This window comes from Chionomys nivalis, chromosome 3 (genome assembly GCF_950005125.1).
Source record: "Chionomys nivalis chromosome 3, mChiNiv1.1, whole genome shotgun sequence".
In the NCBI taxonomy this organism is placed as follows: Eukaryota; Metazoa; Chordata; class Mammalia; order Rodentia; family Cricetidae; genus Chionomys; species Chionomys nivalis.
The window spans coordinates 99,454,301-99,524,614 of NC_080088.1; the positions used below are offsets into that span (position 1 = coordinate 99,454,301).

Here is a 70,314-nt window from a genome sequence, read left to right on the forward strand (position 1 = left end):
TATCACACCCTGCAGGAAAGTGACACCCAAACCAAAGGTCAGTGTGGGCATGCATGTGTGTGTGTGTCTCTGTGTGTTCGTGTGCACACGCATGCGCACAGAAGGTCAGAGGTTGATGTCAAGTATCTTCCTCTCCACTTTTTAAATTTTATTTATTTATTAGTTATTCATTTATTTTTGCAGCAGGGCCTCTCAATGAACCTAGAGTTCATCAATTGCGCTAAACTGGCTGGCCAGCAAGCCCCAAGTGAGTCCTAAGGATCCTATCAGGCCCTGACATTTACACAGCATTTACTTTTCTGGCTGAGCCCTCTGCATCAGCCCCTCTCAATGGTGGCTGTCCTGCCTCTTAGACCCTCATGCCTCCTTGGGACACATCACTAGGTGACAGGGTTGCCCCTGCCTCTGTCTAGCATTCTAAAATTTTCCACATTTCTGCAGAGGGTGGGATCCTGGGTTCCATAAAAAAGAAGGCTGAACTGAACAGTGGTGGCACACGCCTTTAATCCTAGCACTCGGGAGACAGAGACAGTCAGATCTCTGTGAGTTTGAGGCCAGCCTGGTCTACAGAGCGGGTTCTAGGATAGGCTCCAAAGCTACAGAGAAATCCTGTCTCGGAAAAAAAAAAAAAAAAGATGAGAGAGAGAGAGAGAGAGAGAGAGAGAGAGAGAGAGGGAGGAAGGGAGGAAGAAGGGAGGGAGAGAGGGAGGTAGGGAGGAAGGAAGAAGGCTGAGCAAGTCATGGGGAGCAAATCAGTAAGCAGCACCCATCCATGGCCTCTGCATCAGCTCCTGCCTCCAGGTTCTTGCCCTGCTTGAGTTCCTGCCCTGCCTTCCTCCAATAATGAACAGTGATGGGGAAGTGTAAGCCAAATAAACCCTTTTCTCCTAATTTGCTTTTGGTTTCATTACAGCAGTAGTGAACCTAAGACAAGGGTTGATAGAAAGAGAGCTGCTCCAGTGAGGATTAAAGACATACGAAGTGCAGCTGTCTTCAAGGGGCTTCTCAGGTGGTGGCAATTGTCTTAGCAATGGGAATATGTAGCACTTGGGGGTCTCTCATTATATACCAAAGAGTAGCTAAGAAAATTTCTTCATTGTCTCTTTTCTTTGTAGTTTCTTGAGACACGGTTTCTTATAGCCCAGGTTGACTCAAACTTGTTATGTAGCTGAAGGAGTCCTTGAAGGCTTGATTCTCTAACTCACAAATGTTGGGATTGTAGGAATGCCTCATTAGCCAGACTGTTTTGTTTCTTCTGTTTTTGAGACAGGGTGTCTCTATGTATCTCCGGGCTGTCCTGGAACTCCCTATGAAGACTAGACTGGCCTCCAATTCATGGCCATCTATCCACCTGTGCCACTCAAGGGATCAAAAAGGCCTGCACCACCAAACCCTGCCAGACTTTTTTTTTTTTTAAGATTTATTTTATGTATGAGTGCTCTATCTGCATGTATGCCTGCAGGTCAGAAGAGGGCATTAGATCCAACTATATGAACCACCATGCCACTGTTGCTAGGAATTGAACTCAGATCCTCTGGAAAAGCAGCTGGTGCTCTTAACCACTGAGCCATCTCTTCAGCCCCAGGCTTTTCTTTTTAATAAATGAAATCATAGGTTGGTTCTCCAGGTGCCTTGGATACGATTTTTTTCTTTTTCTTTTCTTTTTTTTTAAATTTATTTCTTTTTTTAAAAAAAATATTTATTATGTATACAATATTCCGTCTGTGTGTATGAAGGCCAGAAGAGGGCACCAGACCCCATTACAGATGGTTGTGAGCCACCATGTGTTTGCTGGGAATTGAACTCAGGACCTTTGGAAGAGCAGGCAATGCTCTTAACCTCTGAGCCATCTCTCCAGCCCCCTTAAATTTATTTCTTTATTAAAGATTTCTGCCTCCTTCCTGCCACCGCCTCCCGTTTCCCTCCTCCTCCCCCAATCAAGTCCCCCTCACTCATCAGCCCTAAGAGCAATCAGGGTTCCCTGCCCTGTGGGAAGTCCAAGGACCACCCACCTCCACTTGGATACGATTTTGATTTTAATATGATAACGTAAAATCAGGTGCTACTTGGGCTGTACAAGGGGTTTGGAACATGTAAAGGGGGAGTCTGGAGAGACTCGGATAATATTGTATGTTTACAACCGGTGTGTGGCAGGGAGATGCTTTGCTCAGATTAAAACTGGTTTTATTAATTTGCCCTGATCTGATTTATTGCATCGTCGGAGAGACTTAATATCGGGGTACAGAAACCCTTTGAAAAGCCCTTAAGCAAATGGTCTTAATTGTGTTGGAATTCTTGAGTCTCCGTTGATGAAAGGTTTCAATCAGAATCTGGAATAGGAGGCAAGTCCTATGCACCCTATGCTGGATATATGTGGCGCAGAAGATAAAAGCCAAGGCTTGGAGCATACTAGGCAAGCACACTACCAGCTAAGCTATATATTACATTTCTATCTTTTCTACCCTGCCTCTGACCCAACTGACTCCCCATCTCCTCCCGACCAGCAGTATCCTCAGGGTCCGCAAGGTCACCATCCGTCCCAGGTGATTAACTCCAGTGGGGTGGACCAGAGAAGGCTCCCGGAAGATTGTGAAGAGAGGTGCCTTTTCCAAGGAAACCCGCTGAGCAGTCCTGGGGCGCACCCTAGTAAAGCTGATAATGAATGAAAGGCAGAAAAGGAGGGGGAGAAAGAGGCGGGTTAGAGGCGGGTTTTATGGTGGGCGTGGGAGTGCAGGCTCTGCAGCCCCAGCTGTGCGTCAGAGAGAGAAACAGCCGCCGTGAGGGGCGTGGCCTCCGATGAGGGGGCGGAGCGACGCAAAAGCAGATTCACAATTCAGCTCCACCCTTTCCGGAGCTTACAGGCCCCGCCGATCCTTAGAGGGCGTGGCTGTCATTGAGGGGGCGGGGCTTCCTCCGAGGAGGGGCGGTGCCGAGCAGGGACAATTCCGCCAATGCCGCGGCGGGCAGGCCCCTTGCCAGCCTGCAGAGGGCGTGGCTGCAGCTGAGAAGTGGTTACCACTCCGGGGCGGGATGGTCGTTGAGGGGCGTGGTTATTGCGGTGAGGGGCGGAGCCTCGCAATGACAGTTCCAACCCGCAGTGCCCGCAAGCGCCTTGTCAGCCTGCGGGGGGCGGGTTTGTCTCTGAGGGGCGTGGCTATCCCGGAGGCGGAGCCGCGCAGGGGCAGTTCCAGCCGGCCGCGTCGCACGCGCCCCGCCCCTGCCGCAGCTCGCAGGGCCGCCCCGGCCCGCCCCTCCGCGCTCCTCAGGCGGCGGCAGCGCGGAGCCGGTGTCCCCAAGCCGGGCGTGGGAGTGCAGCGCGTCGGCATCGCCGAGCCCGGAGCGGAGCGCTCGGCTCCGGCCCCGCGCTCCCCGCCTCCCGCCTTCCCGGGCCGGCGGCGGGCGAGCTCGCGGGCCCGGCCCCAGCTCTCCGGTGCCCCGCCGGTTGCCGGCTGTCCCCGCCCCCCGCCGAGTGCATGAGGTTGACGCTACTTTGTTGCACCTGGAGGGAAGAACGTATGGGAGAGGAAGGTGCGCGGGGCTGGGGGTCGGGGGAGGGGAGCCGGGAGTATTGGAGGGGCCCGAGGAGCTGCAAGGCCGCGCCCCTGCCTCCTAGGGACGCGCCTGTCCTACCGAAGCCCGCAGGCCATTCTATGTCACCCTCCCACCCTCTTTCTCTCTTCCTTGGCCCCGGGATGAGCTGCTGTCTTGCGGATGGAGGAAGCTCCTCTTCTCCTACCCTATCCTGTCTTCACCCATCTCCCAGGTTACTGTTCATCCAGCACCTACCTTAGTCCCTAGTTCTCTGTCCCACCCTGGTCCTCGCTCTTCGGTGGAGGGGGGGGGGGGCACCTTTTGATCCAGTTTGATCCGGGAGAGCCAAACGACAGCAACCACGGACCTGAGATGCAGACTCGCGTTTGCGGGACTCACTGACCTTGAACCAGTCACTAACACCCGGAGCCTCAGTTTCCCCACTATTGCAGTTCGGAACTAGATGAATTGGGGGACGGGGCAAAAATAAAAAAAAAAATAAAAAATAAAGCACTGGAAAGGTAGACACACTGGATCCGGTGACAGAATGCTGCAGAGGTCTCTACCACCGCCAGTTCTGTCATACCGTGACCTCCCGTTTCCCCTGTACCAATCCTAGTATTCTAGTATTCATTTGATCAGTCTTGGCTAGAGTCCTGCCTCACTGAGAGGACCCCAGGCTTGGAGCCGCACTACAGTTGGGGTTCAGAGGCCTCTGAGATTCCCTCAGCCTGGATCAGTCAGGGATCTCCCCTAGGTTTCTTTCTCAAAGCCCGCACAGTAGGGTCATCTGGTCAAAGACAGGTTCTGGTCTCTCCAGCCCTGTTCTGCCTCCCACTCACACATATCCCTAAAGCCCTGTTGGGGGCATAGGCCCACGGGCACTTACACTACTTTGGGTACCTGAAGAGATGAAGGCTTCCGAGCCTGGCTCTGTGTCAAGAGGAGAGGTCCCCTCTCTGCAGCTGAGATTTCGGAGTCTGTAGAATGAAGAAGAACAGGCCGAGGCTATTTTGCAGGGCCCACCAGCTCCAGGGGTGCAAGGTCCCGGGGATGACTAAGCATGTATAGTGGCTGCCTTAAAGAACTGCCAGAGTGTCTGGCTTCGCAGTCCTGGCCCCTCATCCCAGTTCAACGAAAGCTACCACCTTTGGGTTTCCTCCCCTGCTACTTCTAATCTGAGATGGACCAGCCAAGCTCTGCCAGTCCTTGCCCCTTTCCACACTTCTTCCTGGGCAGGCGGGCAGAAGAGGCTGTCACGAAAGTGCCACCCTCCACCTTGTTTCTAAATTCTGTCTTCTTTCTCCCCGTTTACACTTGCTGTCTCTGAAGGGAGCACCTCTGTTCTCCTCTACATGTTCCAGATGGGTCCAGAGAGGCTTGGCGACTTAGTGTCCAGGCAGGACTCTGAGATTGCCATCCTTTATCCTCTCACCGGGCATTCGTCCTGTGGAGAAAGGTTCAGTGTGTGAGCACTAAGTCTGACTGCCGTGAGCTGGGCATGCTAGACCTCCTGCAAACTACCCTCTTAAAAATGGTTCCTTACAGCCGGGCGGTGGTGGCGCACGCCTTTAATCCCAGCACTCGGGAGGCAGAGGCAGGCGGATCTCTGTGAGTTCGAGACCAGCCTGGTCTACAGAGCTAGGTCCAGGACAGGCTCCAAAGCCACAGAGAAACCCTGTCTCGAAAAAACCAAAAAAAAAAAAAATGGTTCCTTACTTGTTTTCTACCCCAAGCAGGAAGCGAGTTGCCTGTGTGTGCGAGCTGTGGCCAGAAGATCTATGACGGCCAGTACCTCCAGGCCCTGAACGCTGACTGGCATGCAGACTGCTTCAGGTAAGATGCGCTGGCCAACGGGTGGGTGCCCTCAGCAAGGCCCGCCTGTGACTTGGATGTTTCTCCTAGTACTGTCCTTGCCTGTTATCTCTAGTGGATCCTCAGCCTGTTTCTTAAAACAAGGAGCTTGCTTTTTCTATGGTATGTATGTTTGTTGTTGCGTTGTTATATTGAGGGGGGCACATATGCATTTCAGGAGCACATTGTGCATGGAGGTCAGAGGACAGATTTTGAGAGTCACTTCTCAACTCCACCTTGTTAAGGCTGCGTCTGGCACTGTGCAGCTAATTCAGGCTAGCAGTTTTGAGAGCTTCCAGATGATTCTCCTGTCGTTTCCTCCCATCGGAAGTAGGAGAGCTGAGATTATTGGTGCTTGCCACTGTATCTAGCTTTACCTTTACCTACTAAATTATCTCCATTTGTGTGTTTACATATTATATACATAGATACACACATAGACGTGTGTGTGTGTGTGTGTGTGTGTGTGTTTTATCCAGGCTGGCTTGGAACCCCTGGGCTCAAGCAGTTCACCTGCCTCAGCCTCGACGGTATCTAAGACTACAAGTACATGCTTCCATACCTCAGCTTGTCTAGTAGACTTTAAATCCTACTTAGGAGCTAAGGATGTATTGGTTGGTAGAGTACTTGACTAGCATGCATGCAGCCCTAGGTTTGATCCCCAGCACCACATAAACCAGACATGGTAACACATGCCTGTAAAGCCAGCGCTTAGGAGATGATGGAAGGTTAGAAATCCAAGCTCCTCCTCAGCTGTGTAGTGAGTTCAAACAAACAAAATCCTCCTTAGGTGACTTACATTTAAGGTGATTTATATTCTACGTCAGTAGTTATACAGTATTGTTTATGGAATAATAAAAAAAGTCCAGCTATACCACGTTCAGGTGTAGTTGTGTGTGTGTATGTTTGTGTGCAGGTACACATACATGTATGTGGGGGCCAGAGGTAGATAGCAGGTGGGTTCCTCTGTTGCCCTCCACTGTACTTTTTGAGGCAGGGTCCCCCACTGAATCTGGAGTTCACTGGTTTGCCTAGACTAGCTAACCGGTGAGATCTAGGAATCCTCCCATCTCCACATTGCCCCCTCCAACTCCAGTGCTGGAGTTACAGATGCGTGTTGAGCTTTTTTTTTTTTTTTTTTTTTTTTTTTTAATGGGTGCTGGGGATCTGACTGAATTTGGGCAAACACTTTCCAGCTGAGCATTTCCCCACCCCACCCCATGCCAGGATGCATTTTTTTTTTGTTGTTGTTTTATTTTGTTTTTCAGTCTGAAGCTGGTAGAATTCACCAAGAGGAACCCATAGAGGAGCGGGAACAGGCAGAAGAGGAGGGATAGGGCAACCTGCCCTAGCTTCCCTGAGCTCTCCTGCTGCAGGGAGGGGAAAGACACACCAGCTCTCAAGGGAATCCTAGCCACTGTCCCTAGATAACTGGCTATACACATGTGTCAGCCAGTGAAAACAGCCCTGGCCTCTAGCTGTACACAGAACATGGCTGTGGTCAAAGACTCAGTAGAGAAGTGGGCACCTAGAGGTGTCCCAGAGTCCCACTAGGAGCATTCCAAGAAACAGAGGAAAGATACGCAAGGCAACCTTGTGCTATATCCTGAGTTCAAGGCCAGCCTGAGCTACCTGAGACCCTGTTTCAAACAGAAGACTAAGGCGGCCTTTTCTAACACTGAGGATTCTGAACACTTTGCATAGTTAGATACTAGTTGTATCTCCAAAGAAAAATTGGGGCACAGAGAGGTTTGTGTTTCTGCCTGAAGTCACATGACCAGGAAGCACTAGGAATACACAGTGCCCACTACTCTGAGGCCAGAAGAAAGGCAGACAACACATCCAGGGATTCAAAACATATGCTCAGGGGCTGGAGAGATGGCTCAGCGGTTAAGAGCATTGCCTGCTCTTCCAAAGGTCCTGAGTTCAATTCCCAGCAACCACATGGTGGCTCACAACCATCTGTAAAGAGGTCTGGCGCCCTCTTCTGGCCTGCAGGCATACACGCAGACAGAATATTGTATACATAATAAATAAATAAACATTTAAAAAAAAAAAAACATATGCTCAGAAGGTCTCTCAGGGAGGCCCACGAGGGGATCTTGACACGCAAAAAGACCATTCACTCAGGGAGACAAGACTGGGGACTATTGGTGGTGAAAAAGTCAAGGGATGCAGTTAGGAGACCAAATAGAGACTGAGCTGGCGTGGGCATTGAATGTCAGTGTTAGGCCCTTCTGAAGACAATAGAGAGGCAGCAGACAGCTAGCTGGGCAGCCTGCTGTTTATTGAAAATTGTCATTCTAGTGGGCAGATGGCGCAACTTGGCAGGACGAGACTGTTCGTAGTTCAGGGGTCTGTCTCATAAGCCTGACTTAGGATCGTGACTGAGGAGGGAGGATCTCTGATAAGGAGGGGCTGATAGACGACTGGGGAGTCCACTTAGCCTGAGGACCTGAGTTCCATCCCCAGAACCCCCAGATGAAAGGGTATACATGTATAGTCCCAGAACTGGGGAAGTAGTGTTGTGTGATAAACTCTTCCTATGGAGATGCAACTCACATGTCTACTCACGGCATATAGGGAACCCACGACAGACCAAATGCGGATACCACCAAAGTACAACTTGGAGAATCAACGAGTTATTGGAGTTATTTACAGAAAAATATGGTTGAAGGGTTACTTACAGGAGCAGAAGTGATTCAAGACAGCTGCATCACCAAAGCCCCGTATGGGTGATACTCTCAAAGCTGGGAACCTGGAGCACACTGCACAGCCTGCAGGCAGCTCAACAGGTGGGAAAGTGTCCTTTCCAGGAGTATTTATCGGTCTTAACCTCTGTCCAGGCAGCTAGTTTTGTCCGAGAGTTTCATTACATGTCTAAGAGTCATCTTTGCAGCTTGGGTTTGCTCTTCCAAGAGGAATTCAGCTTTTATTGCTTACTGGGGGAGAGGAGGGGGAAGGTAGTGAATCTGGTCAGTTTCAGGGACTTCCTGAAGCCATTTTCAATTGTTTGCCTTTCTGCCTAAGGAGCTTCCTGAAGGAGGGAATGTTGAATCTCTGAGGAAACTCTTACACCACAGGTGGAGACAAATCCTTGGGCTTACTGCAGGCCAACCTGGTCAGCCATACCTACGTGTGTGCTCACTCCCATGCCATGGTGGTTTGCATGTGGATAACTTGTTATCAGAGGTTGGCTGTAGGCATCTCCCTTCCCACCATGTCTTTGAGGATCAGACTCAGGTGGTCAGGTTGGCAGCAACTGCCTTTACTCACTGAGCCACCTTGCCACCCTCTACCTGGCTTTTTTGAGATAAGGTCTCTCTCTGAAGCTAGAGCTTGCCATTTCAGCTAGGCTGGCTAGCTGGTGAACCCTCAAGGTGGTCCTGTGTCCACCCATCCACACTGGGATACAGATGTCTCCCATTGTTCCAGCTTTACATGGATGCTGGGGATCTGAATTCGGGTCCTCATGCTTGCACTGAGCCCACTGAGCCATCTCTCCAGTCCTCAAGCATTCTTTAGTATTAATCCAGCCTCTACCATAACCATCAAGGGTATATTTGCCTATTCTCATGTGAGAAATAGGGATTCGGCCACAGCAAGTACCTCAGTGAAGGTTGTCACTGCTTGAAGTGGCATCTGACTGTCTCTTACACCTTATGTACCTCTGCAGAGCTGAATGGGCTCTTTTAAGGGTGCTGATGAGCAGCAGGTCTGCACTGGGGAAAGGATAGCTGTTGTCAAAAGAGTTGGGGGGCAGGATAGTTATGCCTGTTGCTTTAGTAACATTAGAATTGCAATAGGGCCAAAAAGAATCAAGGGATTGTCTTTAGGGGACCCTGTAACTGGCAGGGAAGGAAGATAGGAGAGAGTCCCAAGGGTAGTCCCTCTCTGTTGCAGCACTGGAGGGAGGCAAGGGTCCCTGGCTTTGGACAACCCACTCCATAACACCAAGAGAGGGGTGAGACCCAGCTGGGGAATGTGGGGAGCAAGCATGTTCAGCTGTCTCTGAAGTGGAGGGACACAAGGACCCCAAAGTGAGGAAGGGCCCACAGGCAGTGTGACCCACAGCTTCCATATCGTAGTCAGAAAACCCAGATCCATCCTTCCCTACCTCCTCACCTACAGTCAGAGCCTGGATCCCTACCTGCCTATAGTCAGCCTAGATCCTCCTGTCTCTGCTTTCTCTCCTACAGCCAAAGTCCAGATCCTTACCTCCACACCTCCCTGCCTGTCATCTAAACCTGGATCCCTCCTCACCCTCCCATTCATCATCAGAGCCTGGATCCCCATCACTGCCTCCCCATACCCGGCCCAGGGGTGTATGCTCACTCACCGAAGCTGGGTAAAACTAAAGTGTCCTGCCCCACACAGTTAGGAAAACAGCTACGAGAAAGATCACAGCTGCCCTAACTCTCCACAGGACACCTGAGGCTCCATTTCCAATGACACAAACCTCTTAGTGACATTGAAACCTTTGTTCCCTTTGCCATTGATAAAACTGCTATAGCAGGAGGGCTGTGTGACAGGACTGGACAGCCCACTTCTCAGCCACAAGGTGGGGGACGGCTTCATGAATTATCCCACTCCCTGCCTTCCTTGCCTTTCTGCATGCCCTTCCAGGTGGAGTCCCCGGGGGCCTCTGAGTCAGCCGCTCTCAAGCACCTGTCCTCCACAGGCCCCTCAGGACAACCTGCAAGTCAAGTGCTGTTACTGAAGCAGTTTGACTGATGAGGAAACAGGCACAGAGGTCACTTACGTGTCCAAGGCCTCCCACGGGGCTTAACTGCAAAGCCTGCCCTATGTAACCTGTGTCCTCAGGACTGTGTCCCGCCCCTCCCAGACGTGGTCTCCTGCCTTCTAGCAGGAAAGCTAGGGAAGAGACAGAGCAGTGTCAGAGGCCAGAGACAGCCCTCCAAGGAGGTGACAGTTAAACAGAGTGGAAGGAAGTGAGGGAGGAACTCAGCGTGCCTGCAGGCACTGAGGTGGGACAGGGACGTGATAGCTCTGGCTGGGGATCATCTAGGGCCCTGCAGGACTGACTTATAGTGGGGCTGCCATAGAATCACCCAGCCTTGGGTTTTGTTTTTTCGTCCGCTCCCCCACCCCCCACCCCTGCCGCCATGCTGGCGACCAAACCCAGGACCCTGGGCTTGCTAGGCAAACCCTCTGCTATATCTCTAACCACTAATGTTTATATAAGGGGGGGAGCATCTGGAGTAATCTCTCAGTGATAGATATATTATTGACCTAGAATGCTTGTCCCCAGAGCTAAGGGGAAATTTACTTTTATCTGTTTATAATAAAACAACACATTTCTTAATTCGGGAGGGAGGGTTGGACTGAACCCAGGCCTCATGGATACCAGGGAAAAGCCCTATTACTGTGCCATGTCCCAGCCTTCCAGCTGTATCAATGTGTGTCTAGGGCAGCAGTTCTCAACCTGTACGTCGCAGCCCCTTTGGGGGTCACATACCAGATACTTATATTACGATTCATAACAGTAACAAATGACATTGATGAAGTAGCAACAGAAATCGTTTTACTGTTGGGGTCACCACAACATGAACTGTATTAAAGGGGCGCAGCATTAAGAAGGTTGAGAAGCACTGGGTCAGGGGGAGCTGGAGGAACCTGCGGAAGGTTCCCTGGCTATGCGTCCTCTCTGAGTTCTCTGATTGAGTGCTTGTGCCCCTGACCTGGAGTAAATCCTGGGCTGGTCTACCAGGAAGGCCTTAGATGCTGTGTCAGATGCCTGCTGAGCCAGGACACGTGTTTTCTGAAGATGCTCTCTGTTGACAGCTCTGGACCTGTGAGCATTAGCCCTGGGGTTTCATCCTTACCCACTGCCACACTTCCTGTTGGCTCTGCCTCCCAGAAGATTAGGTCCAGTTTTCCGGGACCCAGCTGCTACTCCTGTATGCCATGCCTGCAGGGTCCTTTTCCCAAAAGCCTTGAGTGCACAATTCCTAGAGATTTTGTAGCTTGGGTAATCTCCCTGGAGGCTGGGTGGGGTAGCCCTGAGCAAGGAACAGTGAAAGAGTGGTGTGCTGGTAGTGCAGCCGCAGCTGGGAGAAAGCACTCAGTGGCTCAGTCGAGGAACCTCCCTGTAAGGAGCTGAGCTAACATGGGAAGTTGGCCTCTGTTCCCTTGGGGACAGCACCGGAAGAAGCAGCTGCTCTGGTGCTTTCTGTCCCTAGAGAGACCCAAGCCCTCAGTGCCTTGTCCAGGAAGAGACCAAGGAACACACAGGATTCCCTTCTCCAGATCGAGAGGACTAGGAACAGAGTAGTGCAGTTAGAGCCTAGATCCCTCCCTGCCTCCCTAATTGGTGTCAGCGCGCGCCTACATCCCTTCTCCCTGTCTCTAGCCAAAGCCCTCCTTCCCACCTTTAGGGGGGTGGGTGAGGGGGGGTTGCAGGCAGGTCAGTTCCCTCCCTTCCCACCTTCTTTCTTAGAGTCAGAGCCTAGGTCCCTTCTCCCTGCCTCTTTACCTGGGCTTGTAGCCTGAACCATTCCTTTTCACTTCTCTGCCTGTAGTCCTATCCTAACCTAGATCCCTCCTTTCCTAACTCCCCATGTATAGTCAGAACCTAGATCCTTCCCTGCCTTCCCCTCTGCGTACGTTCAGAATGGAGACCACTCTTTGCTTACTCCTACCTGATTAGAGCTAGATCTCTCCCTCGCGCCCTCCTCCAAAGCCCAAGCAGAAAGCACATTGGCTGCTTCCTGTCACAGGCTGAGAAAGAGTCCTTCCTCACCCACACAGCTGCCTCCTCCCCTGTGGTGTGGCCACACAGGCCCTACCCCCTGCAGCCTCCAATCCTGAGTCCCTGTAGTAGGATGGGGAAGCTCTGGCCAGGCCGCCCACGGGCTCGTACAGGCCTCCAGAGCCTTCTGTAATTGCAGAGGATGCTACCAGCCTTGGCTCTGAGAAGAATCCGCTACCTCCGTGGGGCTAAGTAAGTAGAAAGCCCCTTCCCTACCTGTCCTGGGTCCCTGGCTTAGAGAGGCTGGGGCTGAAGGTGGAGGGAGCTAAAGGACAGGCCCATCTGGGGATGACTGTGGGGCAGAACTGAAACTCTCCGATCAGGTCTACCGGCTGTGGGGACTCAGGCCATTGCTGAGCTTTTGGGCCATCTGGTACCTTCTCCCAGTGAGCCTGACCTTCCAACTGCTCACTCTTTCACCCTGGTGTCCTGGAATGAGGTGGGAGGAGCCTCATACCTGTCCCTGTGACACACTTGGCCCAGGCTCTCTTGCCACAGAGCCCCATACACCTGTTTTCTCCGCAGGGTCCTCTCCTCCTGCCCCAGCCTGGCTCTGCTAGAGAAGACCCGGGACATTCTAGTTAGGAGTTCTACCTGGCTGACCCTGTGTGCTACCTAATGGACCTTCCTCTCTTGACATGGAGGGCTCTTTCTGAGATAGAATCTTATATATCCCAAACTGACCTCAAATTGGCCAGGTAGCCCAGAATGACCTCAGACTCCTGATCCTCCTGCCTCCACCTCCCAAGTCCTGGGATTACAGTGGTGCTGGGGATGGAACCAGGGCTTTCTGATTGTGAAGCAAGCACTCTACTGTTTGACCCACGTGCCCAGCCCATCTCAACATGCATTGTGAGACCCAAGCTGATGGCTCCGCCCGCTGGCGGCTCCTCTTTCCCCCTTATCCGGCCGCTGTCAGGATGTAGGCTAAGGATTAAGGGGCTGGACAGGTCAGAAGCTCCTTTGTACCTTCTGTTGGCAAAAGTCTTTTGAAGCCTGGGGCCAGCCACTAACACCTTTGTGTGAGCCCAAGTAAAGCCTTAACCGCTCTAAACAGAGACAGAAGCCATGCATAGTAGGACACACCTGTCATCCCAGCATTGGAGAGGTAGAGGCAGAAGGATGGGGAACTCAGGGTCAGGCTGGGGATGTGTCTAGCTTGCATGAATCCTTAGGTTCCTGTCCCCAGCATGGACAAACTAAGGTTCAAGGCACTTTCCTGTAATCCCAGCACTGTGTGGTAGAAGTAGGATCAGTTCAAGGTCATCCTCTTCTACATAGTGACTTCAAGGCCAGCTTCTGCTGTATGAGACCCTCTGTCAACAGAGAGCACACAGATGACAGAGAGGTGCCTAAGCAGTACTGAGGGTGCTGGGTGGGATCAGCCCCCTCCTGAAGGTGCATTTACAGAGGCTGTGGTGCTGCTGCTGTGTAGCAGAAAGGGCCGGGAGAGGCTTCAAGGAAGTAGTGACCTGGTAGGGGATATGCTGAGCAGAACTTGTGAGCCAGTCATGGTCAGATCGCTCCCCGCAGCAGCAGTGGCGGCAGACTGTGATGAATGAGTGGGTGGAGGAGGAGCTGGGGAGTTTCCTTCTAGATGAACTTAAGAGCTTTCTCTCCCAGGGTGGGATGTACTGGTTCTGAGCCCACACCCACAGGGAGAGCAGGCTTGCAGAGGCCCTGCTTCCTGCGGCGTGACACCAGCGATGGGCGATGGGCAGACCTCTGAAACTCCTGTGACCTAGGCGTGGGACAGGAAGCAAGTCACTGATAGTGTAGGACTGGGGACCTTCTTGAAAGGACAGGATCCTTGCTGCCTCTTTGCATTTTGGGGTCCTTTCCATGGCATCTTCTATTAGGTTTGAAAACCCTAGGAGAGGCGTACTGGGGCCCTACATTCAGAGCCTCCTCCCACTGCCCAGCTCCCAGCGGTACAAAGCCCCTCCCCTATTGGAGTCTGCCTTGGACTGTTGCCAGGAGAGTTGGGCCAGTAAGCATGACATCATGACTCCTGCCCTGCACCCAGCCTCTCCTCCTCTGCTCTCTGACTCCCCCAGGACACCTCATCAGGCCCCTTTCCTGAGTACATCCCCACCCACTTACAACTGAATTCTGACATTTTGTGTTCCCCAGCTTGAGCCCCTCCCTGCAGGCCAAACACCCAGACAGTGGGAAACAAGCTAGAATCTTCTTAAAGGAACAGTGTCGTACAGCTCTCCCTGTCCTGTTCTCAGTTCCAGTTACAGCAGGCTACTAGCACTGGGGAGTGGAGTGAACAGTCTCACCCACCTATTCTCTCCTGCACTGGTTCCCAGCACAGCACAGCTCCTCCAGGCCCCATGTGACCCATAAGCAGAACCAGCTGCATATGCAGCCCGTTCTCTGCTCAGGTGTACATTCTGGCCCAGGCATATCTAGGCACACAGAACCCTAAGCTCTCCATAGACTCACAGGAGAGTCCCAGTCCCACCAAGATGCTTGGACCAGGAGAAGCCAGGCACCTAGTTTACCGGCAAAGACTCTCTCTCTCTCTCTCTCTCTCTCTCTCTCTCTCTCTCTCTCTCTCTCTCTCTCTCTCTCTCTCTCTCTCTCTCTCTCCCTGCCCTTCAGCCCCTACCCCAGCCTCCCTGGTTGTCTCTTAGACTAAGATGGACTGCTGGCTTTGATGACCCTGCACTGGTTTCCTGAGGAAAGACAGGGACATAGATTTAATGGTAGGTGGTAGCAAGAACTGAGCTGATCCCTGGGCATTCTCATGAAGGCCTAGGGCTGCTGAGCTTTGGGGAGATACAGCATCCTGCATCTTCACTGGCAGGATCCTGTCTCTGCATCCTGAGCCCAATACCTACTTCATACCTTAACGAGACAGGATAGCCAGTGCTCCCCTTTAGGTATTTGTTTGGGTTTTTCATTTATTTTCCTTTTTGTTTTGGGTTGGTATTTTCCCAGTGTCCCGACTGGTCTGTAGTCTGGTGTTGAATGCCCATAGATCCACCTGCCTCTGCCTCCCATGTGCTAAAGCAGGAAGGTGCTGACATTCAGGTCTAAAGGGTTAAGTAAGACCTCTGCACTCCTAGAGGAGAAAGCCAACTGATCCATGTATGAGGCCTGTGGTCTGCTTCACGCTCTCCATGTTCCCAGCCTCTGTTCCTCTATCCATCTGGCTGGTGACCAAGAACAAGTCACCTTCCTTCTGAGCCATCTTCTTTGCATGAGAGGAGACAAGGACCTGGATTAGAAGCTGCTCTTGCCTCTTGAGGTTAGCAGGTGAGCCAGATCCTCCAGCCCATCTAGGCAGAGCTGAAATGGATGGCTGTACAGGGAGCTGGGCGAGGTGACACCTTTAATCCCGGTGCTAAGGAGGAAGAAGCAGGCAGATATCTGTGAGTTCAAGGCACTCATGGTCTACATAGAAAGTTGTAGGACCGCCAGGGCTATATAGAGAGACCCTGTCTCCAAAACAAAAAGGGAAAAAGCTGTAGGGGATGAAGCAGCTAGACTGCTCAGCTGGTCCCAGGTAAAGAGGCTGGTCCCAAGAACCTGATGAACTGAGTTCAAGCCCCAGAACTCCTGTAAGAGTCCAGGGGGAGAACTGATTTCTCAGAGTCCTGTGATCGCTGCATGTACACTGAGGCTCGTACCCCCACACACAAGTAGGGTCTTACCATGAAACCCTGACTGTCCAGGGACAGGCTGTGTAGACCAGGCTGGCCTCAAACTCACCATCTTCCTCTGCTTCCAAGTAGTGAGATCAGAGGTGTGTGTACAACTGTGCCCAGCCATTAATAATCATTTTTTAGACAGCGATGTGGGGGTGCAGTCCTCTCCCTGGTCTCACAGTCTGAGCTCTGGACTTGCATATAGACTTGCATATTGTGTTCATAGATACAGCTCTCTAAAACTGGAGTTCTTTCTTATTTTTCTTTTACTTTTTAAGTTTTTTTTTTTTAATTATTAATTAGAGAAAGGGTCTTACTGTGTAACCCAGCCTGGTCTGGAACTTGTCATGTAGCCCAGACTGGCCTCAAACTCACATTCCTTTCTTTTATCCTTTTTAGTGTTTATTTTATTTTATGTGTATGGGTGTTTTTCTCACATATATGCGTGTGCCTGGTACGCGCAAAGGCCGGAAGGGGATCTGACATCCTCTTCTGACATCTATTACAAATAGTTGTGAGCCACCGTCTGAATGCTAGCAATCAAGCTCAGGTCCTCTGGAAGAGCATCCAGTGCTCTTAACTACTGAGCCATTCCTCCAGCCCCTCCTTTTACTTTCGAGACAGTATTTCATGTCCCATTCTGACCTGGACTCACTGTAGAGTATATAACCAACTATGACTTGAACTCCTAACCTTCCTGCCACTGTGTCTTGAGTGCTAGAATGACAGGTAAGTGCCACTAGCCCAATACAATTCTTCGTGTGTTTGTTTGAGACAAGATCTGTGTAGCCCATGCTTACTGCAGCTCGAGATCCCTCCTCAGCCTCCCAGCTGCTGAAATGATAGCCTGCCTATGCGTCCACACCCAGCTACCTTTCTTTTACTCTTTTTTTTTTTTTTTTAATTTTTTTTCTTTGGGTTTTCAAGACAGGGTTTCCTCGTGTAGCCCTGGCTGTCCTGGAACTCTGTAGATCAGGCTGGCATCAAACTCAGAGATCCGCCTGCCTCTGCCTCCTGAATACTGGGATTAAAGCCATGTGCCATCACTGCCTGGCTATTTTTTTTGGGGGGGGCAGGATTTTGTGTATGCTAGGCAAGCTCCCCACCAACAGAAGTACATCTCCAGCCCCTACTTTGTTTCAATTTTCTAAAAGCAAAAGCCAAAGATAAATACCTGTATGTGGGGACTAGAGAGATGGCTTCAGGGTCAAAAATACTTGCTAGTTTTGCAAAGCTCCCAAGTATATATCCTAGCGGGTATCTCGTGTCCTCTGGCCTCCTCAGGCACCACACACACAGGACGAACATACAGAGAAGCAGGCGTACACCCATGAGTAAAGCTGTGAGAGAGTGTAGGTGTGGCCATCTCAGCCCTGCCCCTCTCCACCCAGGTGCTGTGAGTGTAGCACCTCCCTTTCACACCAGTACTATGAGAAGGATGGACAGCTCTTCTGCAAGAAGGACTACTGGGCCCGCTATGGCGAGTCTTGCCATGGGTGCTCTGAACACATCACCAAAGGACTGGTCATGGTGAGCCACCTTCTCCTACTTGCCCCACCTCTTGAGGTGCACATGCATTCTCTCCCTGCCACCGTCCCCTGTGCATTCTAAGCCCATTTCTTCGCCTGTTCAGATCCGTCAGTCCTCTGTCTGTCCAGGCTGCCCTGCTTCTCCCTTGAATAGAGAATGGTGGTCGGGATGGAGACTGCAGGTACCACTAAGCTGTGTTGTGTTCCCCACCTACAGGTGGCCGGGGAGCTGAAATACCACCCTGAGTGCTTCATCTGCCTCACCTGCGGAACCTTCATCGGCGATGGGGACACCTACACACTGGTGGAGCACTCGAAGCTGTACTGGTGAGTACTGTGGGCCTCTTCGAACCTAGGGGCCTGCACCTGTCATCAAGGCTGCCCTACTCGGGTTTTTATTTCCACATGGGAAAGTAGGAGAGGGCAATTGCTGTAGCTCCCTGCTACCTTGTAGACATGGCAAAAATTGTAGTGCCTGTCACCCCAGCTTTTCAGAAGGCTAATGCAAGAGGATTGTAAGTTCTAGGCCAGTCTGAGCAACTTAGTGAGACCCAGTCTCAAGAAGGAAAAAGAGAACTGAGGGTGTATCTCAGTAGTAGAGCCCCTGCCTAGAATCCCCAGTGAGGGGCTGGGGTGTGGCTCAGTGGTAGAGCCCCTGCCTAGAATCCCCCAGTGAGGGGCTGGGGTGTGGCTCAGTGGTAGAGCCCCTGCCTAGAATCCCCCAGTGAGGGGCTGGGGCGTGGCTCAGTGGTAGAGCCCCTGCCTAGAATCCCGCAGTGAAGGCTTCCAGGTCATATGTAAGGCTCTAGGTTCAGTTCTCAGTGTTATTAAAAAAGAAAGAAGATGACAAAAGCCTGAATGCCCCCACCACCAGCCCCCTTCTCTCTGCCTTTGCAGTATGGTTCTGCAGTATGGTTCTGGCGCTAGCCACAGAGCTGGCACAGAGCCTACCAGCTACAGATACTATTACCAGCAGGTCTGTTCCTGCTTCAGACACCAGCTGCACACTACCCCCCAGGGCCCTCACACACTTAAAGCAATTGGCCTCCAATCCAGTGACCCCAAGTTTGATAATTTGCTAAATGACGCACAGAACTCCAAAGGGTGCTGTGCTTTGAGTCACAGTTGCATTACAAAGGACACAGTCCAGGAGCCACCAAGTGAGGACACCTTCCATCTCTCCTCCAGCCCATCTTACGTTTACTAACCAGAATGCCACACTGAGGACCAGCATTTCATTGAGGTTTCCTTATAAGTAATCTGGCCACATGATTAAACTCTGTCTCTAGCCTGCTCCTGGGACCCAGGCTGGCTAGAAGCCCCAAGCCTTCAGTCTTGGTCCAGTCTTTGTGGGACCAGCCCTGATCTGACTCATCTCATTTGCATAGACTCAAGCATCCTCCAAGGGGCTCATAAATAACAAAGATCCCCCTGTTCCAAGGACTTAGAGTCTTTCTCCCTAGAGCCAGGACAAAATAACAGGCAAATTCTCTCTTATGAAACACCAACAAGGCTGGATTTGAGAATAACAGGACCTGATCCCAAATGGGTTTTTAATGACTTCCTCCCAAATGAGATGTATCCCCAAGGGCCTCGCCTTATCTTGGCCATCTGACAACATCACAGAATAGACAAGCCAGAATGGGGCCAGCGAGATGGCTCAGTGTGTAAAGGTGCTTGCTGCCAAGCCTAATGACCAAAGTGGTGGAAGGAGACAGCTGATTCCATTAAATTGTCCTTTAAACTACCCCCATATATATACACACACAGTTTGGCACACATGTACTTGACCAAACACGTGCATAAATAAATGTAATTTTGAAACATATAATTTTTTTTTACCACAATAACTGAAACCCAGATTTGGGAGGGCTGAGACAACTGGTCACCCAGTCCTGCCCTGAGTGTCATCACTTTGCTGGGGGAGGGGTGTGGAGGGAGGGAGAAGCCTGCTGCAGAGAAGCATGGCTGACTTCTCCCTGATACTCTTCTTCCTCTCCTCTTTGCATCCGCACTACTGACGACCTTCATAGTGGGCGCTGCTACTACCAGACTGTGATAACTCCAGTCATTGAACAGATCCTGCCAGACTCACCCGGCTCCCACCTGCCCCACACAGTCACCCTAGTGTCCATCCCAGCCTCTGCTCATGGCAAGCGAGGCCTGTCCGTCTCCATCGACCCGCCTCATGGCCCACCAGGCTGTGGCACGGAGCATTCGCACACTGTTCGAGTCCAAGGGTGAGTGGGCTGCCACGCTGGATGGGCTCTGCTGTAGCAACCTGGTTGTATTAGTTAGCCTTTTGTTGCTATAACAAAATACTCAACATAAACAACCTAAGTGAGGAAAGATTGATCTTAGCTCACAGTTCCAGAGGGTTCAGTCCATAGTCATTGAGTAAGTTTGTTCTGGCCTAAAATGCCCAGGTACTAGAAGCATGAGGAATTGAGATAAGTCAATTTACAAAAACCAGGGCTGTTAAATGACAAAGCATCAGGTAAAGATGCTTGCCGTCAAGCTTGACAGCTTGAGTTCCATTCCCAGCTCCCACAGGGTAGAGGAAAGAACCAGCTTCCGTAAGCTTAACACATACAACATCCTCATACGCATAAACACACAAGACTTGCTTATACACTTAAACATACACACACAAGACGTGCTCATACCATAAACATACACACAAGATATGCTCATACACAAACATATGCACGCACAAGACATGCTCATAGACATAAATATACTTATAAAACATGCTCATACACGTAAACATACACACACATACAAGATGTGCTCATATACATAAACATATACACACACAAGACATGCTCATACACATAAACATACACACTAAAGAAATGAATATAAAAAATAATTTTAAGTCAAACAAATGGCTGTACTTATAATCCTGGAGTTAAGGAGTTGTCCTCTTGGATCTGTGAGCAACTAATGAAACTCATTGGGCCACCCCCCCAAAAAAAAGGAAAGACATGAAAGAAGGGGGACTAATTGCAAAGACCAGAGGATCAGCAGAAGTGGAGGGAAACCATGATGGAGGTGAGTGATCAAAATGCATTATACGACACATGAAGGTGTCACAGTGAAGCCCACCATTAAGCATAGTTAATATATGCTAATAAAAAGATGAGACTGGGGCTGGGGAGATGGCTCAGTGGTTAAGAACACTGGCTCCTCTTGCAGAGAACCAGGGTTCAGTTCCCAGCACCCACATGGCGGCTCACAGCCATCTATAACTCCAGCTCCAGAGGATCCTACACCCTTGTGGCCACCTAGGTGTGATTTTCACCAAGGTGGAATCATTTCCCTCCCCACCCCATTTCTGGTCATCTTGGCTTTTGGTTTCCTATTGGGACTAAAGGGCACCCGTGGGAGGGAAACCAGTCTAATCACTGGTTTATCCCCAGAGTGGACCCCGGCTGCATGAGCCCAGATGTGAAGAATTCCATCCACGTTGGAGACCGGATCTTGGAAATCAATGGCACGCCCATCCGGAATGTGCCGCTGGACGAGGTAGGACCACAGGGACCCAAGGCTGTGGCGGGGTGGAGTGATGGAAGCAGAGCTTTCACACCTGCGCTCCACCGCCACCTCAGAACACTCACCTGGACACTCCCCTGTCCCCAGATCGACTTGCTGATCCAGGAGACCAGCCGTCTGCTCCAGCTGACCCTTGAGCATGACCCCCATGACTCTCTGGGCCACGGGCCAGGGTTGGAGCCGAGCCCCCTGGGCTCCCCAGTGCCCGCTCCCAGTGGACAGGCAGGCAGCTCTGCCCGGCAGAAACCTGTCTTGTAAGTCAACCTGCTCCTTTGCTTCTGCAGACGTTGTTCTTGGGCTGTTTCATCCTTTCCGCCCCACCATCATTGTGGTACAGGGATTTGAGAAGATGTGAGGTTAAAAAAGAAGAAACAGTGGACAGCGCTCCCACTGGGAGTTAGAGACTGTCCCAGGCAGACGGTGCCCCCAGCTGGGAGTTAGAGACTGTCCCAGGCAGACAGCGCCCCCTCTCCTCTGGGAGTTAGAGACTGTCCCAGGCAGACAGCGCCCCCTCTCCTCTGGGAGTTAGAGACTGTACCAGGCAGACAGCACCCCCCCTCCTTTGGCAGTCTTTTTTTTTCACTTTAATTATTTTGCATTGATTTATTCATTAACTTTGTGGGGGGAGGGGTACACCGAGATGGGGGGTGAAAATGCCACAGCACCTGTGTAGAGGTCAGAGGGCATCTTATAGAAGTCAGTTCTCTGCTCCTGCCTTGTGTTCAGGGAATCAAACTCAGGTTGTCAAGCTTGATGTGGTTTGTATCCACATCAAGTTTCCTGTATCCACTGAACCATCTTGCAGGCCTTCTCTCTAAATTTAAAGTGCTTAAAAGGCAAGACAGTTTTTGGCACTACTTTTCAGTAGGCAGATTAACAGAGCAGGGAGGAAATCAGTGAGGAGCAAGCGTAGATAAAACATATTTTAAGGCTGGGCTATAGGTCAGTAGTCAGAATGCTCACCTAGCATACACAGAGCTGTGGGTTCCATCCCCAGCACCACGTAAGCCAGGCGTGGTGGCACATCCCTGTAATCCCGGCTCTCAGGAGGTAGAAACAGGAAGATCAGAAGTTCAAGGTCACCCTTGGCTTCCTAGTGAGTTGGAGGCCAGCCTAGATTACATGAGACCCTATTTATTAAAAATAAATAAGAAAAAAAAGCATTTTATCACTTTGATGTGCCAATTCTTAAATTAAAAAAAAATAGTTGCATTAATACAAATAGAATTAGGCCAGGCGGTGGTGGCACATGACTTTAGCCCCAGTACTCGGGAGGCAGAGGCAGGCGCATCTCTGTGAGTTTGAGGCCAGCCTGGTCTACAGAGTGAGTTTCAGGAAAGCCAGGGCTGTTACCTAGAGAAGCCCTGTCTTGAAAAACTAAAAAAGAAAAGAAAGGGAAAAAATGTATGTATATATGTATATATTTATAGCAATATAAATAGAATTAGTACAAATTCCATTCATATGGTTGGCTGGTAGCAATATACGTCCCATTCCATCATTATAAATACTTTATTGTTCACATTTATCAGCTTCTCCTGCATTTTTGCCATTCTTTCTGGAAATTCAAAGGATGGTGCTGGGTAGGTGGCTCCATGGGTAGAAGCACTTGCTGTGCAAGCATGAGGACCCAGTTCGGATCCCAGCAGCACCATGTGAAAAGTCACACACCTGTAACCCCAGACTCCATCTCAAAAGTATGGGAGAAGGCTGGAGAGGTGGATCAGCAACTAAGAGCTAAGAGTATGCCGGGCGGTAGTGGTACACACCTTTGATCCCAGCACTCAGGAGGCAAAAGCAGGCAGATCTCTGAGTTCCAGGCCAGCCTGGTCTACACAGTGAGACTGTGTCTTGTGGGGGAATAAGAATGTGTGCATTCACTTTGGGTTGCTCACCTCTACCATTTCTAAAGCATCTGATGTCCTTTCCTGGCCTCCACAAGCGTGGTGCTCACATGCACAAATCTACACATAGATAAAATTGCATAGGATATTTAAAAATAATAAATCTAAAAAGTAGTAAGTTTGGGGCTGGAGAGATGGCTCAGAGGTTTAAGGCACTGGCTTTTCCAGAGGTCCTGAGTTCAATTCCCAGCAACCACATGGTGGCTCACAGCTATCTATAATGAGGATCCCTCTTCTGGTGTGCAGGCATACATGGAGGCTGAATGTTGATACATAATAAATAAATCTTTAAAATAAATAAGTAGTAAGGTGGAGAGTGAATAAGGAAAATACCTATCATCAATATATGGCCTCCACATGCTCATACACAAATATGCATGCACACTCACATGAAGGCATACATACAACACACAAACTACAATGTTCTACAATGGTTTCTGGCTTTTGTGCACTCTGTCTCTCTCTCTCTGTTTGCTTGTTTGAACGATTTTTAGTTTATGTGTTTGTTTCCTATGTAGCCCAGGCTGGCTTTGAACTTGTGATCTTCTTGCCTCCACCTCTGAAGTACTGTCAATTGCAAGTATGTTTGACCATAGCCAGCTGATTCTTAGTTTCTTCATTTAGTGCCTTAATAAGGAAGGCTCATTCGAAGCTTTGGAGAAAGTAGGATGCAGAGTAGTATCTTAACGTCATGAAGCAGCTAGTGATTGGTTTGGTGTCATGGGAGTGTTGGTGACAGGGCATTGGCTATGCCAGGAGACTTTGGACCCTTTTCCATGCCTTGAGGTCTCCTCTGAAGGGTTGTTGCCACACAATGGTGTGTTTCATAAAGATTACTGTGGTCCAAGATAAGGACAGAATTTGATGTGGGATGTCCAGGTCAGAGTTGGCTAATGGTCTCCAGCAGTGATCCGGACAGCAGGTGCCATGAGTCCTCTATCCTTGAACCTGAAGAGGCAGGAAGACTGAGGGACACAGAAAAGGAATCAGAGGCAGCCTGTTACTTACCCCACTTATGCTGAATCCTCCCCAGGACTCTTAGAGAAGCCTTTTGAGGGGTAGCCCTCTTTATAAGAGGATGTACTGCCGAAGGCATGTACTCCTTCATCTCTGTTTGTCTAGAGCTCAGGCCATAGGAGGGGATACCTGTGTACATGCAGTGTAATGGGCATCCCAGGCAGGGATGAGACCGGGCCACCAAGCAGAGGAGGCCATGGTAGGCTGTACTACCTACTACCAGGATGGGGGGTGAGCATCGACTGGTTCATATTGCGAGGAGTCAAGAGGAGTCATGGCACTGGGACCCCGTGTGCCTTTCCCAGGAGGAGCTGCAGTATTGACACGTCCCCGAGTGCCAGCTCACCAGCCTCCCAGCGCAAGGACCTGGGTCGCTCCGAATCCCTCCGAGTGGTCTGCCGACCACATCGCATCTTCCGGCCATCTGACCTCATCCATGGGGAGGTGTTGGGCAAGGGCTGTTTCGGCCAGGCCATCAAGGTATGCAAATGGGGAGGGTTAGGCTGGGTGACACCTGACCACCTCTTCCCTCACACTGCCCCCTGGGAATCCAACACATCTAGATTCTGTGCTCTCTGTGCAGTTTTACTCCCTCCTATTCCTGGATTTCCCTGAGCTAAGAGGAGGGAAGGGATTTAAATGCATAGACTCAGAACTTTGTCTCACGTAACTCAACCTGGTCTTAAACTCACTAAGTGATTGAGGATGGCCTTGAACTCCTCTTCCACCCCCAAGTACTGGGGTCACATGTGCTAGTGATGCTAAATTTTCATACCAGGACAAGGTCTCTCTAAGTTTCCCAGACTAACCTCAAATTCACTAGATATCCCAGACTGGCCTTGGACATGAGATCCTCCTGCCTCAGCCTCCCAGGTGGCTGGGGTTATAGGCATGTGTCACTATGTCCCACTTGGTCTTGATTTTTGTGCTTCCATATCTCCAACATAGGTCACACACCGAGAAACAGGCGAGGTGATGGTGATGAAGGAACTTATCCGGTTTGATGAGGAGACCCAGAGGACATTCCTCAAGGAGGTCAGTGGAGAGGGACTGTCACTCCCCTCCCCAGTGAGAAGAGGTGGCAGTGGGTTCCTGGAGGATGAGTCACGCAAACACCTGTTGAAAGACATGAGAGGGTTCAGGCCCCACTGGGGACAGGGCAGCTTGAGCAAAGACATCGCTCCATGAGTTGTGGGCGTAGCTCAGGTGGTAGAGTGCTTGCCTTGAAAGCATGAGGTCCTGGGTTCAACCCCCAGCACCACATCTACCAGGCATGAACTACACATCTGTAATCCTAGCACTTGGGAGATGGAGGCAAGAAGATCAGAGTTGAACGCACTCCTTGGCTACATAGAGAATTCAGCCTGGACTATGCAAGACCTTGACTCAGACAATGTCAAAAGTCAGAACAGCCATGTGCTGGGAGTGCAGGTTGGTGGATGCTTGCTTACCATGCGTGAAGCCCTGGCTTCTGATGCAAAAATTGTCCTTGGTGGTACAAGCCTGTCAACCCAACACATAGGAGATGATGGTGTGAGCATCAGGAGTTCAGGGACCTTCATGGCTACAAAGCTAGTTCAAGACCAGTTAGAGCTATGAGAGACAGACAGTCTTAAAAAAACGAAGATAGCCGGACTGTGGTGGTTCACACCTTTAATCGCAGCACTTGGGAAGCAGAGGCAGGAGGGCAGGAGAATCCCTGTGAGTTCAAGGCCAGTCTGGTCTGCAGATCTAGTTCCAAGACAGCCAAGGCTACACAGAGAAACCCTGTCTCAAAACCACCCTCATAAAAAAGAAGACATAGTGGCTTACCGGGTGAGAGGAGACTGTGTGTGTGCCCTGCTGTTTAGGTGGGATAGAGCAAGGGGAAGGAGATCCAGGCTCAGCCTGTGTGTCTCCTTTCAGGTAAAGGTCATGCGGTGCTTGGAGCACCCTAATGTGCTCAAGTTCATTGGTGTGCTGTACAAGGACAAGCGGCTGAACTTCATCACAGAGTACATCAAGGGCGGCACCCTGCGGGGCATCATCAAAAGCATGGTGAGCAGAACTGGGGCCTGGGGATGTGGCTTAGTTGGTGGAATGCTGTCCTAGAATGCATGAGGCTTCGGGTTCCATTCCCAGCACTGCATAAACCCGGTGTAATGGCACCCTCCTTTATCCCAGCACTAGGGAAACAGACAAGTGGGCCTTAATGAGTTCAAGGCCAGCCTGGTCTACATAGCAAGTTCTGTGCCAGCCTTTCTAAATACACATAAACACCAAAACCAAAATAGGAGTTGAAGGATGAGGAGGTCAGGATTGCACTATCCCCTTGCAGGGCCATGACCCCCAATAACCTAAGAACTCTCCATTAGCTCTGCCTCTGAAAAGTGACATCACTTCCTACTAGTGCCGTGCTGGGGACTGAGCCTTGAATACATGGGTCTCAGGGGGGACACTCCAGATCCTACATGGCAGAACCAGAGCCCCATTCTCCCCAGCAGCTGGTGCTGAGAGTACAGATGGCTTGTTGGACCTTCAGCTTTGACTCTGAACGTTGGTTCAGCTTGGTTTTCAAACTTGAAATGGAGACAGGGGAAATGGCTCAGTGGGCAAGGTGCTTGCTTCCCAAACAAGAGGACCTAAGTTCAACCCCAAAGACACATGTAAAATCCCAGCATGGTGGCGTACACTGTTAGCCCATCACTAGAGGTAGGCTCTCTGGGGATCACGGTCCGGGCAGCCTATGCAGATCCATGAGCTCTGCCTTCAGCGAGACGTTCTCTCAAAAGCTAAGGCCAACAACATGACTTAGAGAGTGAAGGTGCCTGATGCGCAGACATAAAGCTCCAGAACCCACATGGTGGGAGGAGAGAGCAACTCCTGCATATTGTCCTCTGACTCACATGTGCAGTGCACATGCACAGCCCACAGATGTGCACACACATAAATAAGTGTAGCAAATAAAAATGTTTAATTGTGGGGGCTGGAGAGATGGCTCAGAGGTTAAGAGCATTGCCTGCTCTTCCAAAGGTCCTGAGTTCAATTTCCAGCAACCACATGGTGACTTACAACCATCTGTAAAGAGGTCTGGCGCCCTCTTCTGTCCTTCAGGCACACACACAGACAGAATATTGTATACATAATAAATAAATATTTAAAAATAAAAATAATAAAAATAATATTTAAAAAAATGTTTAATTGTGGAAGGAAATTAAGGAAGAAACCTGACATTAACCTCTGGCCCCCCCACATGTGTACACACATACAAACGTGGATCTACACATACCACACACTCAAAATGCAAATATACAGCATACACACACACACACAAAACATGTATATATACATACTGTACACAAAACATGAATATACACATACCACACATAAAACATGGATATATACATATCACACACAAAAATTAAGCAAAGATGAATAAATTATATTTAAAAATAGAGTATTCAAGAAGTTAAATAAGTAACACTGTTTCCTATAACAGATTCTTGGGGCATGGTTTATACTGTCTGCCCTGGAGGTGCATAAATCAACACCCAGCAAACACTTGGGAGTGACAGCCACACAGGTTACTGTTCAGAATAGCTAGTTTGGGAACATGGCAGAACCTTTAGTGTGTAAAATCAGTTCTGTTGAGAAAAGATGACTGTAAGGCCTATAACCCTAGCCCCGAGGCTGTTGCAGGAAAATGTAAGTTTAAGGCCAGCCTGGGCTACATAGGACATCCTGTCTCAAAAAAATTGAACAAGGGCCTATGAGATAGCTCAGCAGATAAAGGTGCTGTCCCCAGCCTAATGACATGAGTTGGATCCCTGAGACCCAAATGGTGGAAGGAGAGAATAGAGTCCCCCAGCTTGTCCTCTGACAGACAAGCAAAGAGAACAATGCCTTGGAGCCGTGCATACACAGCACTTCGAAAATGATTAGTAGGCAGCTGTGGGTACAGAGCCTACCACACTTGTGCCTGTGGCTCCCTTGGGCTCCATCCCAGCCATTTTTTCCTGTCCCCAGGACAGCCAGTACCCATGGAGTCAGAGGGTCAGCTTTGCCAAGGACATTGCATCAGGGATGGTAAGTGACCAGCCACTCACTCAAGTGGCCCAGTCTGCTATGAGGAGTGTGTGAGCAGAACCCATGGGGAAGCTCTGAAGTGGCAGCAGTGATGTAGGTGACTACCTACAATCCCCTAGTGAAGGCACAGGGTACAGCTCAGCAGCAGAGCAGAGGTCTAGAGTTCATCGACCGCTGGGACTGCGGTGGGAGGCAGGGAACTCGCAGAGGGTCAGGGCTGAGCTGGGGAGTCTGTTGGCCAAACATCTGCTGACGGCCTTGTTCCCGTTCCCTCAGGCCTACCTCCACTCTATGAACATCATTCACCGAGACCTCAATTCCCACAACTGTCTGGTCCGTGAGGTGAGCAGTGCTGGGCAACTGGGTGAGCTGGAGAAAGAAGGAGCCTGAGCCGCTCCTCTCAGGGCTTCATGGAGATGGAGGTTGGGTGAACAGCACAAGAACAAGAGGCAGGCGGACCTGAGTTGCAGTCCTGGCTCTGCCATTTCTAACATGGCACCGGCCCTCAGGCCTACCAGAAGGGCAAGGTTTCAACAGATCAGTGAAGGGAAAACTGATTTGAAATGTAAAGCCCCAGCTTTCCCTGCAACATTTATAGAAGCCACCTATAGTAGAGGTAGCACAGGCTACCCAGGCAGTACCAACAGCTTCGGGAAGAGGAGGCTTGGCAGGGGCATTTCAGCAGAGGCAAAAGATAGAGGCAGTCAGCCCCAGATTATATGATGGTGTCTAAAGGGTTCCCAGGTATTATATAGAACGTAGAGGATCGGGCCAAACTGGAGAGCAGGTGCCTAAAGTCCTAATCCTGTAATAAAATAACCACAATCAGCATGTGAACTGAGGAAAGCAAAGGTAGGGTGTTCAAGTTCTGTGTGAGCTACAGAGCCATGTCAGGGACAGCCTGGAAAACTTAGCAAGACCCGTCTCAAGTTTAAAAGTGGGTGGAAAAACAAAATCCTGGAAGCACAGGTGGATAAAACATACACCTAGAATCCCCCAGTGAGGGACTGGGATGTGGTTCAGTGGTAGAGCACCTGCCTAGAATCCCCCAGTGAGGGGCTAGGGTGTGGCTCAGGTAGAGAGCCTACATAGAATCCTCTAGTAAAGGAATAGAGGATAGCTCAGTAGTAGAGTCCTTGCTTAGAATCCCCTATTGAGGGGCTCAACATCCTAGATTCTATCTCTAAAACTAAGAAAATCAAAATCCCTTGACCAACCTACCAACTAGCATCTTACCATAGGTGATGGAGTCACAGCAGACACTATTCACCCAAGGTCACATCAAAGTGGGTGTGGAATGTATGCTCAGTCCCTCCCCCACCTGCTGTCCTTGATGAAGCTTTCAGGTGACTGTCCTGTGCCACTATATGAATAGCTGAGGGGCCTTCCTTTGGGGTAAGCCTGGTCCTCTGTGTCCTGCCTTCTCTCCCTTTCTAGACTGTTTCCTACTGTTCACATGGAGTAGTTGACCCTGAGGCTGTACACTGGATGCAGGTCACCAACAATTTAGACAGCAAGACCAAGCAGGACCCATGAGGACTTGTCCAGCTCACTTTCATGGCACCAATGCCCAGGGTTTGAGGTTGACCCTCAAGGTGTCCCATAACCTAGAGTTTTGTATCTTGCTGGACAGTCCCAGCAATTCATATTGTCCTCTGGCAGGGTCCTGGGCAGGCTGAAAGGGCCTAGAGAATCCTTGAACCTAAAACACCGGAATCAGTCCTAGTTTTGTTTGGATCATAGCTCTGTATTGACTGGTTAGAAGGCCTTTGGGAATGTTCTTTTTGTACATGTGTGGTATTGGAAGTTGAACCCAGGTCCTTGCACATGCTAGGCAAGTGCTCTATTGCTGAGTCATGGCAACTGGACATCACTGGGGGATTCCAGGCAGGTGCTCTACCATTGAGTTACACCCCAGCCCCTCACTGGGGATTCCAGGCAGGTGCTCTACCACTGAGCCACACCCCAGCCCCTCACTGGGGGATTCTAGGCAGGGGCTCTACCACTGAGCCACACCCCAGCCCCTCACTGGGGGATTCTAGGCAGGTGCTCTACCACTGAGCCACACCCCAGCCCCTTACTGGGGGACTCTAGGCAGGTGCTCTACCACTGAGCCACACCCCAGGCCCTCACTGGGGGACTCTAGGCAGGGGCTCTAATTGAACCACACCTCTCATTCTTCACTGGAAACTAAAAATTTCAGGTAGCTCTCTTTGCCAAGAGCTGGGAGTATTGGGACAGAGAGAAGTCCCTTCCTCACAGAGGTCCCTGGGTGTCTGGGGTGTATTCTTTTGTCATCTCTGGGATGACAGGGGAAGGGTCTCCGGTAGAAGCAGACAGGGTGAGGACCAGGTCTTATAAAATTTCCAGAACAAGAACGTGGTGGTGGCCGACTTTGGGCTGGCTCGACTCATGGTGGATGAGAAGACTCAGTCTGAAGACTTGCGCAGCCTCAAGAAGCCAGACCGCAAGAAGCGTTACACAGTGGTGGGCAATCCCTACTGGATGGCACCAGAGATGATCAATGGTGAGTGTTTGCTCTAGGAGTCCCAAGAGGAGGGGCAGCAGCTACCCCACACCCTGACTCCTCCACCCCTTGACTTTCCCTGGGTTCCATACTTCCTTCTATTGCTTCCCTCTGACTGGACCTTGGCCACCTCCCTCCAGCCCCCACCTGTCTTTCCTCATCTCCCTCTTTTGTTTAGTTTTGGGTGGGTGTTTGGTTTGGTTTTCACAGTGTCTGGCTCAAATTGTCAGGTGACCCATCTAGCAGGCTTTTGTTCTTTCTTTTTTTTTTTTATGTTTTTGAGGCAAGGTCTCACTCTGTAGCCCTGATTATCCTGGAATTCATGCACCATAACACCTGCCCCCCCCCCTTTTTCTTGAAAGACCAAGTCTCCTTTAACACAGATTAGCCTCAGACCTATTGTAGCCAAGGACGACCTTGCACTCCTAATCCTCCTGCCTCCTCCTCCAGTGTTGGGATTATTGGAATGAGCCACCATGTTCAGTTTGTGGGGTGCTGGGTAGAATCCGGGGCCTCGTATATGTTAGATAAGCACTCTGCCCAAAGTGCTGGGATTTTAAGTGAGCACTGTATGCTTGTCTGGCTTTCCTTTCTTTCTGTTTGTTGTTATTTTGGGTTTTAGTACTGGGGTTGTTGTTGGGTTGTCGTTTTGTTTTGTATTGTATTGTTTTGAGGCAGGCCCTGTCTATTATGTAACCTTGGCTGATCTAGAACTCACAATGTAAACCAGACTGGCCTTGAATTCACAGAGGTCGACCTGCCTTTGCCTCCTGATTGCTTGAATTAAAGGTGTGTCCCCTCCAGGCTTTGTCATTTTGGTTTTTTTTCCAGGTTTTTGTGAGGTTGGTGGTGGGGCTCAGGTGATAGAGTGCTTGTCTAGCATGCAAGAGACCCTGGGGTTCCATCCCAAGCACTGCATAAGCTAGGTGTGGTGGTGCATATCTATAATCCTAGCACCTGAGTGATGGAAGCAGAAGGATTGCTGTGAGTTCAAGGCCATTTTGGGCTGCATAGTGAGTTTCAGGCTAGCCTGGGATAGAGTGAGGGCCTATCTCAAAACCCCAAGAAAACTGGTATATGTTGGTGAACATCTTTGATCCACTTGGGAGGCAAAAGCAGGTGGATCTCTGAGTTTAAACCCAACCTTCTTGATCTTGGGGAGTTTCAGGCCATTGAGGGCTACATAGTGAGAAGACCCTGTCTAAAAACAAAGTGCTGGACAGTGGTGGTGCACGTCATTAATCCCAGCACTTGGGAGGCAAAGGCAGATGGATCTTTGTGGGTTCAAGGCCAGCCTGTTCTACAGATTGAGCTCCAGGACAGCTAAGGATGGCTACACAAAGAAACCCTGTCTCGAAAAACAAAATAAAATAAAACATAAAAACAAGCAGGCTGTGGTGACTCAGTGGTTAAGACACTGGTTGCTATGCAGAGGACCCAGGTTCAGTTGCCAGCACCTGAATGGCAACTACCAACCGTCTGTGACTCCAGTTCCAAGGGGATCCCGTGGTGTCTGAACTCCACAAACACCAGGCACACGTGTGGTACACATACACACATGTAGGCAAAACATTTATACACATAAAAATAAATCTAAAAAAAGAAAAGCAAACAGGTATTTGAAATAGTATTTAGGCCCCAGGTAGAACCAGCAGTGTCTTGTCCCAAGACACTAACTTACACACACCCTTAAACACCTCTTTCCCTAATTTCTTTCTCAGTGCCTCTGATGCTAAGCCCATGCTCTGCAACCCACTCCACTCCAAGACCCTTTCCCCAGTGAAGTAACATCCATATCTTTATATATGACCAGATGGCAGCCAGGCAGAGTTAAAACTGCTTCACCCCTCCGAGATCTCAGCATTATATCAGACCCTGTAGAGCTAGGGGTGCCCTTGGTTTTCTTTTGGTTTGAGTTTGATTTTTGTTTTGTTTTGAGACAGGGTCTCCTACATAGCTCAGGTTGGCCTCAGACCATGTACCACCATGCCCTGTTTATGCCTTACTAGAGATGGAACCCAGGGCTTCATGCATGCCACTCAAGCAGTGTGCCAATTGAGCCACATCTCTGGCGCCTTGGTACTCTTAGAACTCAGTAGAGTGTGGTTTTCCTGCCTGTCTATCACCATTTCTTGTCCTACATCCCTTGCTGACACTTGGTCTCTGTTCAGGCCATAGGTATGACGAGAAGGTGGACGTGTTTTCCTTTGGCATTGTCCTATGTGAGGTAGGTCATGTGAGCAGCCATGGTTTCCAGACCCACTGTTCCTCTCCACTCTGCAATCCTCCCACCCTCCAGCTAGATGTCCACAGGGGCCTCTGACCTGGGGAACATGGGTCCCCAAAGCCAGACCATGGCAACAGTGGGGTATGGTGTGTCACCGACCATTCCTAGTGAACTGTCCTTAGAGCATTTGACAGACTCCCAGAATCTCCAGGCTCAGGGACCCCCATTAACCGGAGCCTTTGTGCTGGACAGATTATTGGGCGTGTGAATGCAGACCCCGATTATCTGCCCCGGACTATGGACTTTGGCCTCAATGTGCGGGGTTTCTTGGACCGCTATTGTCCACCAAATTGTCCCCCAAGTTTCTTCCCCATCACTGTGCGCTGCTGTGACCTGGATCCTGAGAAAAGGTGAGTGTTGGAGGGTTAGATACTCAGCCTTAAGCGCCTTAGGGTGGGTGTGTCTTCAGGAGAGCCTACTCACCAGCCACTGGTTCTCACCTGTCACCCAGGCCCTCTTTTGTTAAGCTGGAACAATGGCTGGAAACGCTTCGCATGCACTTGGCTGGTCACCTGCCACTGGGCCCACAGCTGGAACAACTGGAGCGGGGCTTCTGGGAGACCTACCGGAGGGGCGAGAGCTCACTGCCTGCCCACCCTGAGGTTCCTGACTGAGCCCGGTTGGCCCTGCCATTCTCATCCCCACCTCTGGAGAATACACCCTCACCAGATTACTCAGCAGGAGGTGGCCCAGACATGGAGCTCTCAGCCAGGGTAGTGGTGCCCAGACCCATACCCCTTACCCAGGCCCTGATTTGCCTTCTCCCCTCATTCAGGGTGCCCCCTAGCCTCTCTCTGCCTCTGGCCCCTAAGTTACCAGGCTGCACCCACATGGTCACATTGCCCTGCCATACCTCCCTTTCTGTGGGGGCCACGCCCTCACTTGTCTTTGCATGAGCTGGCCAGGGACGCTGGACCCATTCCATGCATTGCCTGCAGCCATCCACACACTGCACCTGCCGGCAGCTCTTCCCCAGCTTGGCTGGGCTAGAAGACAAGCTTTAGAAGTGAGCCCCTGTGATGGCTGGGCACAGAGAGTCTTTCTTTGCCAAGAGAGAGGCTATGTTCCTAGGGACCCAACAGGGAGTCCAGAATCCCCCTGTGGGAGTCTAGATAGAAGCAGGTATCGACAATAAACCCCAAAGCAAGGAGAAGTCCAATCCCATGTGCCCACTGGTCAGGCAGTGGGCCCTTGCTCTTACTTGGGGTTCATCTCATTTCTTGATTAAAGCCACTTTAGTGAAAAGCAGGTACCAGTCCTCAGGATGAGCAGGGATCCCTCGAGGGAGAAGGGCAGCTGATGCCTGGGATCTGGCTGACAGGGAGGGCCCAGCCCACACAGCAGAGGTGGGGCAGAGGGGATGAGGCAGCCATCCACCAGCACCCCAGCCCCCAGGATCATCTCAGCACCCTTCTTTGGCCTCTCCCCTCTGGCTGGAGCAGCCCTGTGTCCTCCTTGGGTGCCTCTGCCCTCTGAGTTCTTTCTGTGTGATCTATTTTTTAAGAAGAGTTGGTATTATTTTTTCATAACGGCTGTAGGAGCCGCTGCCGGGGGCTTGGGGGGATTGTTCTGTTTTTTGTTCTGTTTTGTTTAGGTGGGTGGGGGAGGGAGGGCCATTTCCTCACTTTGCTTCAGTTGAACATCTAGGACGTATTAAAACTGTGAAGCTTTCTCAGTGCACTTTGAACATGGAAGAGAGTCTGAGCAGACCCTGGTGGAACCAAGACGGAAGGAGGCAAGACATACTTGCCTCTGCCCAGTGACCGTGACAGGAATGAACCCGAACTCAGAACAATAAAATCAATTCTGTGCTCCCCATGCAGGGCTTGCATCCTCATGTGTCTGGGGGCTCCGAGGAAGCAATCAAGAAAAGATAGGGATTAAGAAACCTAAGGTGGGGTGGGGCAGAGAGGTGGCTCAGCAGTTAAGAGCACATACTGCTCTCACTAAGGACTAGAGTTCAGTTCCTCAGACCCGCATCATCTGGCTTACAGACTTCATGGGGTCTTTCACCTTCTTCTGACCTCTCTGCAGGCACTGGACTTGTGAGTGAGCATATACACACAGACAAAAATAAATCTTTGTGGACTGGGGTGATGGTTTGACAACAGTTGTTACTGCTCTTGCAGAGGACCCAGGTTCAATTCCTAGTACCCATGTGGTGGCCCACAACTGTCTGTAACCTCAGTTCTGGGTTCTGCAGGCACCATACATGCATACATACAGGCAAAACATATAATTTTTCTTTTCAAGATAGGGTTGTCCTGGACTCAGTCTGTAAACCAGGCTGGCCTTGAATTTAGATCCAAACAACAACAACAAAATTAATTTTAAAAGCCTGCTGGTGAGAGCAAATGAAGAGGTTCCAGGAGGGGTGGGAGAGCAGTGAAGAGCTGTCCATCAAATACAGCACAGATAGTGGTCTAGCCAGAGCTTGTGCAAGCTTTTCAGAAGCTAGGTTGGACCAGGGTGCACGGGGACAAACCTGTAATGCCAGTTACTTGGGAGCTGAGATGGGAGAGTTACCATTAATTCAAGGTCAGCTTCAAATAGAGAGAGAACCCGGTCTGAAGACTTCTGGGGGAGGAAAAATAGATGAAGCTCAGTTGGTAGAGTGCCTATCATGCAGAAAGCCCTGGGCTTGATCCGTAGAACCTCATCAACCATCGTGCTAGTGCATGCCTGTAATTCCAGCACCTAAGACAGGAATTGGACATCATGTCCTGCTTGTCAGACTGCAGGCCATAGGAGAAAACAAGACCAAGGCATTTGGACCTGAAACCCAGTCAGCCCAGTGATGGCTCTCTGTGAACAGAAATGCTCAGGTTATTTCTCTTAACTTGTTTGCATAAGCTAAAAGGAAGGGAGGGGAGGGGGAAAGGAAGGAGAGAATGGTCAGCCCAAACTATTCTTACAGGTTTCTAAGCCTTGGGTTTCAGAGACGCCTCATTTCATCAGCCACGGGTGATAATGGGCTGATCTAAGATAATGCCTGTGGTCGGGTATCAAATCCTCCTTACATTGACAAAGTTCCAATGGTTCAAGCTCAAAGCCAAGCTCACAGCCTCACCTTGGAAAGCCTTGTCTTTCCACTCCCTCCCATCAGCTTCTGACACTAGGAAGCACTTAGGCCATGTTGGAAGATGGAGAAGTGAGAGGACAGACTTCTTTCCCATTTTCCAGGAATTAACAAACAGCAAGCATTTGGCCTCATGCCCAACACTTTACAACACACAGCCCAGCATGACTGTAGCACTCTTCAGAGATCTGAGCACTAGTCTCCTGCTCAGGAGACTGATACACACTGCCCCTCGGGGTTGGTCGGTTTAAGTTGGGGACTTGATATGTAAGTCGTGGTCTAGAAGCTGGGATCTTCCCACCTAAGCTTCCTGACTGCTGATTACAGATGGGCACCACCATGCCTGTAAACATCTTTCTCTTAAGGTTCTGATCCATACCCCAGCCCCTCACTGGGGGATTCTGGGCAGGTGCTCTACCACTGAGCCACACCCCAGCCCCTCACTGGGGGATTCTAGGCAGGTGCTCTATCACTTAGCCACACCCAGAGCCCCTCACTGGAGAATTCTAGGCAAGGGCTCTACCACTGAGCCACACCCCAGCCCCACACTGAGGGATTCTAGGCAGACATTCTACCATTGAGCTACATCCCAACTCTTAGTTCTTTGAAAAAGAGTCTCACTGTGTAGCTCAGGGTGCCTCAAACTTTCAATCCTCTTGCCTCAGCCTCCTCAGTAGCTGGGACTCTAGACATGCAACTCCACATCCAACTTACAATGCTCTTCTAAACACCACATGCCCATGCAGTGGTTCTGTGTTCTTAAGAAATGTTCAACATCCTTAGTCATTAGAGAAATGCAAATCAAAACAACTCTGAGATTCCATCTTACACTTGTAAGAATGCAAAAATCAAAAACACTGATGGCGGGCTGGAGAGATGGCTCAGTGGTTAAGAGCATTGCCTGCTCTTCCAAATGTCCTGAGTTAATTCCCGGCAACCACATGGTGGCTCACAACCATCTGTAATGAGGTCTGGTGCCCTCTTCTGACCTGCAGACATACACACAGAATATTGTATACATAATAAATAAATAAATAAATAAATATTAAAAAAAACTGATGGCAACTTATGCTGGAGAGGTTGTGGGGAAAAGGAAACACTTCTGCATTGCTGGTGGGAATGCAAGCTTGTACAACCCCTTTGAATGTCAGTGTGGCAATTTCTCAGAAAATTAGGAAACAACCTTCCTCAAGACCCAGTAATACCACTTTTGGGTATATATCCAAAAGATGCTCAATCGTGCCACAAGGACATGTGCTCAGTTACGTTCATAGCAGCTTTGTTTGTCATAGCCAGAACCTGGAACAACCTAAATGCCTCTCGATCAAAGAATGGATAAGGAAAATGTGGTACAGTTACACAATGGAGTATTATACAGCAGAAAAAAATGACAGCTTGAATTTTGCAGGAAAATGGATGGAGCTAGAAAACATTATTTTAAGTGAGGTAGCCCAGACACAGAAAGACAATTATCACATGTACTCACTCATAAGTGATTTTTAAACATAAAGCAAAGAAAGCCAGCCCACAAACCACATTCCCAGAGAACTTAAACAACGAGGACACTAAGAGAGACTCACATAGATCTAATCTACATGGGAAGTAGAAAAAGACAAGATCTCATGAGTAAATTGGGAGCATGGGGACCTTGGGGGAGGATTGAAGGGGGAAGTCGAAGCAGAGGTTCAAAAGTTGAAGGCCTAGCCGGGCGGTGGTGGCGCACGCCTTTAATCCCAGCACTCGGGAGGCAGAGGCAGGCGTATCTCTGGGAGTTCAAGACCAGCCTGGTCTACAGAGCTAGTTCCAGGACAGGCTCCAAAGCCACAGAGAAACCCTGTCTCGAAAAACCAAAAAAAAAAAAAAAAAGTTGAAGGCCCACCCCATCAAAAACAAGGGAGGGTGGGAGAGAAAGATTCTGAAGTCCTGTCAATCATTTGCTGTGGATCCTCCTCAATGGACATCACCCTCTAATGGATAAATAGACTAGGCCTAATACAGAGCCCTGAAGTCCCTTAGGGTGTGCCCTGCAGGCTGGCTGACCCATCAGACTGCAGCTTTGGGTGCTAAGGAATCCAAGCCACCACATCCTTCCACCTTGACCTCCGTCAGAAATCTGTGAGGGTTGGGAAAGGGCAGGGCTGGAATTCAGGTCATCCCACCCAGACATGATCTCATGACCTGAGTTAGCCAGCTCTCTTCCCTCTCTAAAGTGATGCGGGAACCACTAGCCACACTGGCCACCGAGACTGCGACAGTGCACCTAGTAAATGCACGCAGCTTCACGTGTATGAGTGTCAGAAGTCGGCCTCCAGTGTGACTGTCCTTGTTTTTGAGATTTCTTTTTCACTTCCGCATCTGTGCGCATGTGTGTGAGTGCAGATGCAGAGAGGCAGGAAGGTATTGGAGCTCCTGGTGCTAGAGTTAACAGGCTTGTGAATTACCCAGTTTGAGTCCTCTGCAATAGTTAGCACTCATAACCACTGAGCCATCTCTCCCGTCCCCTTTTACCTTGTGTTTTGAGACCAAATCGCTTCCTTACCAAGTAGGTTAGCCAAGGCCCAAGGCTCCACTTGTCTTTGTCTTCCAGATGCCAGGATTACAGCACGGGCCCCAAAGCCCCACCTTTTATAAGGGTTCTGGACATTTTACTCAGGTCCTCATTGCTTTCAAAAATTTTAGGTTGGAGAGATGGCTCAGAGGTTAAGAGCACTGCCTCTTTCAAAGGTCGAGTTCAAGTCTCAGCAACCACATGGTGGCTCACAACCTCATGCTTTCAAGGCAAATGCTTTACAGACTTGTTAACCTCAGCCTTGAGCATCTGTGATTAGCATGAAATTATTTGAAATGTAATAGAGTTGAAAAATCACACCACTCTAGAGGCAGAGGCAGATCTCTGAATTGTAAATCAGCCTTGCCTACATAGTGAGCCCTAAGTCAATCAGTTACATAGTAAGACTATGTCTCAAAAAAGGAAGAAAGAAAAGAAAAGAAAGAAGAAGATGAGGGGGAAAAGGAAAAGAGAAAAGAAGGTTGTCAGGCCTGGTGGCGCACACCTTTAATCCCAGCACTTGGGAGACAGAGGCAGGCAGATCTCTGAGTTCGAGGCCAGCCTGATCTAGAGAGAGTCCCAGGACAGCCAGGGCTATGCAGAGAATCCCTGTCTTGGGGAAACAAACAAAAGAAAGTTAAGTAAGTTTAAGGTGGAAGGGTAGAGCATGGATTAAATGCATTTAATGATTCTTCACACAAGGCACCGTAATGTGTAGATTCGGTGCATTAGTGATCAACTGTGTCACCAATATTGTCAGTGTCACATTAAGGACAGGAATCAAAGCCCTTCCCCTCGGTGTCATTTAACCAAGAACAAGTCCAGATTTGAATTCTCAGCATCACTCTCCTGTGTCTTCTGCCCTTCAGCCTGTTTTCTGTGTCTGAATCTGTGCCTGCCTCAAGGCTGTCCTATGAGTCTGTCCTTGTCCCTGTGTGCCGTCTGTCCCTGTGTGTCTGTCTGTCCCTGTGTGCCGTCTGTCCCTGTGTGCCGTCTGTCCCTGTGTGCTGTCTGTCCCTGTGTGCCGTCTGTCCCTGTGTGTCTGTCTGTCCCTGTGTGTCTGTCTGTCCCTGTGTGCCGTCTGTCCCTGTGTGCCGTCTGTCCCTGTGTGCCGTCTGTCCCTGTGTGTCGTCTGTCTGTGTGGTCTGGGAAAAAATGGGGGATGGGTAGTAGGTGTTTTAAGGATGTGGTTTCTCTGTGTAGCCTTGGCTGTCCTGGAACTCGCTTTGTGGACAGACCATGCTGCCCTCGAACTCATGTAGATCTATCTGCTTCTGCCCCCTAAGTTCTGGGACTAAAGGTATGCACCACCACATCCAGCCAAAAAAAATATACAGCAAAAAAAAAAAATTTTTAAGGTTTTTAAGGCCGGGCGGTGGTGGCACACGCCTTTAATCCCAGCACTCGGGAGGCAGAGGCAGAGGCAGGCGGATCTTTGTGAGTTCGAGACCAGCCTGGTCTACGAGAGGTAGTTCCAGGACAGGCTCCAAAACCACAGAGAAACCCTGTCTCGAAAAACCAAAAAAAATAAAAATAAAAAATAAAAATAAAAAGGTTTTTAAATATTGAAGCCCTCAGGAGGGTGAGGCAGACAGATAGATCTCTGTGAGTTTGAGGCCAGTACAATCTACATAGTACATCCCAGGGCAGCCAGGGCTGTATAAGAGAGAGATACCTTGTCTCCAGAAAAAAAAAGTTTTAAATTATATTTTCTCTCTTTCTTTATGGGGCATTGGTGCATGAGCCAGAGTGCATGTGTGGCAGTCAGAGGAGAAACTGTGAAAGCCAGATCTGTCCTCCTACCCAGTGAGTTCTAGGGATCAAACTCAAATTGTCAGGTTTGGTAGACCTTTGATTCTTTAATGTTTTGGGGGACCTTTGGGGTGGGGGTTGTTGTTTTGGGGGATTGGTTGTTTGTTACAGGTGGTATGTGTAGTCAGAGCTCTTCAGATCAGGCACGTGGTGGTTCTCTTGGCCCACACCCACACAGAATCATCCAGAGGGTGGAGCCTCTGAGGTCACCATCGTTGCATCCAGTGGCCCAATAACCTCTGGAAGGCCAAGGGCCAGTCAAGTCTGGTTGTACACACCTGTCGTTCCAGAACCAGGGAGGTTGAAAGGGGAGGACTTCTGAAGCCAGCCTGAGCTGCTGACAGAGTTCGAGGTTAGACTGGATGACTTGGTGAGATTCCCCAGCCAGGTCTCAGTGATGTACCTGCCTCTGCCTCCCGAGTGCTGAGAACAAAGGCATGTGCCATCACATCTGGCTTGTTTTTTAAGTCAGGTCTCATCTAGTCCATACTGGCCTCAAACTCATCATGTAACCAGGATGATCTTGAACTTTCGATCCTCCCAGTTGTACATTCTGCCTCAGGAGTGTTAGGATTACTGGCAAGAACCCCTAGATTCTCTCCGGTTTGTTTTGTTTTTCCAGACAGGGTTTCTCTGTGTATCCTTGGCTGTCTTAGAACTTAACTCTGTAGACCAGGCTGGCCTTGAATTCACAGAGATCCACCTGCCTCTGCCTCCTGAGTGCTGGAATTAAAGGCATGCACAACTACAGCCCAACTTGAAGATAAAATAAGTCATATTTCAGATTATTTTAGGTAATAAATTAATAGCATTATACCAACAAAATGCCAATGTTTCCGAACTGAAAATATGAAGGGCTAATGAGAGGCTCAGCAGGTAAAGATGCTTGATACCAAGCCTAAAGACCAGAGTTTGATCCCTGGGACCCACATGGTGGAAGGAAGGAACCAACAAGCTGTCCTTTGCCCTTCATATGCATGTTATAGTGCTCGCTCTCTCTCTCCCTCATGCGCTCTCTCTCTCTCTCTCTCTCTCTCTCTCTCTCTCTCTCTCTCTCTCTCTCACACACACACACACACAATGTAACTTTAAAAAAACAGCAGGAATACTAAAAAGTAATGTCATAATGACAGTTACTACCATTTTACAAAGAGCTGAGAAACTGAACTTGCTGAGGTCACCTAGCTGGCATGGTCATGCGGTGTTCAATGACAAGGATGCATTCTGAGAAACAAGTCATTAGTTAATGTCATCATCATCATGCAAACAGCACGGAGAGCTCTTGCACACACTGAATGGTGTGTGTTGGTCATTCTCTTGATGCAATCGAGAGACTTGGCAAACAAGATTATGAGATTGCTGTTGGCCGAACACCAAGACTTGTTTCACAGGAAGGGCTAGAGAACTGTCCCGTGGGCACACTGCTGCCCAGTCAGGAGGACCCGTGTTCAAATCTCCTGCATCCAGAGGAAAAGTCAGGCATGTCAGAGCATGCCTGTAACCCCTAGCAGTGGGGGCTGATGGGCAGCAAAGACAAAGGGATCTCTGAGACTTGTTGACAGCCTAACTCCAGTTTAAATGAAGGAATGAGGAGGAGAGTGACTGAGCAGGACAGATGCCCAAAGCCCTTGTCTGACCTCTGACCTCTGCCACACCCCTCCCCCCATACACACACCCTCAATTTTATTAAAACTATTTAAAATACTAAATAAGGGGGCTGGCGAGATGGTTCAGCAGTTAACGTCACTGGCTGCTCTTCCAGAGGACCCCATGGAGGCACACAACCATCTGTAACTCCAGCCTCAGGGGATCTGATACCCTCTGCTGGCCTCTGAGGGCACTGCACACACATGGTGCACAGCCGGGTATGCAGGCAAAACACCCATACGCAAACAATTGAATGAAGTTAGCAAGGATATTGGTTACAGGGAGGACTTACTTAATGGCTCAAGGGTGACTCAAAAGCAGCTTGCACCACCAAAAAGCCGATCCCTCCCCAGCATGGATGTGTAACAGGCTTTATTTTGGACCACCAATCAATTCCCAAATCGTGACATGCGGGGGGAGGCTGGAGCCATGACTCAGTGGTTAAGAACACTGACTGCTCTTCCAGAGGACCTGGGTTCAATTCCCAGCACTCATATGGCAGTTCACTCCAGATCCAAAGGATCTTACATCTTCATACCAGGACACACAAAATAAAGTTAAATAAATTATTTTTTAAAATCATGACATGGAGACTTATTAGTTATGAGTGTTTGGCTTTATGTTCCTTTCTTGCTAGCCCTTATAACTTAACCTGTTTCTCTTCATCTGTGTTTTGCCTCTTTCTTTTTACCTTTCTTTCCTTCTGTATGTCCTTCTTGGTGTCTAGCTGATTGGCGACTGCCTGGCCCCAGGTGTTTCCCTTTTTCTCCCTCTCCTCGTTCTCTTTCCATTTCTCTCCAGCCTAGATTCCTCCTACTACTTATTCTCTCTGCCCACCAGCCCCGCCTATCCCTCTACTGTCTACCTATTGACCAGTCAGCTTTTTATTAGACCAATCAGGTACTTTAGGCAGGGAGGGTAAAACAGCAACACATCTTTACATAGTTAAACAAATGCAGCAGGAACAAGTAGCACACACCTTTACATAGTTAAAGTAATATTCCACAACATAGACAAATGTAACACACCTTTACATAGTTAAAGTAATATTCCACAACATAGACAAATGTAACACACCTTTACATAGTTAAAGTAATATTCCACAACATAGACAAATGTAACACACCTTTACATTCTTTTTTGTTTTGTTTTTTTGTTTTTTGAGACAGGGTTTCTCTGTAGCTTTGGAGCCTGTCCTGGAACTCCCTTTGTAGACCAGGCTGGCCTCGAACTCCCAGAGATCCACCTGCCTCTGCATCCCAGGTGGTGGGATTAAAGGCGTGCGCCACCACCGCCCAGCTCCACACCTTTACATTCTTTTTTTTTATATTTATTTATTTATTATATATACAATATTCTGTCTGTGTGTGTGCCTGCAGGCCAGAAGAGGGCACCAGACCTCCTTACAGATGGTTGTGAGCCACCATGTGGTTGCTGGGAATTGAACTCAGGACCTTTGGAAGAACAGGCAATGCTCTTAACCTCTGAGCAATCTCTCCAGCCCCACACCTTTACATTCTTAAAGTAATATTCCACAACACAGACAAATGTAACACACCTTACCATAGTTAAAGTAATATTTCACAACATAGACAAATATAACGCATCTTTACATTATTAAAAGTAATATTCCATAACAAAGGTAACACACCTTTACATTGTTAAAGTAATATTCCACAACATAGACAAATGTAACACACCTTTACACAGTTAAATATTCCACAACATAGACAAATGTAACACACCTTTACACAGTTAAATATTCCACAACATAGACAAATGTAACACACCTTTACATAGTTAAAGTAATGTTCCACAACATAGACAAATGTAACACACCTTTACACAGTTAAATATTCCACAACATAGACAAATGTAACACACCTTTACACAGTTAAAGTAATATTCCACAACATAGACAAATGTAACACACCTTTACATTGTTAAAGTAATATTCCACAACATAGACAAATGTAACACACCTTTACATAGTTAAATATTTCACAACACAGACAAATGTAACACACCTTTACATTGTTAAAGTAATATTCCACAACATAGACAAATGTAACACACCTTTACATAGTTAAAGTAATATTTCATAACACAGACAAATGTAACACACCTTTACATTGTTAAAGTAATATTCCATAACATGGATGACTCACAAAACCTGCATCCCTGGAGCTCCCTGCAAAGCACACAGCTGGCTTGCCTCATCCAGTCTTCTCTCCCCAGAGATCGTGGCTGCTGCTATAACTGAGCATAGCCTTGGGGACCGGGATAGCAGAGCTTCTAAATTTTATGAGCTTCCTAGGACTTTTCATGGGCTTCCTGCCCTCCCTTTTTCCCTCAGTTCAGAGGAAGCAATTACACAGTGACCCCGCACCAGGAGTTTGGGAGCACTTGTGAGTTACTATGTACCCGCAGTATTTCAGTATTTCCTTACACTCTTTCCTTTGAGACAGGGTCTCAGGTGGCCCAGGCTCGTCTTCAGCTTCTGATCCTCATACTTCACCTCCTGAGCGCTGGGGCATAGGCTAATCCAGGGCGCGCATGCACACACACGCACACACACACCGTGCAGGCTAGCCCTCCCCGGCATCACATCCCACACTTTCACAGCACTTTCCCTAAAGGTTTTTTAAACACAGTGGATGCACTTACTCCGGTATCTTCACGAGCACAAGGCGTGGTGAGTCTGCTTACCACAGAGGCAGTATCCTCGGGTGGTAGGAGTTTTCCCGGCTCCATTCTAAGCCTATAGCATCATCGAGAATTAGCTCCGTGGTTCAGGGGAACAGACACATCACTGCACAGCGAATGATTACAGTAACTGTTATCAAACCACAACGGATAAGCAAACTAAACTTAAGGGACAGTGAGATGACCCAGTGGGAGAAGGTGGCTTCCACCAAACTTGATGGATGACCCGAGTTCCATCCCTGGAATCCATGTAAAAAGGCAGGTATGGTGGCATGCATCTGTGTCCCAGCATCGCTGTGGTGAGACGGGAGGTAGAGAAGACCAGCTACCTGGAGAGTACTGTACAATAGCAAAACCAAGGGAGATCCTGCCTCAATAATGTGAAAGGACCGACTGACCCCTGAAAGCTACGCTCTGCCCTCCGTTCATGTCCTGTGTACACACTGCCACATGGGAATGAGTGAGCACACACACACATATGTACATATGTATGTGATGGAGGAGGGTCATATGTCTATTGGTTAATAAAGAAACTGCCTTGGCCCTTTTGATAGGACAGCAGCTTAGATAGGCGGAGTAGACAGAACAGAATGCTGGGAGAAAGAAGCCGAGTCAGGGAGTCACCATGATTCTCCCACCTGACACAGACACAGGTTAAGATTTTTCCTGGTAAGCCACACCTCGTGGCGCAACACAGATTATTAAATATGGGTTAAAGCAAGATGTGGAAATTAGCCAATAAGAGACTAAAACTAATGGGCCAGGCAGTGTTTAAAAGAATACAATTTGGCTGGGCGGTGGTGGCGCACGCCTTTAATCCCAGCACTCAGGAGGCAGAGGCAGGAGGATCTCTGTGAGTTTGAGACCAGCCTGATCTACAAGAGCTAGTTCCAGGACAGGCTCCAAAACCACAGAGAAACCCTGTCTCGAAAAAAAAAAAAAAATACAATTTGTGTGTTGTTGTTTCAGGTAAAGCCAGCCGTGTGGGAGCTGGGCAGGACGCAGCCCACCGCTCCTTACTACATGTATGTACCAGTAAATTTTTTAAAATTACATTGATTTTTTTTTAATTAAAAAATAAGCCAGGCACTGCTGGTGCACACCTTTAATCCCAGCACTCTAGAGGCAGAGGCAGTTGAATCTCTGTGAGTTAAGGCCAGCCTGATCTACAGAATGAGTTCCAGGACAGCCAGGACTATATGGAGAAATCCTGTTTTAAAAAAAAAAAAAAAAAAAAAGTAAGATGACTCAGCAGGAAAAGGCACTTGCCATCAAGCCTGACCTGGGTTCCGTCCCCGGAGTCCACACCATAAGGAGAAGAAACCCGAGTTCTGAAAATTGTCTTCTGACCACACAGGCACTTTGGCATATGCACAACACCCCACCACACACAATAAGTAGATAAGTGTAATAAATAAATAAACAGGTAAGGTAGTGTGTAGCAGTACTACTTGTCGGACTTTCTTGGACCGCCAGCCCATAATAATGACACAGAGACTTCTTATGAAAGCTTGGCCTTAACTGAGGCTTTTTCCCAAGTAGCTCTTATAACTCAAATTAACCTGTTTTTATTAATCTATATTCTGCCATGTGACTTGGCTACCTCTCCTCTCTACAATATATCTGACCTGTTCCACCTCTCCCTGGATGTCCTGGAACTCTTCCCAGAGTCCTCTCCTTCCCCTGAAACCCCGCCTATTCCTCTCCTGCCTAGCTATTGGCCAGTTAGCTCTTTATTAAACCAATCAGAAGGCGCCTTAGACAAAGACACAGCTTTACAGTGTACACAAATATTCCACAACAGTAGTCCAGGCTTTTAATCCTAGCATTCAGGGGGTAGAGGCCAACAGATCTCTGAGTTTGAGCCTGGTCTACAGAATGAGTTCCTGGATGTCCTGGCTGTGCTGGGCGAAACCCTGTCTCAAAACAACAAACAAGTCAAGGTCTTCTTCATTTACAGAGGGAGTTCTAGTCCAGCCTGGGATGCAGCCCTATCTCAAAACAAACAAATAATAACAACGAAGCAGAAAAGGTAGTGATAAAAGGTTGAAGATGTAGCTCTGGGGAAGAGCGTTCCCATGTGTAAGGTTCTTGATTCAATACCCAAGGGGAAATAAAAACTATGAGGGCAGGGGCTGGAGAGATGACTCAGTGGTTAAGAGCATTGCCTGCTCTTCCAAAGGTCATGAGTTCAATTCCCAGCAACCACATGGTGGCTCACAACCATCTGTAATGAGGTTTGGTGCCCTCTTCTGGTCTGCAGACACACACACAGACAGAATATTGTACACATAATAAATAAATATTAAAAAAAAAACTATGAGGGCAGGCAAGATGGCTCAATGTATAAAGGGACTTGAGTTGGATCCCAGAGACCCGAATGGAGGAAGAAGAAAATCCATTCCTACAAAGTGCTCTACTCGTGGGCAGAGGAACACCTGCCTTACCCTCAACACCCTCCCCCAATACAGTAAGAAAATATATGCAAAACATTAAATCCATGCTGCTTTTATAATCATTTTGTTTATAGAGCTCCCCTCTGTAGCCCAGGCTGGCCTCAAACCTGAAGCAATTGCCCCTCGAGCATCCTTACTGATGATCCCAAAAGCAGCCTTTCTCAGGCTTGAGGTTTCTACAGAGTTCTTTTCAATTTTACCAATGATACCTTGGAGTATCCAAGAATACTGCAGCCTCCATCAAAGCCCTAGAAAGAGTCCCAGGATCATTAATTCTCACCACGTAGTCATTCCCTGCTATTTCGAGAAGATGCAATGCAGATCAGGATTCTGGTTGGGCCTTTTATGGTTGTTTTATTTTATGTGATGGATGTCTTCCCTGCACGTTTGTCTGTGTACCATATGTGTGCCTGATACTCTAGGGGGCTTGAAGAGGTTGTTGGATCCCTTGAAGCAGAGTTACAGTTTGGAGCTGTCATATGGGTGCTGGGGATCAAAATGAAGTCCTCTGGAACAGTAAGCGTACTCTTAGCCACTCCAGCCCCTGGGTTTATCTTATTAAAAATAAAATGTGTCAAAGATACAAAATGTTCATGAAGCCGGGCGGTGGTGGCGCACGCCTTTAATCCCAGCACTTGGGAGGCAGAGGCAGGCGGATCTCTGTGAGTTCGAGACCAGCCTGGTCTACGAGAGCTAGTTCCAGGACAGGCTCCAAAACCACAGAGAAACCCTGTCTCGAAAAACCAAAAAAAAAAAAAAAAAAAAAAAAATGTTCATGAGCTGTGGGTTCAGACCATCTCCTTAGGTGTCACTTCTTAGGAGCTGTCCATCTTGGTTGATTTTGTTTTGCGACAGGTATGTATGTAGTCCTTGCTTGTGTGTGTGTGTGTGTGTGTGCACTCAAAACATTAAAAGAGCAGAGAGCTCACACCACAGTTCTTGTGTGGTGGGCAGGGGACAACTTATGGCGCCAGTTCTCTCGGTCTACCGTGAGTCATGGGGATGAAGCTCAGGTCAGGCTTGGTGGCAAACACCCTTACCCTTATCCGCTGAGTCAACCTACCCACCCTTAAAAATGCAGCTACAAATGACCTGGTCTCTCATCTTCCACACCCCTCTCTTCCATACCCAAACAGCAAATACAATGTTTTGTCTTGAAGATTTATTTTATTTTTATGAGAAAGGGTCTTTCTGCACAGGCCTGGTTGGTTTGGCATTCATTACGGAGACCAGGATGGCCTTGAACTCTCAGATCCACCTGTCCCCATCTCCTGAGTGCTGAAATTAAAGGTGTGCGCCACCGCGCCCGGCTCTGCTCTGAGATAGTAACTCACTACTTTGACCAGACTAACCAATCTACCAGTGACCTCAGTCTTCCTAGGTTAGGATTGCTGGTATTTACCGCCGCGCCCAGTTTGTAGCAGGTGTCAAAGACAAAAATGTGTCTTCTCACCTTGTTCATCCACACACCATTCCTACTTCCAAGCCTTTGGCCCCTGGGCATCTAGGGCTCTCCACTAAGAACAGGTTGCCATCATTTGAGTTTTACCCAGTGACTATTTGTCCTGAAGTGTTGTGCGCAAGCGGGACCATGAGGAGCAGACCTAGAATACCTTAGTAAATCTTAAAGTGATACCTGAGAGCCTTGCGGCACACACCTGTCACCTCAGCCCTTGAGAGGTGGAAACAAAAAAAAAAAAAAAAAAAACCCACCAGGGATTCAAGGTCATCCCCGGCTACGGAGCAGAGCCCAGGACGGGTTCCACGAGGTCACGTCTCAAAACCCAGACTGAATCAAGAGATAAACAGCAAACAGCGTGCAGACACCGCCAGAGGGGAGGTGACCACAGGGCGGGGCGGGGCAGGGACAGTGAGAGGCAACCACGCGTGAAACCCAGCAGGCTAGCACACAATGGGCCCCAGCGGGCAGAGCATGCGCGCGGCGCTCCGGGAGGGGGGCTGGTCGCCGCACCACGTGGGCCGCAGAGCGCGCCGGGGCCAGCAGCGGGCCCCGTCGGCCCAAGGCCGGGCGCGGCGGCGCGCGCATGCGTGCGTGCGATTTGCGATCAGGCAGCGCGGCGGACAGCCCCGGTAGCGGGGCGGGAGGGGGGAGGAGGAGTTATATTGCGGGGTCCTTCCTCGCTGGCCCGCTGGTTCCTCAAGGAGCGGAGACGGCAAATGGCGGACTTCGATACCTACGACGATCGGGCCTACAGCAGCTTCGGCGGCGGCAGAGGGTGAGGCGGGCGGGGGGCGCGGTTTGGCGGGCGGGTGGGTCGGCCGGGCCGAGTGCGTGGAGGTGCGGAGGGGACGGCCTTGCGGCGCTCACTCGAGACGGGCGGCGTGAAGCGGCCTGACCAGGCCCGAGGAGAGGCCTGGAAATGGCGCGCTCCGGGAGCGGCCGGCGACGGTTAGGCTGCCGGGCTCTTGCTCGCGGCGCATATCCCTCCTCCGGCTCCGTGCCGCCTCCGTCTCGAAGTTAGACCGCAGCGACGCCGGAGGGTTTCCCGGGGAAACCGGCGCCGGCGTCCAGCTTCCTCCCCATCGCGCTCTGGCGCGGCGGCAGGCTGGGCTGCAGCACGGAAGCGGGCGGAGGCCTGCCCCTCTCCAGGGTCCCCGCGGACCGGATGGGGTCGCGGGCCACGAGAGGGCCGATTCCCTTTCCGCTTGACGTCTGGATCCTGGGACAGTCGGATCCACCGAGGGAGGCAGGGAGCGCGGACAGCAACCAAAACAAATAGACCATAGTGGGGAGTGTGTGCGTGTCTGTTTCTCTCTGCCTCCCTCGCGTCTAGGCTGCCTTATTGACAGGTCTTACGTGTCTGCTGGCGGAAATTGGTCGTTTCTCCCTGCTCTGGAGAAGAATCGCTTTCGCCTTGTTCTGATTGTATTCAAAATGCAGACGATTAGAATCACCGCCCTCCTACCCCATCGTTAACCGATGAAAATAGAAAGCTCCCGGTGCTTAATTCCAAAAATCAGCACCGGGTATTTTGTTCGCTTTTAAATACACATTAGCAGCTGGGATTGTAGCTCGGTAGTAGTAGAGCGATTGTCTAGCATGCCCGAGGTCTTAGGCTCAGCCTCCTCCCAAACAAAAGAAATACACAAGCCTAAGCCACTTGCTTTGACAAATAAAATAACCGTTCCCGGTTACGGGAATTTTATAGGGCAGTCTGTTTAAGCATCTTGCTTATTTGCCAAGAACACACTTGGCCTTTATCCTTTTTACAGAAAAGGTGACTTTCCCGGGACAATATCACAGTAGTTCTACTGTGGTGTTAGGTTTCCCAAATGGCTCCCCCAAAGTCTCTTTTGTTAGGTGAAGAATGATCACCTTTAAATACCCAGGGTTGGAACTGAGTCTCAGGCTTGTTTAGGGACAGGAGGGTACTGGCTAGCATTCACGCTACCATAAGGAGGAAATTGGGGGTAAGGTGGAGCCATATGTATTTCAAAGAGTATTTTATTTGCTAATAAAAATATAAGTAGGTGTTGGGTGAAATGCTAACATGAATGCCCTGGGGGGTAGCTTTCTAGGTACTGATTTGTACTAAAATCCTGTTGAAATTTTTGTGTGTGTGGTTCTGGCTAACCTGAAACCCACCATGTAGACACGCTGTCCTGGAACTCAGCCCACCTCTGCCTTCCCCGTGGTGGGACTAAAGCCACCACACTTAGCAGTCCTATTTAAATTTAATATTAGAGATTTGAGTTGGTTTTTGTTTGTTTACTAGTTTGAAAAAAGTGCTCAGGGGCTCTTTTCCTACCCAAACCCTAGACTATAGAGGTTAAGTCAAGAGGAACCCAAGTTTGAGACCAGCCTGGACTACATAGTGAATCCAAACTCAAAGGGAAAAGAAAACTGCCTTTAAACAAATTTACCAACTTTTGGGTGAAAAATTAGAACGTAAACAAATTCTCTTAAGATGCAACTTGTTTGAAGTTTTAACGGGTGGGTGAAAACGATGGCCATTTACCGAGTTCTCTCAGAGCTGATTTATACAAAAGTCCCTTTACTTAGAAACCCCTCTGACCTGAAATCTTCAAGCTGGCTTCATTCTGTTTTCTCTTTTTGAGACAGGATCTGACTATGTAACTCTGACTGCCCTCAGATACAGAGCTGCCTGCCTCCCTTCAAGCGCTGGAATTAAAGACCTGCAACTCCACCGCAGGCATTTCAGCTGGTGCTTATTTGTGTGAAAGTAGATTGCTCAATTTCTTTCTAATTACTTATTTATTAATAATCTTGTACATGAGTGTTTTGTGTGCATATGTCTGCTTGCCTGGTGTTCTTGGTGTTCAAAGAGCCATTCCTGAGGATGAGTTAGGAGCTACCATGTAGGTGCTGAGAATCAAACCCTGGTGCTTTGGAAGAACAGTTAATGCTCTTAAGTGATGTGCTGGGTGGAGGGGGGGGTGTCTCTATGTAATCGTGATTGGCGGGTCTTTTTGGGTTTTGTGGGGTTTTAATTTTGAGACAGGGTCTCTCTGAAGCTGTGGCCTCAAACTCACAGATCCATCTGCCTCTTAAAATCTGTTGAAATGAGGCCTGGTTGCACTAGCATCAGTTGCTCAGGAGCCTGAGGCAGGAGGATTCCAAGTAAAAAAAGATTGATCGTGAGTCTGTTTATGTCTTATAGAAGAACATGTCTGTTCTCAGCTATTGGCTGCCTTGTTTTGGGTGTGTTTTTTTGTTTTGTAATTTTGTTCTCTTACCTCACCACTCAGCTGAATATTGAACCCCAGGCATGGAACTTTCTAGGCAAGTGAGTGTTCTATCATGGAGCTGAACCCCCAACCCAGTTCTCAGCTATCTGAATCTGAAATTTAGTGTTATGGTAGAATTAACCAGATATCTTTAATGACTGATCTTTTCGTTGCTATTTTAGTGATGTTTGTATCAGCAGTTATCTCTTACGTTGTGCAGAACTTTAACCTTATAGACACTTCAGCGTATATTAGAAAAACCATCTCATATTTTGCTTGTGTGAGGTATTTTTTTCCCAGTCTAGAACGTGATGACAACACTATGGCCTAAGTCTGGTTTTCAGAGTTACACATTCTCCAAAAGCTTGTTTTTTTTTTTGGTTTTTCGAGACAGAGTTTCTCTGTGGTTTTGGTGCCTGTCCTGGAACTAGCTCTTATAGAGCAGGCTGGTCTTGAACTCACAGAGATCCACCTGCCTCTGCCTCCCAAGTGCTGGGATTAAAGGCGCGCGCCACCACCGCCCGGCTTCTTCAAAAGCTTTTGTTAGAGCCTTGAAGCAGGGTCTCATTATGTGGCCCAGTTGGCCTCAAATTATTAGCAATCTTCCCTCTTGCCTCTGTCTGTCCTTACCAAGTTCTGGGTGTCTAGTCATGGACCTCTTCTGAAGGACACGGGCCTCTTTTGTAGACATGTTGTGTGGCCTGCAGTTGTCAAGGAGTGAAGACTAAAAGCATGGCTTTCCCCTCAAGCTTGAGCATGTACAGATTCAATCTCAGCATAGAATAAGGGCTAGGGACTACATTGTTCTCTAGCAAACCAAACCACAACTCCAGATCCTCAAGAGTTGATTCTACTTAGTCTTGAATGGACTTTGTTTTGTATTTCATTATTTTTTCTGTTTGGTTTGATTTGTTATTTCTGAGACAGCATTTTTAGCTTGACCATCCTGGAACTCACATAACAGCTTCTGCCTCCTTGGTGCCGAGATTAAAAGATGGGCACCACTACACCCAGCTGTTTGGTTTGGTTTGGTTTTGAGGCAAAGATTAACTATGTATCCCTGGCTAACCTGGAGATCATGTTGACTAGCCAGAAACTTGCTCCTAAATTGTATTTCTGAAGGTCTAGGTGTTTTTGTTTGGGGTTTTTTTTTTTTTCATTTTGCATGTATGGATGGTTTGCCAGGGTGTCATGTATGTCATGTATCATGTGTGTACAGAGGCTGGAAGAGGGGGTCTGATGCAGACAAATGTGGGTGCTTGGAACCAAATCCAGGTACTCTGGAAGAGCAGCAAATAATCATAACCCTTTGAGCCAGCTCCAGTCCAGTGATTCCAATTGTTTTGTTGGTAATTGACCATAAAATACAGATTTTACATTTTTAATGGCAATTACAAAAGCTTCTGTGTACTTAATTAAAAGCTGGCAAGCATGAGAATTAGGTGGGGATTTCAGACAATGGGGGCTGAGATTGTTGGAGTGTGCCTGTAAGAGCATGTGAAACTACATAGTTAGATTCTGGCTCCAAAACAGACCAAAAAAAAAAAAAAAAGCATGGTGGCACTCACAGTAGTCTTTGTGTTTTTGTTTTTTGTTTGTTTTAAATCTTTATTTTGTGTACAATGGTGTGAAGGTGTCAGATCGCCCAGGGACTGGATTTACACACACTTATGAGCTGTCGTGTGTATGCTGGGAATCGAACCCGGGTCCTCTGGAAGAGCAGTCAGTGCTGATAACCACCAAACCATCTCTCCAGCCCTACTCCGGTAGTCTTGCCCACTCCCCTCTTGGCTGAGGCAAGAGGTTTTCAAGGTCTGCCTGGTCTACAATAGGCCCTATACAAAAAAAACAACAAAGATCGCTGTCAGGTTCTAGTTAAGGAACTTAGAATTTTGACCTTAGAGCCTTGTAGGGCTTCTATTCTTTTTCTTAACATCCCCTCTGACTTTTTGGGATAAAATTTCAATGTATAGCCCAGGCTGGCCTGTCCTCACATCAATCTTTTAGCCTCAGCTGAAGTGCTTAAACAACAGCCAGTGCCTTTTGTAGTAAACCTCACGTAACTTCAGAGTTAGTGCTTTATCTGTGCGACGTCCCTTGTGTGTTTAAAACAGATGTGGAAGCAGGGTGTGGTGGTTTACACATTTTAGTCCACCACCAAGGAGCAAGAGGCAGGTGGATCTCTGAATTCAAGGGCATCCTGGTCTACTAAGCAAATGCCAGAACTATACAGAAAAACCTTGTCTTGAAGAGAAAAATACTGAGCTGTGTGTGGAAATTGCTTTTTCCTCTGATGCTGTAATTACTTTATTTTTTACCTCACTGGCTAATATGTGACAGAGTCCAGAAACTTTGGCTGCAAGGCTGTCCCACTGCCCAAAACACAGAAGATAATGTTTATTGAATGATTAGTACTCAGGCACAACTGTTTTCTTTATTCATCCGTTTAATTACCACTACCACCCCAGTATGTCACCTGAAGACTAGAATTTTCACATTGATGTCTTCCTTGGTAGCCTCTAAACCTTTGAATTGAAGCCACATTGAGGGGAGAGGAGAGGGGCAGCTGAACTAAGTTGAAGGAAGCGGGGAAGCCTCATAGGAACATGAAAAAGACAAGACAGTCTGTCTCATGCAGAGTCTAGAAGTATGTGTATGAGTGCATCCATGACATGTAAGTAGAAGGGGATCAATGAAGGGACAAACATGGTACATATGTATAGAATATGTAGGACTATGTAATAAGACCTTCCCTCAAAAAAGAAACAGAAAAAGAAACCTTAATGTCTTGTTTTATTTTTCCCCCCCGCATTTCCCTGTTTTAGTGCTTAAACTTGGAGCCTGCCCCCATTTCTTTGTTATATTTTTTGATTTCTTTTTGAGACAAGGTTAGACGGCATGAAACTTATTGTGTAGTCCAAGCTGGCCTTGGACTCAACTGCCTTAGCCCCGGAATGCTGGGATTACAGGCGGAATGCTGGGATTACAGGCATGAGCTTCCCTTGTTTTTCAAATGTCTTATTAATCTTGGCCGGGCATGGTGGTATATACCTTTAATCCTAGTATTTGGGAGGTAGAATTTCTTAAAGTTTGAAGCCAACCTGGTCTATAGGACAGCCTGCATAGAGAAACCCTGTTTTAAAAAAAAAGAAAATTTCTAAGTAGTATTTCTCTAAAAGAGGGTTTTAGAAATCTATTTTTAAAAGCATAATGCATTTTTTTTTAAAAAAATAATTTTAGATGGGACTGGAGAGATCTCTCAGCGGTAAAAAGCACAGAGGACCCAGGTTCAATTCCCAGCACCCAGATGACAACTAAGAACTCCAACATCTGACACCCTCACACAGACATACACGTAGGCAAAATACCAATACACATAAAATAATTTTTTTTCTTTTATTTTTATTGCTTTGTAGAGAAGAGGTCTCATTCTATAGCCCTGACTAGCTTGAAAATGTATAGATCAGACAAGAATGGCCTCAGTTCAGAGACTGTCTCCACCTTCCAAGTGCTGAGATTAAAGGCTGCTGTCCCTGCTAGATTGAGATAGATTTATTTGTGTGTGTGTGTGTGTGTGTGTGTTAGGAATGTTTTGTCTGTTATCAGAGGTCAGAAGAAGGTATCTAGTTCCCTATTCCCTAGAACTGCAGTTGGGATAGGTGTGAGTAGTGGAAATAGAGCCTGGGTTCTCTGCAAGTGTACCAAATTCTCTTATCTATCCACTCCATCTCCAGCCTTGAATTTTCTCTAATAATGAGTAAAATAATTGACTACTTGGAAATAACTGGTAAGGAATTTATGTGTGGGTGCTGGAGATACAGCTCATTTAAGAGTGTGCACCAGCATGTGTGCACTCTAGGTTCCATTCCCAGCACCAGGTAAATCACCTGGTGGTATATATGTCTGTAACCCCAGCATTAGAGAGAGACAGAAGTATCAGAAGTTTAAGGTCATCTGCTGCATAACTAATAACTTGAAGGCAGCCTAGGATACATGAATCTATCTTAGACAACAAACAAAAGAGAACCCATAAGCACTGGTGGAGCATACATTTTTGCTTTTTCAGACAGGGTCTCTCTCTCTCTCTGGTCCTGGCTGCCCTAAAACGCACTATGCAGAACAGATAGGCCTCGAATTCACAGCAATTCTGTCTCTGTCTCCCTGGTGCTGGGATTATAAAGGCTTGGGCCACCATGCCAGGTGTGGTTTGGATTTGGAAACTCAGCAACATTTCATAGTTGGAGATATTGGCACATTCCTTATAAGTATCCCAAAGTGCATATAGTATCAGAAATTGCAGGCATTCGTAGTAGGGTTTCCAACCCTTCAAACAGAGGGAGGTGGTCAAGCTCTTGTTGATAGGTCTTTCTCCTCCCCATACAATTTTAAAATGATTTGTCTAAAAAAAAAAAATTTGTTTCAGACTGGTTAGTAGTCTAGGCATGAACTTGACAACATTGAACTTCTGATCTTCTGCCCCAGCCTCCCAAGTGCTCTGATTGCAGGGCTGTATCACAGACCTGCCTCACCTCTTTCTTTCTCTCGATAGAGAGACAGACAGACAGGGACTTTTGTTCTTTCCCTGTAGTTGCAAGGTGAAGTGGCATTATCTGGTTAGGACGCTGTCTATGTTTGTGCAAAGCCCAACTGCAAGCTGAGTGTAGACTATAAACTGATAATCTGGAATGTTGTGGATCATCAGAACCTATGCAGTAAGAGTGATGATGGGAGTCTTGTCTTTGAGGAGTTGTATGTTTGTTTTGTGACAGGGTCTTCCCATGGAGTCCTGGTTGGCCTCAAAACTCAGATCTGCCTGCTTCTGTCACCTGAGTGCTAGAATTAAAGGTGTGTGCTATCACTGCCTGACTTAACACATGCAGTCTTGTGGGGGGGCGTATTTGAAACAGCAAGACAAAAGAATAAAGATTTGGACAAAGGAGATTATTGAGATAGACCAGTGTGAATTCGTGTCTGCCTACATGTGCCTCCTGAGTGCTGGATCAAATGGGTGTGCTACCATACCTGGCATATTTATGTACTTCTGATACTGAGTCTCCATATATACCCAGCCTTGCATAGAATTTGGTAGGAAACCAAGAATGACCTTGAACTCCCATGTTCTACCTCCTGTGTGCTTTTAACTCTGGGATTACAGGCTTGCACCACCATGCTTAATTTTTACGCATTGGTGTGGATAGAGCCTTGGGATTTGCCCATACTAGACAGACACTCTATTGCTGAACTATATTCTTAGCCTACCCCTACCTCCCTTTTTTTTTAACTTTAGAGTTTTTTGTTTGTTTTGTTTGAGATAGTCTTGTTAAGTTGCCAGGCTAGCCTCTAATTTGAAACCCGCATCTCTTATGTGTGTAGCTAGGATGTGTGCCACCAGGCCAGTTGGACCAATTTGATTTTCTGCTTCATTTACTTAACTGAATTCAGCCTCTAATAATATCTATTCCTTTATTGGTTTCTTTGGATGTATGCTGTGCTCAGGGCGGTACCCATGGCTTCAGGCTTGCTAGGCAGACCCTTTATTTAGTGCTGGACCTGATTTTTCTTCTGTAGTGACCTTCATGTTTTTACCAGCCATTTTAGTTTGCTTCCCCAGTCTGCCATCTGCAAAAGTGAGTTCCTGGCGCTGTGGAAGATACTCCCAGCTGTCCTGCCCCAGGATTCATCACCAAGTACACTGTTGTCCTTTTCCAGAATCCTGCCTAGAGGGCAGGGCTGGGCCTTGAGCTTCCTTGCTCTGACTTTCAGACATTCACTATTTGGTTGACTGGAGTGAAGAAAAATAACAGCCTAAAGGATTTGGGTTACACTTGGCAGATAAAAGTTAGATTTCCTGAATTATTATTGCTCCTTTGAAACATACCCTTTGTGTCATAGATCACTGGTCTGTTCCTAATGATTGTTGAACAGCTCTGGCTTGGTGGTGCCATGTGATAGAGCCTGGGAGTTTGTGACTGTCAGATCTGGCTTGGGTTGTAGGGTACAGGACTAGGATCTGCTCTTTGACTACCTGATTACCAGTTTCCGTTTCTCTCTACCATCTCCAAGTGCCAGGCTCAGATCATAACCTCAGGTGTGGCAGCCTAACCTTGAGTACTCTGTGATTGTTATTAAATTTTATGTGACACTTGGTATTTATTAAGTAGTTTATAGTCAATGAAATTCATTTATGAAACAGATTTTAAGCATTTATAAAGTAACAGGCAAAACGGAAGCATGGTGTGTATCTTTATCCCACTGGGAAGGTTGTCCGGTCTGGATTTCACAGGGGAAAACACAAAAACAACTGAGGTACAGAGAAGTGATTGGTAGAGGTCCTACTCCAAGATACCAACATCAACAATAAATCTGCTTTCCTAGGCAGGCTCTGAACATGTAGCCCAGGCTCATACTAAGGACTTGTTTGTAGAATGGTTTACACGTGCTAACCCCTGGTCAAGGCGCTGGCTTGCTTGTCTGGACTTTTGAATCCTGTCTCAAGCCTACTCTTTGGTACCTGATGCTTTGGAAACTGGATGTTTTACTCTTCATAGTGTTACTGGCCTGAAAGCTAGTAGCTTTCTTTCAACTTCCCCAACGAGCGAGTTGCCCCTTACTTACTTTGAAGTGAATCCCACTGCTTTTGCTTTTTGAGATAGTTTCTCTGTGTAGCCTGTCTATCCTGGAACTCTGTAGAACAGGCAGGCCTTTTGAACTCGGATCCACCTGGTGTTAAAGGTGTGGGTCACCATGCCAGGCAGAGATCACCACCCTGTCTACCTTACTTCTGGACCTGGCCTTGCTCCTACACAGGTGCTCACTATTGCTAACCCTTATTCATAATACCCATACACTCATGAGCTCGCTTCCAGAAATAAACAGTGCTTGGAAGTAGTCTGATGAGCTTGCGCTGTCCTACCCTAGTGGGGGTGAGTCACATCCCTGTGTCTAGCATATCCTTGCTGTGTGTGCCACCCACACAGCATCACAGCTAGGTGAACCTCCTGTCAGGTCCTTAGAAGGTCAGTCGGAATACCAAGGGTGAATCAAGTGCAGTGTGGTGTCCTGCCATTGGCTGCGGCGGTGTCAGCAGTGCTCCACTTGACTGTGTTAATGCTGCTCATCTCCTGAGCCTTGATTTAAAGGGCTAGTAAATGTGCAGTTTTCAGATGCTCAGGTGATAGCTTACGTGTCCACAGCCCAGTTCTAAAGTAGCTTACTGAGAATATTCAGAAGATGCTTTGGGAGGTAGGAGCATGAGAGTAGTGTCAAAGGGTTGAGTCAGTTGGGCTATTACACACTACATAAGCTTGGGAGAGTGGGGAGGTGGGAGAAGTGGCTGCAGCCCTCATAAGCCTGTTCTGTTGCTGTTAGGTCAGGCTGCAGAGCTTCCTTTGGGGAGTGACACACCAGTGGGGTGTTTGTGTTGTTTGAGGTGGGATCTTGAGATAGGCTACTGGCTGTGAATGTGTCATGGTCCTCTGTCTCAAGGACTAGGATTACAGACATGCACCCACAGCTTTTTAAGATTTATTTATTATGTATACAGTGTTCTGCCTCCCAGAAGAGGACATCATATCTCATTATAGATGGTTGTAAAGTCAACTCAACCATGTGGTTGCTGGGAATTGAACTCAGGATCTCTGGAAGAGTAGCCAGTATTCTCAACCTCTGAGCCATCTCTCCTGGGGCCACACACAGCTGCCGTCCCTCCTTTCTCTCTCTCTCTCTCTCTCTCTCTCTCTCTCTCTCTCTCTCTCTCAACCCCTTTAGCATTTGGTTTTTAAGGTGGGTTTCTCTGTAGCTCTGGCTGCCCTGGAACCCAGAGATACTTTTCTTCTGTCTCCCGAGTAGTACTGGGATTAAATTAAAGGCTTGGGCCACCATGCCTGACATTTGTTAGGCATTCTGTGGTCACTAGTCAGCAGTAAAGAAAAATTATTGTAGCACCAATGTGTTAACCTCAGCGTCTGGATAGCTGCCTCAGAGCTTTTAGAATGCTTGGAGAAAGAGGGTCTGGGTTTGAATCCCAAAACCATCTGTAACTCCAGGGAACCCAATGCCTTTCTGACTTCTGTGGGCACCATGCATGTAGCACGTATGCATACATGCAGGCCAAACATTCCTACACAAATACATCTAAAATAAAAGCTTTATTATATGATGGCACATGTCTTTAATGCCAACACTTGGGAGGCAGAGGCAGGCAGATCTCTTGTTCAAGGCCAGCCTAATCTACAAAGCTAGTAAGTTCCAAGGACATCAAGAGCTGTTACACAGAGAAGCCCTGTCTCAAAAAAATCAAACTAGGGGCTGGAGAGATGGCTCAGAGGTTAAGAGCATTGCCTGCTCTTCCAAAGGTCCTGAGTTCAATTCCCAGCAACATGGTGGCTCACAACCATCTGTAATGGGGTCTGGTGCCCTCTTCTGCCCTGCAGGCATACACACAGACAGAATATTGTATACATAATAAATAAATAAATATTTTTAAAAAAATCAAACTAAAAAATAAAAACAAAGCCGGGCGATGGTGGCGCACGCCTTTAATCCCAGCACTCGGGAGGCAGAGGCAGGCGGATCTCTGTGAGTTCGAGACCAGCCTGGTCTGCAGAGCTAGTTCCAGGACAGGCTCCAAAAGCCACAGAGAAACCCTGTCTCGAAAAACCAAAAAAAAAAAAAAAAACCCAGGTGGGCATGGTAGCATGTGGCTTTAGTCCCATCCTGGGGAGGCAGAGGTGGAAGGATATCTGAATTTGAGGCCTAGACTACATAATAAGTTCCTGGGCAACCAGGGCTATGTAGTAGTCCCTCCTAGGAAAAGAAATTGCTCACATCTCTTCTGGCTGATCCGTCCTGGTTTTTTGTTTTGTGGCTCAGGGTGGCTTTGCTCCTGTCTCAACCTCCTAGTTACTGGCATGTACCACCATGCCTTGCTCTCTGGTTTATTTGTTTGCATATTTAGTCCAGGGGTCAATAGCAAGTGTCTTCTTGAGTCACTTTCCAGCTTAGTTTTGAGACTGGTTCTTCCTGAACCTGGAACTCAGCTAGACTAGATGGCCAGTGAGCCCCAGAAATCTAGACTGAGTCATTCAGCCCATCTTCCCCCAATTCCAAAGGGCAGGGTCTTACGGAACTTAAGCTAGTCTTGAACTTGTGGTCATCCTGCCTTCAGGCTCTTGAGTTATTATGTATGGAGGGTATTGATTTAGGTTTTACCATATAAACATTGCAGATACAGATTCCAGCCCAGCAAGGGAGCTAATTGTCATAGATGTGGTATGTTTGGGGCATCTAGTACAGTGTTTGCTTAGATTCTGTGTTTCTATGGCTATTTCTGTCATCAAAATCAGGCCTTTTTTTGATGAACGTGAGGAGGATTGTGGGTCAAGAGCCTTAAACTCTTGTGCATCTCTCTTCCTAGGTCCCGTGGCAGTGCTGGTGGCCATGGATCCCGAAGCCAGAAGGAGCTGCCCACAGAGCCCCCCTACACAGCTTATGTAGGAAATCTCCCTTTTAACACAGTTCAGGGCGACATAGATGCTATCTTTAAGGATCTCAGCATACGGAGTGTGCGGCTAGTCAGAGACAAAGACACGGACAAATTTAAAGGTAAGTTTTGAGGAATTTGCCGGGCGGTGGTGGCGCACGCCTTTAATTCCAGCACTCGGGAGGCAGAGGCAGGCGGATCTCTGTGAGTTTGAGACCAGCCTGGTCTACAAGAGCTAGTTCCAGGACAGGCTCCAAAGCCACAGAGAAACCCTGTCTCGGGAAAAAAAAAAAAAAAAAAGTTTTGAGGAATTTATTGTGGGTGGATGTGGAGGGTTAAGAGGTGGGGTATGTGAATGAAAATAAGTGAGCCAGAAGGCTCTGCTCTGGTGTGTGTGTCCCATGTTAGCCTGGTCCCCGGCAGAAATCACCATACCTCTCCCTTTAACGCTGTCCCTTTGGGAGAACAGTGTTTTATGATTGTAGCTTGTAGTACATATCCCCAGGTTTGTCTGCCCAGCTTTCATATAGTTCTGTCTCTACAGGCACAGGAGCTGTCTCAGAGGAAAAGGAGGCAATAAAACTAAAGACAACTTTAAAACAAAACAAAATTTTTTAGCTGTGTGCCTGTACATCCCTGAAAACAACTTTTTTAAAATTAGGTTTACTTTTATGTTGCATATAAATGTTTTACATATGTGCATGTATGTATATGCACCATGTGTGAACCTGATAGAGTGCCTGGATCTGGGGTTACAGATAGTTGTAAACCACAATGTGGATGTTGAGATGTTCCTGGCCCTCTGGAAGAGTCAACAGTTGCTCTTCTCCAGCCTTGAAAATAACTTTTGGTTTCCCTCTCAATGTCTTGTTTTTCTTGGTGGCTTCCTGATAATTGTTATCTGAAAACAACCTCAGTGGTGCCAGACTCCCTTGGGAAACTTAGAGCATATTTGGGAGGGCTAGTTCATTTTACATGTAGCTGGTGTCTGCACAGTGGTGTCTGAATGGGCCGAGGATGGGAAAGATGGGTAAGCATATTCTTCTTCCCAGTCCTAAGTGCATGCTGTCCTGGGTTCATTCAACTTACCCTGTGAAAGCCAAGCAAAAAGTATGTGAGTGTGGCTTTGTATAGGCTTTGTTTGCTTCAAACCCTGCGGCTGGGCATAGTATATAACATGTAGTAAATTAGGGAATCTCTGCATGCTAAAAACACTAGCAAATCAAATTTGCATAGGGTTTATGGGTCAACGTGGCTTCAGGCTGCACCAGTATTGGATGTCTTGGTGTTTGTCTCTTGAAACATTGTGCTGAGTTAGAGCTCTAGAGGTTGAGGTATGTGACTGTGCTGTCATTGCCTCCTTAAACTTGGAAATCACTCTCCCAGATACCCTTGCTGAATTCACCTAGGGAAGAAGACTCCCATTGGTCTTCTGCAGGTTGGTGTCCTCTAACAACTAGTGGAGCAGCAGCTGCTGGCTCAGATCTTCCAAGCACCATTTAGTCTTTGCAAGAGTGATGTGTGAGGAGGGGTGTGAGGTAATCGTGAGCACATGGGTATACACATTAAGCAGTACTTAATTCAGATTTAGACATCAGAGTCGGTGTCTGGGGTGTAGTTGTTTTTTTGTTGTTGTTGTTGTTGTTTTTATTTTTTAAAAAAATGTTCATTTATTTATTATGTATACAATATTCTGTCTGTGTGTGTATGCCTGCAGGCCAGAAGGGCCACCAGACCTCATTTCAGATGGTTGTGAGCCACCATGTGGTTGCCGGGAATTGAACTCAGGACCTTTTGGAAGAGCAGGCAATGTTCTTAACCGCTGAGCCATCTCTCCAGCCCTGGGATGTAGTTGTTAAACAAGATTTCTAACCCATTGGTATCAGAAAATGTGATCCTGTTGCTAAGGATATATTTCTTAGCTTAAAACAAAAAGTAGGAATTTAGTAGGTACTATGAACCCCTTCCTTCAAAATGTTGTAGGTATTGAGTCTGAAGTCTGCCTCCCAATTAGATGACATTAAACAAGGTCACCCAGAAGCCAGACAGCTCTGCAGCAGTCCCAAGAAAAGTTTTAATAATTGCAGTTAAAGCTTATAAGCAGAGGTCTGGGTACATGCTTCTATGGCAGAGCATTTATCTAACATACACAAGACTCTGCATTCCATCCCCAGCACTGCTATATATATGAAGGGGAAGCATTGCAAAACTGTGGCTGTTTCAGTGCCTATTAGGTTAGCATTTTCTACCTGATGGAATATAATTAAGGGCTTGGAATGTGGCTTAGCTAGTAGAGTGCTTGCCTAGCATGTGCATAGCCCTGGGTTCTATGCCTAGCATTACATAAACCAGGCATGGTTGTATATGCCTATAATCCCAGCACTTGGGAGATCGAGACAGGAGGATCAAAAATTCTAGTTATCTTTAGTTAGTTATACATAGCAAGTTTGAGGCCATTCTGGGCTACATGAAACCTCATCTTGAAAGTTGGGTATACTAGCATGTTCTGTAGTCACCCAAATGGTACAACACTATGGGCTGTGGTGTCTAGTGATGCTAATGAGACTCCAGCAGGCCTGGAGTCCAGAATGTGTGTATAAGGTAGCCTTTGTTCTCTTCCAGGGTTTTGCTATGTAGAATTTGATGAGGTGGATTCCCTGAAGGAGGCTCTGACGTACGACGGTGCAGTAAGTATCCTCAACTTCCCCTTGCCCAGGCAGGAGCCTGAGGTATGTGTTCGTGTTAATACATAAAGTATTTTTCCCCTTGTCCTTAGCTCTTGGGTGACCGGTCACTTCGTGTGGACATTGCAGAAGGCAGAAAACAAGATAAAGGTGGCTTTGGATTCAGGAAAGGTGGACCCGATGACAGAGGTGATTGACTGTTTTAAAAGTGGACACAACTTGCTGTGTGTACACACTACTTGCTACTCATGTGCCTCACTTACTGAGCACTGCCTGAGAGCCTAGGTTTTGGATACTTCTGCAGTGACTTAGGATTTCTGTTGCTGGGATGAAACAACGTGATGGAGAGCAACTTGGAGGAAAGGGTTTATTTGGCTTAAACTTCTGTTCATCGCTGAAGGAAGTCGGCAGGGGCTATGGAGGCTTACTGTATTGCTACCAATGGCTTGCTCAGCCTGCTTTCTTCCAGCACTCAGGACCTCCAGCCCAGGCGTGGCACCGCCTACATTAATCACTAATTAAGAAAATGCCTAAGCCGGGCGGTGGTGGCACACGCCTTTAATCCCAGCACTCGGGAGGCAGAGGCAGGTGGATCTCTGTGAGTTCGAGACCAGCCTGGTCTACAAGAGCTAGTTCCAGGACAGGCTCCAAAACCATAGAGAAACCCTGTCTCGAGAAAAAAAAAAAAAAAGAAAATGCCTACAAGCTTCTGTGTAGCTCAGTCTTATAGAGGCGTTTTCTTAATTGAGGTTCCCTCTTCTCATGACTCTAGTTTGTGTCAAGTTGGCATAAAACGACTCAACACATGCAGCAACATTGCCTTATCCTAGTTAGGTTTTTCTTTGCTAAATCACTGTGACGAGGGCAACTTGGGGAAGAAAGTATTTATTTGGCTACAGCCCATCATCTAGGGAAGCCAAGGCAGGAGCTGAAGCAGAAACCATGTAAGGAATGCTGCTTACTAGCTTGCTCAGCTTGCTTCCTTACGTATACAATCCATACTCACCTACCCACAGGTGACATTGCCCAAAATGGGCTAAGTCTACCCACGTCAATCATTAATCAAGAAAATGTCTTCTTGGGGGCTGGAGAGATGGCTCAGAGGTTAAGAGCATTGCCTCCTCTTCCAAAGGTCCTGAGTTCAATTCCCAGCAACCACATGGTGGCTCACAACCATCTGTAATGGGGTCTAGGGCCCTCTTCTGGCCTTCAGGCATACACAGACAGAATATTGTATACATAATAAATAAATAAATATTTAAAAAAAAAGAAAATGTCTTCTCAGACAGTATCACATGTCAGTCTGATAGAGACAATTTCTCAAGGTTTCCCTTTTTAAATGATTGTGTCATGGCAACCAACTAACCAACACAGACCTCAACTTTTATCTTTTTTTGTGTGTGTATCCTCAGGAATGGGTGGCTCTCGAGAATCTAGAGGTGGATGGGATTCCCGGGATGACTTCAACTCTGGTATCAGTATTTAAAAACATTCCACTCTTCCCCCAGTCCCTTGTTGTCCTTTGTTTCTTGGAAGTGTTCAGCCTAGACAGATTTAACTCCTTCTCCAGTGAGACTTCAGAAGGTCTCCAGGCATGGCACTAAACCTCTCAGAACTGAGTAGAGAGACTCCCCTGAGCATGTTGCTTGGGCTAGAGTCAGGACAGCTCCTGTGGTTTCATATGTGGTACGAAAAGAACTAGCAGCTTTTCTAGAAATGACATAACATAAAGGTTCCAGAGGTGCCTGGGAAACCTCAGTGCTATGGATCCTGATGGCCAATATTTTTCTTGAAGAACATGGAGCTGTGGATAGGCTCTGCTTCAGCATCCCTCCTCAGCCGATCCAGGTTGATGAGAGGGTGTCTGTGTCAGTCAGTAGGTGTGGGGGTGTAGGCAGGCAAATGCAAAGTCCTGTAGCCAGTCAGAAATGAGCTTATTCTTAAAAGTACAGTAGCATGCAGTAAGTCTGTAATTTTATGTATAAGCTGGTCTTTGAAGTGGGCAGCATGTGTCAGAGCCAGCCCATACAAGGAAAGCAGGTCCTGGGTTGGTGACCCCTAGTCTACTGTTAGAGCCTTAGGTCCTAGAAAAAAGCAGGGTGACTGAGCCATAAAATGAGCAACTTAATAGTGACCAGAACCTTCCTGCCTCACTTTGACTCCGTCATGAATGCAGCAGGAAAGTAGATGAAAACATCCCACAAGGAGCTGGGTGTAGGTAGCTAAGCATGTGGAGAGAGGCCCTGAATTTAAGCCCTGCACCATACGTGCACACACGCCTCCATTACCAGAACTGACAGCCAGTGTGCTAACCTTGACTTTGTAAAGAGAACTAAGGGTTTCCATGGTAGAAGTCCATGTCTCCTACATAACCTTCCCGTTTGTGGTTGGGGTTTTGTTTAAGATTTATGTGTATTGGTGTTTCTTTATGTGCACCATTTGTGTGCTTGGTTCTCACAAATGTAAGTTGTGTGGCCTATCTATAATCCCAGTGCCCAGGGGCTGAGGTAGGAAGAGCTCAAGTTTGAGTCATAGTTAAGACCCTGACTCAGAAAACCATGAAGAATAGTAAGTTGCAAGGAGTGAAATTTCTACTTTGCAAAGGGAATTCAAATAAAGGAAAGCGGGCATGTTTGTCTGAATAATACTCTCTTGTGCTCTGTGTGTGCTATTTTGGGGATTGTTTGTTTAGACAAGAGCCCACCATGTAACTTTTCCTTGCCTGGAACACTGTGTAGCCCAGGCTGGCCTCAAATTCAAATCCATCTTCCTTTTAAGCACTGGAATTTAAGGCATGTACCACTGCCCCTGGCTTTAAAGAAGATATTTTTAATTTTTGTTTCTCTGTGTGTACACAAGCCTCTGTGTATGTATGTGCAGGTCAGAGGGTAGTTTTCAGAAGACATGTCTTCTTACCCTGGGAACCAGGCACTGAAAGAAGTCAGGGCAACATGTTGGCTTGGCAGCAAGCACCCTCACTTACTAAGTCCTCTCTTGGTTTATTTTTGAGACAGCATCTCTCATTGGCCAGAACTTACCTGTTGCAAGGCTGGCCAGCCAACAGTGAGCCCCAGGGATCCACTGTCTCTGTCTCCCCAGTGGTAGAATTACAAATCTATGACACCACATGAGAACCCATGGAAGACCAGTCTTTAGCTCCAGATTCCCAGGAGCTGTAGTTGAGAAGTAGTTAGTTATGGGCCACCAGATGTGAATACAAGGAACTGAACTCAAGTGCTGAGAACAGCAAGCTCTTTGGATGGTGGGGGTTTCTGTTTGTTTCTAATACAGAGATTTCCTGTGTGATCTTGGCTAGCCTCAGACCTGGGAATAGTCCTGTCTCTGAGAAACACCATCTGTAGCTGAGAATTCAGCATCTCTTACATGAGCTGCAGTTCATGCTGTGGACTCTCAGCACGTACAGAGTTGTGGCAATGTGAGGTTCCCTCTGAGTGTTCCACACAGTAGCAGGGACAATGGAATAGAGCAGTTGCCTAGAGCCCCCCAGTGAGGGGTAGGTTGTGACTTGGAGGCGGAGTGCTTGACTAGCTCCTGTATGTGGTGTTTGCCTTTAATCTCCGCACTAGGAAAGCAGGGGCAAGAGGGTCTAAGTTGGAAACCAACCAGGGCTACTGCTAATTGACACCCCATGTCAAAGGGGTGCTGCTCTCCTAGCATCACTAAGCAACTAGGGTCGTGGCTTAACAACAGAATGCTTCCCTATCACACACAGGGTCTGGGTTCCATCCCCATATGTGTGATTACCCAGCAGGTGCACATTTTTATACACTTATTTTGGAAAAAAATCTCATACTAGACAAACTAAACATTAAATTTGGAGTTGGTTCCTAGACTATTGTCTGTCTCTTTGTAATAGTGTAAGCAATTGCTAACTCGGTATCTTCTTCCTTAGGCTACAGGGATGACTTCTTAGGGGGTAGGGGGGGCAGTCGCCCTGGAGACCGACGAGCAGGCCCTCCAATGGGGAGTCGCTTTCGAGACGGCCCTCCCATGCGCGGCTCCAACATGGACTTCAGAGAACCCACAGAAGGTATGGCAGACATTCTTAGTTAGGACTTACTGTCTCCCCCTGTAAAACCTGTCTTAACCCTGTGTTGATTTTAATCAAACTTGTAAGAGTCCATTTTGAAAATTGGATAGGTCTGTCTCAGTGGCCTATAGTCCTGGCACTTGGGGAGGGGGGGTTGAGGATGAAGGATCCGGATTTCAGTGTCATTTTCAGCTGTATAGAAAGTGTGAGGCCAACCTGGGCTACGTGAAGCCCTGTCACAAAGGATTGGGGTCATTGAAGATCCCGTAGTTTGGTTAGCTGCCTGGGTGTATGGCATGGAGCCCATTCTGTATAAGCTACCTTGTTTTCTGTCCTCCAGAGGAACGAGCACAGAGACCACGGCTGCAGCTTAAACCTCGGACAGTGGCAACACCCCTCAACCAAGTAGCCAACCCGAACTCAGCCATCTTCGGGGGAGCCAGGCCCAGAGAGGAAGTGGTTCAGAAGGAGCAAGAATGAGCTTAGATTGGGAGGGAATGGGGCATGGGGGAGCTGGAGCAAGACCACAGCCCAGCCTGGTGGCGGCCGGTCGCCCTGCAGGCCCCATTCCCACCTGGCACTGTCCTCCTTACAGCGGAAACACAGAGCTTGTGAGTGCATGTCAGCTGTTAACAAGTGGTTTCTAGTACATTCTTGGCTTTGCTATATCTATCTAGTGCCTGTTTTGTGCTTTCTTTCTGTTTTCTCTTTCTTCCCTCTCTCTCCTGCCCTCTCCCTGCTCCTTCCCACGCGGTGTGGGTGTGGTGGTCGCGTGTGGAAGGTAGGCTGAGGTGCTGCTTCATCCTTCTTTGCTTTCTTTCTTTCCTTTACATGCCCTAGCCACACTCTGGGCGTGCTGTCCTCTGCTTTTTCTCGGAGCTTCTCTCCAACCTGCATGTCGAGTTCTGTGTTGCTGTGGCTTCTGGGAAAGAACTAGAGCCACTGGCTAGGTGGCTGGTGATGACTTGTTGGTATCCAGCTGGGATGAGCGTTCAGAATTGGAGGCACCTTGCTTTTAAAACAAGGAAACATGCCTGCCGGTCCTGACAGGCCACTGTGTTGGGGGCCTATCACCTGCCCCAGCAGCCTGTTCAGGCACAGCGGGCTCCTGTCAAACAGTGAGGCCAGAAGGATACAGGGGAATCCGGACATTCTGCACTGGTGGTGACCTGAGTGCCAGTGGCCATGTGACTTTGCTCCTGCTCGCTCTTAAGACCAAGTGCAAGCTCATTCCCTGCTCTTCCTGGGCCATGGAGGCCCCTTGGGGGTGCAGCCCACTGCAGCTCAATCCGCTTCCTACAGCTGAGGCCGTGGGAAGCAGGGGTGGTGCTGGAGCTGCACTGGGCAGCTGTGCTTGCACTGAGTCTGTGCGCTCTTTCTTTCCCTTGTGTCTGTCTGCTCCGGGGTGCTTAGCACAGAGGCTGCTCCCCACCACAGCTCAAGGCCTAGAGTCTGGCACTTTATCTGAAGATACACAGCTGTTAAGACCCTCGGTACCTGGGTGTCTAGAAACCTCTAGGTTTGCTGCCTCCTCTGTGGGGCAGACCCCTGCTCCTGCAGACAGTGTTGAACACTGACTTGGGAGCAAGGGGGATCAGGCTTTGCTTTTAGCTTGAACAGCTGTGAGTGAACAAATGGAAAATGATTTGGCACCAAGTCCCCATCTGTTCTGATTGGAGCAGTTAGGGGTCAGCCAGCCACTAGAGCCTTAGGGAGAGGGGCTAAGAGGTGCGCAGCTTGCTTATTAGCTAGCAGCTTCCTGCCAGCCTTCCCCTTGGCTTATGATTGTCTTTGTCACAAGGTCTCGGCAATTTACAGAACTCTCACTCCTTCCCTCGCCTGCCATCTTCTCTGCTTCTGAGATAAGAACCATTTGTGTAACACCAATACCTAACTTAAGACAGACATGCATTGCGTGGTTGTAATCAAAGCTGATGCTTTCAGATGATCTAATCCATCTCCAATGCGGAAAAGACAGAACAGGCACGTCCATCACACTGCTGGGCGCCCAGCTGACTGTAAGAATGGAATTCCAAACACTTAACACATTCAGTTCTATGACAGAAAGTGAGTCTATGGATATGGTATTTTGTGAATGATCTTTTAAATAAAAGAGAACCTTACGTAACATCTACTGTGTCTTTCTGGCCACTTGTGAAGTTGAATTTTGTGTGCTGTTGAGGGCATTAGAAGTAATTTAGGTGGCAGGTTCAATGCAGCTTTTCAGCCATTCAAAGAGTTATGCTGTCATCTTTGGTCCTATTAGGTACTAAGTGTGGTCTGTCCATCCGTCTCAATTCCCAGTGATGGATGGCCTTGCTTGAGGCCTGATCCTTGGACCCTCAAAAGAAGAGAGTAGGGTGCAGCCTGGTAGCACAAGCCAGTCATCTCAGTCCTTAAAGGACAAGTGTTTGTTGTAGAAGCATCTCCAGCATCCATG

The 70,314-nt window shown here is 48.3% G+C and overlaps 2 protein-coding genes and 1 non-coding gene across 5 annotated transcripts; all 3 read left to right on the plus strand.

Moving 5' to 3' along the window:
• Positions 1-3,239: 3,239 nt before the first annotated feature.
• Positions 3,240-34,591, plus strand: Limk1 (LIM domain kinase 1). 3 transcript variants are annotated; one of them, XM_057765129.1, is made up of 16 exons: positions 3,240-3,528; positions 5,271-5,367; positions 17,208-17,346; positions 17,563-17,672; positions 19,379-19,585; positions 20,768-20,873; positions 20,988-21,154; positions 24,127-24,301; positions 24,770-24,856; positions 25,727-25,858; positions 27,827-27,886; positions 28,163-28,228; positions 30,257-30,413; positions 32,585-32,640; positions 32,893-33,050; positions 33,152-34,590. In XM_057765129.1, exons 1-16 carry the CDS (start codon positions 3,474-3,476, stop codon positions 33,312-33,314), a joined length of 1,935 nt encoding a protein of 644 aa, XP_057621112.1. In that variant the 5' UTR covers positions 3,240-3,473; the 3' UTR covers positions 33,315-34,590. The 3 variants fall into 3 exon arrangements, with proteins under 3 accessions (XP_057621112.1, XP_057621113.1, XP_057621114.1); XM_057765130.1 differs by lacking the exon at positions 28,163-28,228 and having other exon boundaries at positions 33,152-34,591; XM_057765131.1 differs by lacking the exons at positions 3,240-3,528; positions 5,271-5,367 and adding an exon at positions 12,264-12,349 and having other exon boundaries at positions 33,152-34,591.
• Positions 25,012-25,085, plus strand: Trnas-uga (transfer RNA serine (anticodon UGA)). The gene has a single exon. It is a non-coding gene; the product is annotated as a tRNA-Ser (tRNA).
• Positions 34,592-49,055: 14,464 nt separating the features above from the next.
• On the plus strand, positions 49,056-70,004 carry Eif4h (eukaryotic translation initiation factor 4H). The gene is made up of 7 exons (XM_057765406.1): positions 49,056-49,185; positions 61,074-61,261; positions 63,762-63,826; positions 63,916-64,012; positions 65,236-65,295; positions 67,737-67,874; positions 68,215-70,004. Exons 1-7 carry the CDS (start codon positions 49,127-49,129, stop codon positions 68,352-68,354), a joined length of 747 nt encoding a protein of 248 aa, XP_057621389.1. The 5' UTR covers positions 49,056-49,126; the 3' UTR covers positions 68,355-70,004.
• Positions 70,005-70,314: the final 310 nt, after the last annotated feature.

Excerpts from the sequence above, each read along its gene's own strand:
- Limk1 (XM_057765129.1), top strand. The coding sequence starts at position 3,474 with ATGAGGTTGACGCTACTTTGTTGCACCTGGAGGGAAGAACGTATGGGA. Across the intron at positions 20,874-20,987 it reads GGAATGTGCCGCTGGACGAG|ATCGACTTGCTGATCCAGGA; the intron begins GTAGGACCACAG and ends CCCTGTCCCCAG. Across the intron at positions 32,641-32,892 it reads TTGGCATTGTCCTATGTGAG|ATTATTGGGCGTGTGAATGC; the intron begins GTAGGTCATGTG and ends TGTGCTGGACAG.
- Eif4h (XM_057765406.1), top strand. The coding sequence starts at position 49,127 with ATGGCGGACTTCGATACCTACGACGATCGGGCCTACAGCAGCTTCGGC. Across the intron at positions 49,186-61,073 it reads AGCTTCGGCGGCGGCAGAGG|GTCCCGTGGCAGTGCTGGTG; the intron begins GTGAGGCGGGCG and ends CTCTCTTCCTAG. Across the intron at positions 67,875-68,214 it reads CTTCAGAGAACCCACAGAAG|AGGAACGAGCACAGAGACCA; the intron begins GTATGGCAGACA and ends TCTGTCCTCCAG.